We start from the raw sequence: 72,089 nt of genomic DNA, 5'->3' as shown, positions 1-72,089 counted from the left end.
TGCTGCATTTGTCAATTTGGAGTCAAAATTGGACAGAAAAGTAGGAAGAGAGACCCCCGAATGATTGCCAAGTGAATTTTTCAGTGTCCCCAGTATATAATATCAATTTTACCTCCTCTCGTGTTAGCATGATGACACGACTGTCTGTGATAAAGAGATGCCATCACCAGGTGGCAGTGATAAAGTTCACTGGTACTTTTACTCTTTTTCCTGGTGAAAGTGTTCTTCTCAAGCAACCATGAACTTTATTCCCACAGAGCCTAATGCTGTGAAGACAAGGAGCATGAATTCTCCATTTGGGGAATAACAGTAAATGGAACACTTCCTCTATTTCCATTCCTTTATTCCTGTATCAACATTTTCCACCTACTGGGATCTCAACAACATAAAATGATCATTGCTTTAGGACATTTGCTGAATCCTGGACTATAGAAGCATGAAACCCCATCACTTCAGAGAATCATTTTCAAAATGTTGTCTCACCTGCAGCTTCAAAACCTGTTTCTTTGCTTATCAGGATAGCAGGTTCTGGGTGGTATGGTGTGCCATATAGTCAGTAGATCCCATGGTCATGAATTCCTTGGCATATTTCCTCACCTAAAAGTGAGCTTCCTGGGCTCCATAGTCTGAAACAATCTCATGTGAGATTACAGGTCTACAAGACTCTAAAGTATTGGCTGCCCTGTAGGCAAACTCTTAGCTGAAATATGAAATGCACATCACTGTCCTTTCAGGTTGTAAGTCATATTACACAGTACACGTGACAGCAGGTTGTGGATGTCCAGCACTGTTTTACTGGATATTCACAAATCACGCTTGGTGAAAAGGAAACCATGCTGATGAGCCATGCATAACCATGACATCTGCCACCCTGGCCACTCTGTTATGAATCATTGTGCCAATAACCAGTGATAGAGGTTTTCTGATGTCAAGTAACTATGTTCTTCAGTCTACTCAATGGGTTAAAGTCTCTTCCATAGAGTATTCTCTCCAGTGGCTAACTTGCATTTCAAAAGTCTCTATACTTTGTGTGCACTGCCATAGTTTCATCCACATGCTATTTCTTTAAATTTATGGATCCTTGATCTCCTCCCCTATTCTTTTTGAAAATTTATCTCCAGGGCCCTGAATAGAAAAGAAAAAGTGTCATTTACTGTCACTGGTGATGTCAAAGAAATAGAGAATTAAATATTTGTATCACATAAATAATAAAATACAGAGTCACTTCTCAGTATGCGCTAATGGTTTTCAAATAATTTCCCTAGCATCTCTTTTGTTCATGTTACAATAAGAAAGACATCTATTCATAAATGTTTACAAAAATTTTTTTAATAAAATTGTATTATATATTAAAAAATAAAAGATGATTCTGATCCTTGCTTCTGTCAGGGATAGAAATGAATATATTGACAAAAGACAATGCTAATCTGCTAGAATAATACAACTGGCATTTTAGTGTGTTAGCTGGTCAGTCTTGTCTGACTCTTCACAACCCCACATTCTTATAGCCCACCAGGCTCCTCTGTCCATAAAATTCTCAAGACAAGAATACTGAAGTGGGTTGTCATTCCCTTCTTCAGATCTTCCTGACCCAGGAATTGAACCCAGATCTCCTGCATTGCAGGCAGATTCTTTACTGTCTGAGCCACAAGGGAAGCCCATAACTGGCATAGAAGGTGCAATTGAAGCAGCAGCTTCTTGAAATGGGCTTCCCTGATAGCTCAGATGGTAAAGAATCGGCATGCAATTCAAGAGACCCAGGTTTGATCCCCAGGTGAGGAAGATACCTTGGAGAAGAGAATGGCCGTCCACTCCAGTATTCTTGCCTGGAAAATCCCATGGACAGAGGAGCTTTGCAGACTATAGTCCATGGGGTCTCAAAAAGTCAGACACAAATGAGCATTAAACACTTTCTTCTTGCAATGTTCCTTTTGCAGGACACACTTGCCCTTGTTTAGGTCAGGCTTGTTTAACAGGGTGATGTCAGCAACCATGACCTCTTCATATTTTAAGTCTTCAATAATCCCTGATATTCTCCTACCTCCCCAGATGCAATATTGCTTTTGATTTATGTTTTGACTGGTCATGCAGTTTTAGAGGGTTCCACGTGACTCTCCCAATGAGATATCTCTTATTTCAAGAAATTACTGTGGTAGTTCTGCTAATCATCAAGTGTGTTTATTCCATCTGCAAATTTGCTAAAATGAACTCAAGATGAATCAGATTTGGAAACAGGTTTCATTGTTTTTAGACTATTCAGCCCACCACAATGCTTGGTGGCTCATGTATCAACATCAACTTCAATAATTTTTAAATGTCTGAGTATTTTAATTCCCTGTGATGATTATCATCAGATTGGTATTGGATACATTTAGGGAAGAATTACTCAGTACACCTGCCAAAGTGGTACAGCATACTTCTCCAAGGGGTGCTAAGTTACTTGAGTCATGTCCAACTCTTTGCGACCCCATGGACGGTAGCCTGTAGTCCGCCAGGCTCCTCTGTCTGTGGGATTCTCCAGGCAAAAATACTGGAGTGGGTTTCCACACCCTCCTCCAAGGGGTCTTCCTAACCCATGGATCAAATCCTCATTTCATGCATTGGCAGGCAGGTTCTTTACCACTACTGGCACCTGGAAAGCCCATTATTTTAGTCAGTGAGTTTCTAGGCTGAGTCCAGAAATTTTTTAAGTTTCAGGTCTGGAAAGTGAACAAATGATCTTCAATTTTATCAGATCCTCTCCATCAGATCCTCTCCCTCAGACTTGTAATCATCCATCCTTGCTATACAGTTTTTTTTTTTTTTTTAATTCTATACATTGAGAAATACTCTCATTGGTTACTCATCTTTTCCCCTAGGAATGATGTGCTACTCACTATTTCTACAGTCCTCAGTGGTTCAGGATTCTGTTAATCTGATGTTATTCATTGCTTATTTGTACTCTTGCTTTCTACTTGTGTTTAGACATGGCCATCTGACCTCCATTATTTTGAGATTCTAACATCCCTATTGTTCCCTGTTGCTACTATGGAGATTTATCCTGGATCAGTATCCCATATTTTCACTCAGGTTTTAAAGAAGACAACCACCATTGAGCTCCTCAAGAAGATTGTTGTTATCTTCACTAATAAAAAAGTACCTTGCAGACTCTCATGTAAGGCATAGTCTGTTTTAATGTATTATGTTCAGTCTACAGTGGTTCTTTTCTGACAGCATATCTCTTCCTAGACATGCCCTTCTCAGTATCCAGTCTCTATGTAATCTATTGGCTGCTTTCAGTATATGTTGACTTCATCCCTTTCTTCAACTAGAATAGACAACACCAATTCTGTTTGGTCTTTTTTATAATCTAGTGGTCAGGATGAAAAGATTGGAAGGATTCTGAGGAAGGGGTGGGCTGCATTATCAAGGAGGAGATTCCTGCGTCATTGTATAAGCCAGGCTAATGGTCAGAGCTATGTGAAAGGATGGGACCAATTCTCCAGGCCTAGGGAGCTCTGGAAGATATAGGTGTCAGGGTTCTCAAACACATTGATTCAGAGGCCCCTACTCCCATTCTTATAGAGTTCCTTGCTTTTCCAATCTGACCCCAGAACAGCAGAATTTCCAACCTCCCCTGGAATTACTCTACATCTAAAACTAAGTCTTAGACCTGAATATTAAGTTTCTCTCCTTTGACTACAGAAAATAAATGTCTTTTAAAAAGTGTCTGCTGAATTTCAGAGCCACTTAAGTTGCTGATTAACAATCTCGGCCTTTCCTTATTTTTCTTCCACCTATTAGTAGCACTTAGTTATAGCCCATTGATCCCACAGTCCTTATGATCGTCAGTTCCCACTACAGCTTACAAATCTCTGAGCTGTTGTACTATTTCGCTCATTTTGTTTCATCAGTAGTCAAATGGTACCAATGCTGTATCCAGAGCTATCACTGTTATTGCACATACCACTACTATCCTGCTCCTCATTGTCAGTTGGGCTTCCCTCATAGCTCAGCTGGTAAAGAATCCACCTGCAATGCAAGAGACTGGGTTTGATCCCTGGGTGGGGAAGATCCCCTGGAGAAGGGAACAGATCCCCATTCCAGTATTCTAGCCTGAAGAATTCCATGGACTGTGTAGTCCATGGGATCACAAAGAATCGGACATGACTGAGCAACTTTTACTTTCACTGCCAGTTAGTCTTTAAGTGAAATATCCAGATCTAAAAAGTGTATTTTAAAACCTGCTTCCTAGGATGACTTGTGATTCAACTATATTAAGTCAATGGGAAGTACAGAACAGAGAAAAATGTACAGGCAGGAGGTTTGTTAAACTGAGTCTAAGGCACAAAACCTGTAAAAAAAACTGAGGGAATTGGGTAATGGAACAAGTTGAATTTAAGAATGATGTGGTTGAAATATATGCCATAGTGGATGCCCTGGGATCTCTGAAGTTTCCCTATCAATTCAGCGTTTCCTTCTTTGAGGGGAAGTCACCTGACTTTTGTACTACTGCAGTAGCCAATCATTGGATATGGGCTACTCTCTAGATAAAAGGGTATACATGAGGAGGGATGTGCCTACAGCAGAAGACAGTTCCTAGAAGCAACTCAGATGAGATTTCAGCTATCAGTCCTGCCAGGATCTAAGGAAATGAGTGCCTCCATCCTGAAGGGGAAGTTAATTGCCCATGCCAGTATCTTATCTCATTCACTCAGTGAATGGCATCTCCATCTAACCAGTGTTCTGCTTCTTAGCAGTGAGATGCAAACTTGGCTCTTGCCATAATACTTACATGCAGTCAATGAAATCCTCACAATTCTACCTTTCAACTAATTCCTTGAGTAGTTCACTTCCTTTGCCATCCTCACTGTATGTATTCTAGTTAAGACAGCCATCATTTCTTACCTGGACACCTGCACACCATCCTCCCTTGTATTATTCCAAATTCAGTCATGCCACATGCCAAGGATTACAGATGGGGTGACGTTTTCAAATCATTACTCCACTGATGAAAGTGATGCAAAATGTTTACAAATACTTCACCGCTGAGGCCATCATTTGTAAAATAGCTTTAAAACTTTTTATGGTATGCCTGACATATTTTTAACCTGTTGTAATATGCTGGAGCTGTGGTAAAAAGGGCCACAGACTGAGTGTGTGTTTAATTTCCTTAAATAACAGAAATTTATTTTTTTCACAGTTCTGGAGGCTGGAAATCCAAGATCAAGATTTTGTAGCAGTTGACTTCTTCTAGGGCCTCTCCTATTGGTTTGTAACTGGTCTTCTTCCTCTAGTATTTAAAAGTTGTTTTTTTTTTTTTTCCTCTATGTCCTGATCTCCTTTTCTTTTAAGGACACTGGCTATGCAAGAATAAGACCCACCCCACTGAACTCATTAAACCTTAATTACTACTGTAAAGACTCTGTCTTTGCATCAACCACATTCTGAGTTACTGGGGGATAGGACTTCAGGATACCGATTTGGTGGGTCCACAATTCTGTCCATAAAGTGCCACCTTTAAAATCTGGCAAAACTTATCATTACCCCAAATGGGCCCTGCTGCTGCTGCTAAGTCACTTCAGTCATGTCAGACTCTGTGCGACCCCAGAGATGGCAGCCCACTAGGCTCCCCCATCCCTGGGATTCTCCAGGCAAGAACTTTTACTTAATTCAAGCTTGACTTCATTTTATTTTATGATTTTAACTCCTTTCTCCTACTTTCTCTATTCCTTCAGGTTTAGGATTGAGTGTCATTTTAACTTAGGACCATTTCCTTGTATCTATACAGTTGAATTAGTGGCTTTTCTCTGAATCCACATTGTACTTTTTTCATTCACAGCATAACACTTATCAGATGTTATTTTAATTGTGGACTTTCTCATTTATTCCCTCCATTAGACTATAAGCCCCAAAAGGAAAGAAATACTGTCGTATTCACTATAACATCCCCAGGACCTATCACAATACCTAACATAGATTGTTGTTGTTTTACAATCGCTAAGCTGTATCCAACGCTTTATGAACCCATGAACTGAAGCACTTTAGGCTCCTCTGTCATCTACCATCTCCCAGAGTTTCTCAGATTCATATCCTTTCAGTCAGTGATGCCATCTAACCATCTTGTCCTCTGCTGTCCCCTTCTCCTTATGCCTTCAATCTTTCCCAGCATTCAGTTCAGTTCAGTTCAGTCGCTCAGTCGTGTCCGACTCTTTGCGACCCCATGAATCCCAGCACACCAGGCCTCCCTGTCCATCACCAGCTCCTGGAGTTCACCCAGACTTACGTCCATCAAGTCAGTGATGCCATCCAGCCATCTCATCCTCTGTCGTCCCCTTCTCCTCCTGCCCCCAATCCCTCCCAGCATCAGAGTCTTTTCCAATGAGTCAACTCTTCGTATGAGGTGGCCAAAGTACTGGAGTTTCAGCTTTAGCATCATTCCTTCCAAAGAAATCCCAGAGGTGATCTTCAGAATGGACTGGTTGGATCTCCTTGCAGTCCAAGGGACTCTTAAGAGTCTTCTCCAACACCACAGTTCAAAAGCATCAATTCTTCAGCGCTCAGCCTTCTTCATAGTCCAACTCTCACATCCATACATGACCACAGGAAAAACCATAGCCTTGACTAGACGGGCCTTTGTTGGCAAAGTAATGTCTCTGCTTTTGAATATGCTATCTAGGTTGGTCATAACTTTCCTTCAAAGGAGTAAGCGTCTTTTAATTTCATGGCTGCAATCACCATCTGCAGTGATTTTCGAGCCCCCAAAAATAAAGTCTGACACTGTTTCCACTATTTCCCCATCTATTTCCCATGAAGTGATGGGACCAGATGCCATGATCTTCGTTTTCTGAATGTTGAGCTTTAAGCCAACTTTTTCACTCTCCACTTTCACTTTCATCAAGAGGCTTTTGAGTTCCTCTTCACTTTCTGCCATAAGGGTGGTGTCATCTGCATATCTGAGGTTATTGATATTTCTCCCGACAATCTTTATTCCAGCTTGTGCTTTTTCCAGTCCAGCGTTTCTCATGATGTACTCTGCATATAAGTTACCTAAGCAGGGTGTCTTTTCTAAAGAGTCAGCTCTTTGGATCAGGTGGCCAAATTATTGCAGCTTCAGCTTCAGTCCTTTCAATGAATATTTATGGTTAATTCCTTTAAGATTGACTGGTTTGATCTCCTTGTTGCCCAAAGGACTCTCAAGAGTCTCCTCCAGCACGATTTGAAAGCTATTAAAGCTTTGATGCTTAGCCTTCTTCATGGTCCAAATCTTACATCCGTATGTGACTGCTGGAAATATAGTAGCTTTGACTCTATGCATCTTTGTCAGCAAAGTGATGTCTCTGCTTTTTAATATGTTGTCTAGGATTGTCATAGCTCTCTTTCCAAGGAGCAAGTGTCTTTTAATTTCATGACTGTTGTCATTGTCCACAGTGGTTTTGGAGTCCAAGAAAATATTATCTGTCATTGGATTAGAATTGAAATGAATAATTTTGCTATTACCTCCTTGCATTATTAGTTATTTAAAGGCTGAGTGTGTCTTACTCAATATTGTTCTACCACAACATCCAGAAAATTAGCTTACCTAATGATGCTGCCAAGTCGCTTCAGTCATGTCCGACTCTGTGCAACCCCATAGATGGCAGCCCATCAGGCTCCACAGTCCCTGGGATTCTCCAGGCAAGAACACTGGAGTGGGTTGCCATTTCCTTCTCCATACCTAATGATAAGTGTATAGTAATTTCTGATTTAAATACAGTTAAGCATTTAAAAATACTTTGGCAATTTTTTAAGTGCCTGTAGAAATGTAATTGCTTCAGAAATTGCATAAAATGCAGACATTAACTTATATTCCTAGATACTTATGATTATGGTTAAAATCTCAATAATATTTTTATAGAAGTAGATCTAAATGAAGATCAATGAAAATTTGGATTCCATGTAAAGTTTTTTAGTGTCAGTCCATTAATAACAATTATTTTCTTCAATCTTTGCAATAAATACCAACAGTGTGGACTGATTCTTTTTTTTTTTTTTTTTTCATTTCATTAGATTTCAATAACATTAAAAGGTACACGTAAGGATTTTATGGAAAAAGTGGCATAGTGTAGTTATAGAGTTACTTATAATGAGATAAAATGATATATCTTGGAAACCTGAAAGAAAGGAAGTAACTAGAAATATGGAAGCACATATTTTGGGGCATTATTCTGAAAAATGAACCATAGACATTAAGAGAGTGAAAGGAATTTTGAGGAGCATTTAAATTAATGTGTTAATTTCAGAGATGAAGATTTGATGTAGAAATCCTCAAATTACAGTTGAGCAAAATAAGACCCTCATCCATTTTATATATCACTGTGTTTTCAAACAAAATAAATCTTGCACTAAATACATAGACTCCACATCTGCACTTATGAGATATTGCAAATCCATATTACTATTTGAAATATGATTTGTTTACTACTTTTTATGGAATACTTTTTCTTTTGGATGTGTGTGGATTCTATAAAAATAAGATTTAAACCTACATTCAATAGAGATTTACCAGAAACACATAAATTGCATGATTCAAAGAGAAAGGTTTAGTAAAGAGTTTCCAATACTTATTACCTCCCAGAAATTATATCTTTATATTTTAAGGCATAGAGTAAAAGCACCTAAATAAAAAAGAAGTAAAAATCCAAACCAAAAAGACTGGCAAATAGTTGAGTTAATTAACAAAGAGAAGGGATACATAGAATGTCAGTTATTAATGACAAAAGGCATCAGTTCAGTTCAGTTCAGTTCAGTTGCTCAGTCACGTCCGACTCTTTGCGACCCCATGAATCACAGCACGCCAGGCCTCCCTGTCCATCACCATCTCCCGGAGTTCACTCAAACTCACATCCATCAAGTCAGTGATGCCATCCAGCCATCTCCTCCTCTGTCGTCCCCTTCTCCTCCTGCCCCCAATCCCTCCCAGCATCAGAGTCTTTTCCAGTGAGTCAACACTTCACATGAGGTGGCCAAAGTACTGGAGTTTCAGCTTCAGCATCATTCCTTCCAAAGAAATCCCAGGGCTGATCTCCTTCAGAATGGACTGGTTGGATATCCTTGCAGTCCAAGGGACTCTCAAGAGTCTTCTCCAACACCACAGTTCAAAAGCATCAATTCTTCGGTGCTCAGCTCTCTTCACAGTCCAACTCTCACATCCATACATGACAACTGGAAAAACCATAGCCTTGACTAGACGGACTGGTTTACAATTATATAATCTTTACCAATTTGGGGCTTTCCAGGTGATTCAGTGGTGAAGAATCTGTCTGCCAATGCAGGAGACGTGGATTTGACTCCTGGATTGGGAAGATCCCCTGGAGATGGGAATGGCTACCCACTCCAGTATTCTTGCCTGGAGAATTTCACGAACAAGAGGATCCTCATGGGCTACAGTCCATGGGGTTGCAAAAGAGTTGGACTCAACTGAGCAACTAATACTTTCTTTACCAATTTTAAGACACTTCTGGCATATTTTCTTCTATTTGAGTCATAGGCAAATAAGGTCTGTAGGTCACTTAATTCTACCATTTATACATCCAGACACACAAGTTCAGAGCTTTCGTGATTTGTCCAAGTTTACCTAAATAGACAAACTCTGGTCAAAATCACCAAGACCTTCACACTGATAAAGCCATTGTTCAGTTCTCAGTCTTCATTTCACTTGACCCAGCGGGCATATTGACCATACCTCATGCTTTACTCCCACATCTTTGAAACACTGTCTTTATTTGGCTTCCAGAACACCTCTTGCTTTTGGCCATTTTTTTCTTCTTTACCTGGCCAAAAGCAAGTGGTGTCCTGGAAGCCAAATAAAGGCAGTTACACATGGTAGAAAATGAATTCCTGGCTCACTTTCCTCAACTAGCTTTTGTATCCATAGGCTTTCCCCCTACTGTGTATGGATAATCCACTTTTCACTAGGGGGCACAACCTGTGAAAAGGAAAATGCAATTTAAGCATTGGCTGTCACAATTTTCAGGTCATTGCTAAATTGGACAAGAAGCAGTGTATTTATGTAAATACGTGTAAATTGCAAAACCACTGAGTTTCTGTAAAAGGATATATACAGATATTTTAAAGTGCTGCTAAACTTCACTACCTCTACTCTTCACATCCCAGTCAAAGCCACAGTCATCTCATCTGGATTATTGAAATAAACTTTTTTTTTTTTAATTTAACATTATTGCTTCCACTTTATCCCTCCTCCACCCAGAGTACTTATAACCTAGCAGCTCTTGGAATCTTGCATTGGATAACCTTGCTCTTTTTGGAAAAATCCTTCAGGGGTCTGATCTTACTTAGACTAAAGAGAAAAATCCTTACTGTGGTACAGAAGATGCTCCAGGATCCCATATCAGCTTGTAAATCTGTGTTGTGATCTCCTGCAGATATTCCTTGCTCACTCTCTTGCAGTCATACTGACCTCTTTGCTATCCGAGAAACACATCAGGATATTTGCACTGACTAGTCTCTCTCCAGAAAACTTTTCTCTAGCTATCATTTCATAATAACTCTCTCACTCTTTGATTTAGATATTACCATCACCGTTGAGCTATGCTTGGAAATTCTCATCTACACATCCTCTTTGATTTTTTTTTAAATTTTTTACATATAAATTTATTTATTTTAATTGGAGGTTAATTACTTTGATTTTTATACTTATGCACTTCCTCTAAAAAACTGGACAATTTGTTTATCAGGACAATATATCCAGACACTCATGGGGGCCTTGGCAGGGGATTTAGGCTGCATCAAGATCAATAAAATGGTTTAAAGAAAGCAATATTCCAACTACAATAGTGTGAATAAGAGGAATTTGGAACTTAGGTGCATGTTTTCCCATGTATCCAGATATATTCATTTATATCCCCATTTTAAGTCTATAGTACAAAAAGTATGTGTGTGTGCTCAGTTGCTCAGTCATGTCCAACTCTTTTGTGACACCTGGATTGTAGCCTTCAAGGCTCATCTATCCATGGGATTTCATAGGCAAGAATACTGGAATGGGTTGCCATTCCCTTCTGCAGGGGATCTTCCTCACCCAGGAACTGAACCCTCCTCTCCTGCATATCCTGCATTGGTGGGCAGATTCTTTACCATTGAGCCACCTGGGAAGCCCATGGAAAGTTATGCAATACATTTCAAATTTAAAAATGGACTAGGAAGAAATGGATATCTCTAAGTTATTTCTCTTTTTCAGAAGCCATCCTAGATAATTTCCCTAACCTTAAAATTAATATCCCTAGAGTAGAGGGTTGAATAGTGTACCTCAAAAATTCTTATCTTCCAGAAATCTCAGAATGTGACATTATTTGCAAATGGAAATGTTGCAGATATAATTTGTAAAGATTAGATTCTGAATTGAAACAGATCCTAAATCCATTGACTTGTGTCTGTTTAAGAAGAGATGAGAACACACACACACAGGGAAGAAGGCCATATGAAGGCAGCAGAGATGAAATTATGCCGTTGCAACCAAAGAGCAAGGAATAGCAAGAGCCATCAGAAGCTGGAAGAGACAAGAAAGGGTTCTCCCTTAGAGCTTCAGAAGATACATGGCCTTGCCAAACCTTGATTTTAGATAACAGACCCCTACAGCTGTGAGAGAATTAATTTCTGTTGTTTAAAGCCAACCAGTTTGGGGTAATGTGTTGTAGTTGCCTTAGGAAACAAGTACACACATTATAAATACAATGAAGACATAGAGTAAGTATAATCAACCATCTGTAACAATTATTTCACCAAAGGAATAGTTTGTAAATAGATAGTTGAAGAAATTATGGAAGACCATAATCAAATCCACATAGTCTAGAAGCATAATGAAATAAATAAGTTCCTATCTAAGCAATTATATTATCCTCTATCAGAAGGAAAAATAATATTTTAAAGGGGAGATATACAATAGAATTTAGCAAGGGCAGGTGCCAGAGAACAAAATTTTTTGTCAGGAAATTTTCTGTAGCTTCAGTGATAGAAGATATACTGACTAGCTAATTTGAACATATATTTACCTGTAACTGAGTAACTCTCAGAAACATTATGCCATACTAGAGAGTTGTATTTTCATTGTAAACCAATTAAAATGTACTTAAACATGAATGCATTGTACATATGATTAATATAAAATAGTGATAATTTTTGCATACATTTAACAGCTTCAAACTAAAAAGTGAGAGTGGAACAAGGAGAGTGGTGATTATGTCATAATGGCTCATTTACTTAGTTATTCAGGCATTTAAGTATTTATGAAACAGCTTCTTCACTAGGCAATAACATAGTATTTTTAACAACATTTATCTGGTTTCCCTAATCACTTTCCCATAAATTACCCCTATTATTATTCTGTCAAATTGCAACAAACACATAGTAATTATAAGTGGATCCAATTTTCCCTTTCCTCCACCTTTATTTTATTCTCTTGTATCAGTTCATATCCAATCAGGAGATAGAAACTATAATATAATTTGAACAGGATAAATTTAATATAAATAATTATTAACAATAAGCAAAGACATGATCAACATGGAAATAGAATTTAAGTACATGAGGAAGAAAGGACAAATTTGAATGAGTGTGTCCCTGTCCCAATGCCAGGGTCTAAGTCTCCTTTGCAGAAGTTGTCATCCCAGTCCATTAGATGGGGGAACTGTTTACTGGGCTGCCGCAGCCACAGAGGCTAGAAACACTACATCTACTGTGCAGATAGGTCAACTCAGGAAAGGTATGCAGAGTTTCTTTGGAGTATCAAGAGCCTAGGATTCTCTGGGAAAGTTTACATAAAATACCCTCTTATCCTAGAGGGTGCAGGCTGACAGAGGCTAGAATTAACTGAAAAAAAAAAAAATCTGCAACTTAAAAATTGAGTTGTTGTTCTTAAGTCACTAAGTCGTGTCCAGCTCTTTGCGACCCAATGAACTGCAGCATGCCAGGCTTCCCTGTCCTTCACTATCTCCTGAAGTATACACAAACTCCTATCTATTGAGTCAGTGATGCCATCCAAACATTTCATCCTCTGTCACTCCCTTCTTGTTCTGCCTTCAATCTTTCCTATCATTAGGGTCTTTTCCAGTGAGTTGACCCTTCTCATCAGGTGGCCAAAGTATTAGAGCTTCAACATCAGCATCACTCCTTCCAATGAATATTCAAGTTGATTTCCTTTAAGATTGACTAGTTTGAAATCCTTGCTGTCCAAGGGACTCTCAAAAGTCTTCTCCAGTGCCACACTTCAAAAGCATCAATTCTATGGCACTTTGCCTTCTTTATGGTCCAAATCTCACATTCATACATGACCACAGAAAACACAATAGCTTTCACTCTACAGACCTTTGTTAGCAAAGTCATGTCTCTGCTTTTTGATACACTGTCTAGGTTTGTCATATCTTTCCTTCCAAGGAATAAGCATCTTTTTAAATTTTGGCTGCAGTCATCATCTATGGTGATTTTGGAGCTCCCCCCAAAATAAAATGTGCCATTTTTTTCCACTTTTTCCCCATCTGTGATGGCACGAGTGATGGGACTAAATGCAATAAGGTTAGTTTTTTGAATGTTAATTTTTTGTTGTTTTTCAGTTGCTCAGTCATGCCCAACTTTTTGCGATCCCATAGACTGCAGTATACCAGTCTTCCCTGTACTTCATCATCTCCCAGAGCTTGCTCAAAGTCATGTTCATTGACACAGTGATGCCATGCAACCATCTTGTTCTCTGTCGTCCCCTTCTCCTCCTGCCCTCAATCTTTCCCAGCATTAGGGTCTTTTCTAATGAGTCTGCTCTTCGCATCAGGTGGCCAAATTATCAGAGCTTCAGCTTAAGTATCAATCCTTCCAATAAATATTCAGGATTGATTTTCACCGATTAACTGGTTTGATTTCTTTGCAGTCCAAAGAACTCAAGAGTCTTCTCCAACACCAACATTCAAAAGCATCAATTATTGGGTGCTGTCTTTGCTAAGATTTAAGCCAGCTTTTTCACTTTCCCCTTTCACCTTCATCAAGAGGCTCCTTAATTCCTCTTTGCTTTCTTCCATTACAGTGTTATCATCTACATATCTGAGATAGCAGATATTTCTTTGAGATTGTTGATATTTTTTCCAGAAATCTTGATTCCAGCTTGTGACTCATCCAGCCCAGCATTCCACATGGTGTGCTCTGCATAAGTTAAATAAACAGGGTGGCAAAATACAGCCTAGACATACTCCTTTCCCAATTTTGAACCAGTCCATTGTTCCATGCCTGGTTATAACTGTTGCTTCTTGAGCTTAGTGCAGGTTTTTCAGGAGGCAGGTAAGGTAATCTGGTATTCCTGCCTCTTTAAAAATTTTCTACAGTTTTTTTGTGACCCACACAGTCAAAGCCTTTAATGTAGTCAATGAAGCAGAAGTAGATTTTTTTTTTTTTGGAATTTCCTTGCTTTTTCTATGATACAATGTGAAGTGTTATTTGCTCAGTCTTGTCCAACTCTTTGTGACCCCATGGACTGTAGCCTGCCAGTTTCCTCTGTCCATGGAATTCTCCAGGCAAGAATACTGGAGTGATTTGCCATTCCCTTCTCCAGGGGATCTTTCCAACCTGGAGATGGGACCTAGGTTTCCTGCATTGCAGGAAGATTCTTTACTGTCTGAGCCACAAGAGAAGCCCTGTGATGCAATAGATGTTGGCCATTTGATCCCTGGCTCCTCTGCCTTTTTCAAGCCTACTTGAGTTGAGAGTTATGTTTTATTTGGCAGACAAAAGCCTGGGACACAGCATATCATATAACACTTGCAAGACTGCTCCAAACAGTTGGTGCCTGCAGGAGCTGACTCCTAAGTGGGGGATGAGCATCTTGCCTCCTTCATGAGTTCTGTCAGCTCTCACCATAACTTGATGGCTTGATGGTTGCAACATCCTTTGTTTACTGATATGACAGTCGGTATTTTTCATTCACACTAGCAAGCAATAGTGGAGAGGGACTCAGAGCTTTGGGGACCTGTCCTGCCAGGGCAGCTTGAAGTCCTGAGTGTCTGTTTCAAAATGGTAACAGAAAAGTGGTTGCCAGACTTGGTTGCAAAATTGTTGGAGAAATTACATGCTCTGAACTTAAGCAGAATCCTTATACAGCTGCAGGGGAGCAGCACAAAGAAAGAAAATGTAGCAACAAAATAGACCTGGAAAGAGAAGTTCCTTACTACTCTAATGTCCCTCTAGTGTTCTCTACTGACAAAATATACTATTTTGCTTGCTACAAAGCTCCTTTATTGCACAGCAAAGTACATTTGGAACCAAGGGCAATCCATTGATAAGTAGAGCATTCTTCTTTGGTTGTCTAATTCAAATATTTCTAAAACTACTATCTCACATACCCACAGGGCTAAATATTAAATCTCATTTTCCATTGACACTGATATTTTGATGTATCCCTTATTCTGCAAACAGAATTATCTTCAGAGCTACCATTTTGTATAACTCTAAGGAATATCATTTATATTGGAACTTATGTGAATGACACACAGCATTGGGTTGTGCAATGAATGTGCACGGAGGTCTTACATATCCATATATATTGTATTTTAGGTCACATGATTTAATTCCTTGAGAATAAAGCTTAAACTCCTTTATATCTTAGGTTGTTCCCTCTCTGATCAGTATTCCAGTGATATTTCAAGCCTCTACTTTCACTGCCTACTTTATGTGGCAGATATTCTAAATGAAGCTTGTGCTATTTGGCCTTTGGGATTCGATATATTCTCCCCAATCTCGATCATTCTCATTATCTTGTGTTTCTGCTTATGGATATGCCTCTATATATCCTCATGATTTGGCTCCAGTGGCATCTCTTTCATTGATCTTCTGAAATAGAAACATTTACTCCTGATGAGAACCACAGTCATGCCCATTTACAGTACTTTCTTTTTAACACATTTTTGATTAACTACACTGTATTATCATTAAGACATCTATGCCCACCTTTATTCTTCAACATCAGTTACTGCGTGCCTCAGTTATTTTGGATAAAGAGGATGTCCATTTATTTATTTTGATAGTAATTTCTAAAAAACATTAGAAACAAATTTTTTTTTAAATCACAGTTTTTTATTCCTCTTTTAATTAAAATGAGAAAATATATTAGGCATTTAAGCAAAACTCATCTAATTTCAAATAGATATAAAGATCTTATGGGAATATTTATTGACATAATCCACCCATATAATGTTTGGTTGGCAGAATGCCATTTTCCCACCCCACCCCCCAAACAAAGAATAAAACTTCTCAGCCACTTTTACTGTAAACATAACTTCTAAGAGAAGATATATCTTTTAAAAATGAGGGTACAGAATCAGCCCGCAAGCATTTCAGTTCTGACTATAGATCTTTCTAATATGTGACCTTAAAAAATTAATGTCATACTGGGCTTTCCTTGTTTTCTTTATCCAGCGAACATGGATGATAAGATTGTATCCATCTGAATAACATATGCAAAAATCATTCTTCGTTTGTCTGTAACCAGAATTTAATTAAATTTCTCATTCCACTGGCTCACAAAGTCTCACTTAAGTCATGTTTCTTGCTTCGTTTCTTGAGCCAACACTTAAATTCTAAATCAGAGTAGTTGGAAAAGTCAGACACTCTCATGGCAACTGTGTGTGTGTGTTTGTGTGTAAGGAGATGGAGGTACATCACATGAGGTCCAGTTGTCAGCCACACACACTGCCATCTGCTGAGCGAGCTTGTTACATTTCAGGGTGAGCCTCTCATTCATTGCTATGACATCCTCTTCAGGCTTCCTGTCCCTCGGTCCAAGCTTCATGTGGCTCTCAACACAGGAGAGGATACTGCATACCCCTGAGCTCTGATTGGCCTGTAGATTGAAGAACCTCAATTAATTTTGAGACTCTTGAGGCCTTATAGACCAAGGACAACTCTGGGATCTGAGCACTTGGGTACCAGGGGTAGAGGTTTCTTCGGCTCTTTGGACCTCATCTCTATCAGGATTCTTTCCCTTGCTGATGGCCACCTGGGTGAGTATAAGCTGCAGTGTTGGGTACTTTCTCAAAGATCCCTCCATGTCCAGATTCTCTTTGTATTTCTCCCTCTTCATTATCCCCAAATCAAATGATTAAAGTGTGTGTGTGTGTGTGTGCACGCATGTGTGTATATGTGTGGAGTATGGGGAGATGTGAGAAAATTGTGGGGTAGAGTGATAGAAAAACCTTTATTTGATAAAGAGCATCTTCCAAAGTTAGTGATTATACCATAACTAGTAAGCTTTTAGCACAAATGGTAAGACAAAGGCTGAGCGCTGAAGAATTGATGCTTTTGAACTGTGGTGTTGGAGAAGACTCTTGAGAGTCCCTTGGACTGCAAGGAGATCCAACCAGTCCATTCTAAAGGAGATCAGCTCTGGGATTTCTTTGGAAGGAATGATGCTAAAGCTGAAACTCCAGTACTTTGGCCACCTCATGAGAAGAGTTGACTCATTGGAAAAGACTCTGATGCTGGGAGAGATTGGGGGCAAGAGGAGAAGGGGACGACAGAGGATGAGATGGCTGGATGGCATCACTCACTCGATGGACGTGAGTCTCAGTGAACTCCGGGAGTTGGTGATGGACAGGGAGGCCTGGCGTGCTGGGATTCACGGGGTCGCAAAGAGTCGGACACGACTGAGCAACTGATCTGATCTGATCTTGCTGAGTCAATGAATAAAGAAAGCCTAACTCCTCAAAATGAGGGTAAGAGAAGGATAAGTATAGTTGAAGGATATACAAGTAGAGAGTAATGGTTAATTTATGAACATGTTTCCAGCCCAATAAGATAATTGACTATTATTTTCCATTGATAAAACTTGAAAATAATTTGTTTGCTAATGTCATCTGTTAAACCTCAGTTTTTATCCAATTGATCTATTTAACTGATTAAAAGTAGTCCTAACAAGTTTTAATTACTTATCCTGCATTTTGTTTGTTAGGACTACCCTTAATCAGTTAAATAGATCAATTGTATAAAAACTGAAGTTTAATAGATGACATTAGCCAAACAAATTATTTTCTGCACCTGAAAGAGTGCAGAATGTATCTTATAGCTTAATGCAAATATTAAATAACTTATAAATATTAGATAACAATTAAATAAATTAATTCTATAAAATTTGAGGCTTAATAGATGATATTAGCAAGCAAATTACTTTCAAGTTTTACCAATGGAAAATAATAGTTGATTAATAACTCAGTCGGTAAAGAATCTGGCAGGAGACCCAAGTTCGATTCCTGGGTTGGGAAGATCCCCTGGGGAAGGAAATGACAACCCACTTCAGTATTCTTGCCTGGAGAATCCCAAGGACAGAGAAGACTGGCAGGCTACCTTCCTTGGGGTCACAAGAGTCGGACACAACTTAATGACTAAACCACCACCAAAGTATCCAAATATTCCTGGAAAGATTTTTTAAAAACTCATAAATTGGCAGGAGATGTCTTATTTATCATTACAATGTCTCTTTGTCAGCAGTACAGGCAAGAACATTCACTTCTCTTGGTTTTACAACCTTAGAATGATGTAATCTGGCATTAACCAGGAAAGGAACACTAGAGGTGGGAGAATACAGTCAGATTTCTTACAGAAGCAGTGGGTTATAAGGCTTTATCTTTGCCCCACCTTTTTTTTTTTTTTTTTCTGTTTCCCTCTTTCTTTCTTCTTCTTTTAATAGATTTTATTTTTTAGAGCAATTTTAGGTTCACAGCAATATTGAGTGGGATGTCCAAGGACTTCTCATGTGCCTCTGCCTCCCCGTGCATAGTTTCCAGCATTACCAACATCTCCCACCTGTGGTACATTTGTTACAGTTGGTGAACCTGCACTGACACATCATGATCTAACTACTGTTTTCCTTTGGTTATATATTTTTCTGTGCAGTTGGGACCATGGTGATCATGATATTGTGTAGAATTTGAATTTTTTTCTTTTTTTTTTATCAGTATAGTGATAATTTTCTCATATCATTGTCTGCTTTGCCAAATAATAGGGTCTCTGTTTTGTCCTCCTGGCCTCTGCATGTATTATTATGTTTGTGTTTCAGGATTTTAAATTTTTCCATATTTAAAGTGAGCCATAATATATGGTTTGACAGGATCAAATTCTTCATCTTCCTATTAATTTAGGTGGTCTTTAAATTACTTAAGTATAAAACTTTATAATATTTTATATTGAGTTCTTGTACATCCTGTTTAGATTTATTTGAAGATATACTATGTTTTGTTGCTATTATAAATCATATCCACTATGATTTTTCAGTATTTGTTACAAAAAAGAATTCAATTGATTTTGAAAATCCTACTTATAGCAGCATGACTACTCTCATTAATTCTAAAATTTCTGTAGTTACTATCTGTGCATAACTATGTTTTTTGCTTAACCCTTTCTAATCTTATGCATTTTTCAAAAGAATTTACTCTTTTTATCTGTCTTTATTTGGGAGGGGAGGGCCTTATTTAATTAACTTATTTAAATTTATTTTAATTGATGATAATTCCAATTGATGATAATTACAATATTGTGTTGGTTTTTACCAAGCATCGACATGAGTCAGCCATAATTTACCTGGCTTTTTAGTTATATTTTGAGTGTAGAAATCATTAACTGAGGGTTTCTTTACTCTATTTATGTTGTTTGCATTAACATTAATTATGTTTGATATATATCATCTCTTTAATTTCATTCACCAATTTTTTCTTTCATCTACATCATTCATTGTTTTCTCTTTTGTGTGTGCTTTGTAAATATCATTATATTTTTATTTAATCTGATAACATGTATTCTAACAAAAATTTTAACCCAGTTATAATTATTGTGGTTACGTATGTGGGTGTATACACACACACACATATATGTATACACATTGTTGTTGCTGTTGTTGTTCAGTTTCTCAGTTATGTAGGACTCTTTGGGACCCCATGGACTGCAGCATGCCAGGCTTCCCTATCCTTCACCATCTCCTGGAGCTTACTCATACTCATGCCCATTGAGTTGGTGATGCCATTCAACCATCTCATCCTCTGGTGTCCCCTTCTCCTCCTGCCTTCAATCTTTCCCAGCATCAGGGTCTTTTCTAATGAGTCAGCAATTTGCATCAGGTGGACAAAGTATTAGAGCTTCAGCATCAGTCCTTCCCATGAATATTCAGGACCGATTTCCTTTAGGACTGACTGGTTTGATATCCTTGCAGTCCAAGGAACTCTGAAGAGTCTTCTCTAACACCACTGTTCAGAAACATCAGTTCTTCATTGCTCAGCCTTCTTTAAGGTCAAACTTTCACGTCCATACATGAGTACTGGAAAAACCATTGCTTTGCCTATACAGACCTTTGTTGGCAAAGTAATGTCTCTGCTTTTTAATATGCTGTCTATGTTTGTCATGACTTTTCTTCAAAAGAGTGGCATCTTTTAATTTCATGGCTGCAGTCATCATCTGCAGTGATTTTGGAGCCCAAGAAAGTCACTGTTTCTATTGTTTCTCCATCTATTTGCCATGAATTGATGGGGCTGGATGCCATAATCTTCGTTTTTTGAATGTTGAGTTTTAAGCCAGCTTTTTCTTTCTCCTCTTACCGCCATTAAGAAACATAAATTTAATCAATTTAATACATTTTTCATATCTAGATATCTAGAGATATCTCCATTCTCTTATTATGTGTTCTATTTTTCTTGTCTTTTCTTTCCCCTTCTTTTTATTTATTCATCTTTTCTTTTTGTATTGATTGCTTTCATTAATCATGTATTTTCTTTCTACTATTAATACTTGAAAGATAGACACTGAATTCCAATATTTTAAGTGTAACTTTGAAAATTTAATTTTCATACTTATTAGCAAAGTCTTATTTTTAGTTGCATATGTCTTTATTTCCCAATTTAGGTCTGGCTTTCATATTTTTGACTGCTCCTTAATCCCCCTCCTGGCAATGGTCTTAATCTAGTGACTAGTGGGATTTGATAGATAGATACACTATTTTCCATAGGTTTTTAACATCTTTATGATTTCTACCAATAATTCTGTTCATATTTTATATGTTTATAGTATTAGTATTCTGAATTTTATCATATTCTATATCAGATCAGATCAGATCAGTCGTTCAGTCGTGTCCGACTCTTTGCGACTTCATGAATCACAGCATGCCAGGCCTCCCTGTCCATCACCAATTAATGGGCTCCATTCCAACTTTCTCTTGACCAAAGCCAATGTATTTTCAGTCCATTAGTAGAAGTCTTAATATTTCTGATATATCAAAATACCGTTGCTATTTTATGAGCCCAACTCTGTAGTCTCTTACCATTTCATATTTTTTTTGCATTTCTTGCCCATATTGAATGTTGGAGAGATGCCAGTTATACTTCCTGTTTGCTCTAATATGTCTTTTGAGCTCCTCTACACAATATGTGCATGTGTACTCAGTTGCTCAGTCATGTTTGACTCTTTGTGACCCCTTGGACTGCAGGCCACCAGGCTCCTCTGTCAATAGAATTCTCCAGGCAAGAATACCGGAGTGAGTTGCCTTGCCCTCCTCCAGGTTATCTTCCCAATCCAGGGGTTGAACCCAGGGCTCCTGCATTACAGCTAGATCCTTTTCCACCTGAACCACCATGGAAGGCTCTTAAACAATATGCTTTTTCATATGTTATCTAGGTTGTTCATAGTATTCAACCCAATGGAAGCTTCTCTAGCTGTTGAGAGGGTAACAGGCAGGAAGGCCAGGGGTCTCCAAATGGAGGAAATAGCCTGCAAGTGTCAGACATTTTTATCTCTCTTAAGTGGCAGGAGGAAATAAACTAGTGATATTTTTTCCTTCTCTATACAAATTTAAAAGGAGGATTCTCTTAAAATACTGTGTTGCCATAATGACACCTGGTTTCACCTGAAGTTAACTATTCTCAAACCTAGAGATAACCAATGCCTTTTTCTTATGGAAATGTTTATCTTAAGCTATGCTAACGTACTATCCATTTACCCCAAACTCTGTCTTCAAGTCTGTTCTGCCTCTTGGCTCAGAACTTACTTGAGAAACCAGTATGTTATACTCAGATATTGTTCCCCTAATCTATGTAAATTAAACTATTTGTATGGTGATCTGCCCTTCTTCAGGATCCTTCTTCAAGTTAATCATTTTATGGCCCAAGATGAACCATTTGGTGCCAAGATTATCCCAAAATGCATCTTATGGGTGGGGGACCTGGTGCCATTATGAGTTTTAAGACATTCCTTTCTTTCATTAACAGACTGCTACTGACTATATAACATCCAGCTGAAGACTAGCAGGGGGGTACTCTTTCTGCCCCCTTCTGATGCCTATGTCAGAAGCTTTCTCTGTCTCCTTTATACTTTAATAAAACTTTATTACACAAAAGCTCTGAGCAATCAAGCCTCGTTTCTGTCCCCGGATTGAGTTCTTCTCCTCCAGGGGCCAAGAATCCTGGCATATTTGCGTGACTCAACAACAACCTTTCACTGTGACTTGTTTGTCAACAATGGACACATTTTCTTATTTACTAAGCATTTTTTCCTTTTCCGTGTGTGTTTCCTCCTTACCTAAGCATGTTTCCTTTTTGGTGTCCATGATATAAAATTTTGATAATTTGCTTTCTTCTCCTGTAAGATGCTGCCATTTCTGAAGGCCACCTGTCATGGGAGTCTTGATGTGTTCCCTCCAGCCATTTCTATAGAGTTGGTTGACCAGTGAAATCATGGGTTTTATGTCTTCTTGCTCACTTGGTACACTTGGAGGAAACACCATAGCACAAACGGGGATATAGGATCCAAGAAGGGATGCCCAGTCACTAGGTACTGCATTTCAGAATGGATGTGATATATTTTCCTGTGGGTTAAACTTTTGCCAATAAGAAATAATAGAGAAGAAAGAAATTAGCACATAATTCCTATCCTACTTTCCTGTGACTGACAAATCTGAAGCATGCGTTCACCTTGCAGCCTGTCCAGAGATGTTTTTCCTGGGGGCCAAGCAGCACAGTACTGATGCTGTATACTCTATCTGCTACTATAACTGTAGACCCACCAGCCAAAGGTATGCATCAATGCACATTTGTTTGAGTCTTTCTTTACCTCATTTTGTATTGTTTCTCACCATGATGCCCTGGATCCTCACTTTCTACATTTATCAGCAGGATCTTGATTTGCTTCAGTCTCTGTTTCCTAAAGGATCAGGCATAAGATCCTGTCATTTTTTAGATCATAATATATCAAGTATCTGGCTTCCCTGATAGTTCAGTTGGTAAAGAATCCTCCTGCAATGCAGGAAACCTGGGTGCAATCCTTGGGTTGAGAAAATCCCCTGGAGAAGGAAAGAGCTACCCACTCCAGTATTCTGGCTTGGAGAATTCCATGGACTGTATAATCCATAGGGCTGTAAACAGTCGGATACAACTGAGTGACTTTCACATCAACTATCTAGATACGGTGTCTGACACGTAAAAAACACTGTATTAACTTTTGTTCAGTGACTGTGTTTAGGGGTTAGAGGAGTAGTTTGAAAAGTAAAAAAAAAAAAAAAAAAGCATTTGGCATGCCCAGGGAATGTTTCTGTGTGCCAGACCCTGACACATTAAAGTATCATTTTACTTAGTCTTCATAGCATCACTATGGAAGTGATATTTTAATCTCCATTTTACAGATGAAAGTTTGGTAGCTTAGAGAGGTTAACATGACCTATATAAGGTTACACAACTGATGATTGATAGAGTTGGGAATTGTGCACAAGAAATTTCATGTTCTTCTGCAATTCAGTGCTATTTTAGAGGCTTATCTTTATTCCTTATGACTCTGGGTTGGAAATACATGGCTGAAAATTTTTCATAGGGAGTGACACAAAATACTCCCATGGCTTAGAAAAAGTAATTTCTGCCCCTCTGCTGTTCTATACTAGTTAATGTGATGTATGAAAAGAAGAATCTTTGGAGAAATGGAAATATTGTTTGCCATTTACTTACCATGTGACCTTGGACAGGTAGTGGAAACACCCTGGGCTACTGTTTCCTTAAATCTAACAAGAAGAGTGTAAAAACTACCTCAGGAGTTGGTTGCCAAAATTTTAATAACTATTATAAATCTTCAATAAATATTTTTACCCTGATCCTTGATAATGCATTTCTTGGCTCTTCTGAAAAAAAGTAAAATACACTTTGTTTTTTCCTCAATGTGAAATAGTGTCAGAGCAAGTTAGATGATAAATTAGAGCAGTGCCTGTTTCAAAAGCTGTCTTTATCAATTTTGGTTTTCTCAGGGTATATGCGTAGGAGTGGGATTACTGGGTCATATGGTGGTTTTATTCCTAGTTTTTAAAGGAATCTCCATATCATCTTCCATAGTGGCTGTATCAATTTACATTCCCACCAACAGTGCAGGAGTGTTCCGTTTTCTCCACACTCTCTCCAGCATTTATTGCTTGTAATCCCATTGTTCATTGCAGCACTATTTACAAGAGGTAGAACATGAAAGCAACCTGGATGTCCATCAACAGATGAATAGATTAAAAAGTTATAGCACATTTAAACAATAGAATATTACTCAGCCATAAAAATGAATGCCTTTGAGTCAGTTCTAATGATGTGGATGAACCTAGAACCTATTATATAGAGAGAAGTAAGTCAGAAAGAGAAAGGTAAATATCATATTCTAACATATGTATATGGAATCGAGAAAAATGTTGCTGAATAATTTACTTATAGGGCAGCATTGGAGAAGAAGACATAGAGACTAGTCTTGTGGACCTGGGGAGAGGTGAGGAGAGGGTGAGATGTATGGAAAGAGTAACATGGAAACTTACATTACCATATGTAAAATAGATAGCCAACGGAATTTCCTGTATAGCTTAGGAAACTCAAAGGGCTCTGTGTCAACCCAGAGGGGTGGGATGGGGAGGGAAATGGGAGGGAAGCTCAAAAGTGAGGGGGTGTATGTATACCTATGGCTGATTCATGTTGAGGTTTGACAGAAAACAACAAAATTCTATAAAGCAATTATCCTTCAATACAAAATTAAAAAAATAAAACAATTTTAAAAAAGCTGTCTTTACATGGCTTTGGGACTCACTGCAAGAAATTTTAGCCCCAAAATATATCTTCCTCGTGAGGTTTTAATTATTTAAAATGTCTTTGAGTTCCCTAAGTGAATGCATTCATTAGACTCAAATTAGGAATTTTCAAAACCACAGTGCTAAGAACTGATGATTCTAAGTTGAATAATTCAATCTTTTTTGAAAAGTTCAGAGACATGTGCTAACTATAGCTCTGCTATAAAATGAAGTGTATCAGATCAGATAGAAGTGGGAAGAGCTGCAAGAGCATGACTTGAATTTTAACTGGTGAGGGACTTCCCTAGTGGTCCAGTTGGTAAGACTCCCAGTGCAGGGGGTATGGGTTCAACCCCTGGTTGGGGAGCATGCTGCACAGTACAGCAAAAAGAAAAAAGTAAAAGTCTTAAGTGGTGAATCGAACCCTCTCAGGAACAGCTTCCTACATTTCTGTACCTTACTTCTTTCTGTCTTTTTGTACTGGCTTAAAATCTGCTGACTATGAAATATACCTGCCACTTGGGGCACAAAATGTCTTTTTTACTTTATAGATTTTCTATAATTATGTATTATTTCTCCCTTTGGCTGGTCTTATTTTGATTCTGTTTTTAAGGTGCTGCTTTGCTCCTTCATTGTTAAGAATTGATGTCTGTTGTGATGCGTGCACTAAAACTGATTGCAATTTAATTGTGCTTATAAAGTATATATCCTGTTCTTTATACCATTCATATTTTTGGTCTTCTTACATGTCTTCAAAAATGTATCTGATAAAGATATAATTGAAACCACAATTTTCTAGTTGCATTATGCTGCTGCTACTGCTGCTGAGTCACTTCAGTCGTGTCCGACTCTGTGTGACCCCATAGACGGCAGCCCACCAGGCTCTCCTGTCCTTGGGATTCTCTAGGCAATAACACTGGAGTGGGTTGCCATTTCCTTCTCCAATGCATGAAAGTGAAAAGTGAAAGTGAAGTCGCCCAGTCCTGTCCAACTCTTCGCGCCCCCATGGACTGCAGCCCATCAGGCTCCTCCATCCATGGGATTTTCCAGGCAAGAATACTGGAGTGGGGTGCCATTGCCTTCTCCGAGTTGCATTATATATACCTGCCTAGTTGCTTTAGTAGTGTCTGACCATTTATGACCCCTTGGACTGTAGCCTACGAGCCTCCTCTGTCCACAGGATTTCCAGGCAAGAATACTGGGGTGGGTTGCCATTTCCCACTCCAGGGGATCTACCTGACCCAAGGATGGATCTTGTGTCTCTTATGTCTCTTGCATGAGCAGGAGGGTTGTTTAAGCTCAGTTCAGTTCAGTCGGTCAGTTGTGTCCTACTCTTTGTGACCTCATGGACTACAGCACGCCAGGCTTCCCTGTCCATCAACAAATCTTGGGACCTGGTAAAAATTCATGTCCATCATGTCATTGATGCCATCCAACCATTTCATCCTCTGTCATCCCCTTCTCCTCTCGGCTTTAATCTTTCCCAGCATCAGGGTCTTTTCCAAGGAGTCAGTTCTTCACATCAGGTGGCCAAAGTACTGGAGTTTCAGTTTTATCATCAGTCCTTCCAATGAGTATTCAGGACTGATTTCCTTTAGGATTGACTGGTTGGATCTCTTTGCAGTCCATGGAACTCTCAAGAGTTTTCTCCAACAACACAGTTCAAAAGCATCAGTCCTTTGGAGCTCAGTTTTCTTTATAGTCCAACTGTCACATCCATACATGACCACTGGAAAAACCGTAGCTTTGACTACATGGACTTTTGTTGATAAACTAATGTTTCTGCTTTTTAGTATGCTGTCTATGTTGGTCATAGCTTTTATAGCAAGGAGCAAGAGTCTTTTAATTTCATGGCTTCAGTCACCATCTGCAGTGATTTTGGAGCCCCCTCAAAATAAAGTCTCTCACTGTTTCCATTGTTTCCCCATCTATTTGTCAAGAACTGATGAGACTGGATGCCATGATCTTAGTTTTCTTCATGTTGAGTTTTCAGCCAGTTTTTTCACTCTGTTTTTGACTTTCATCAAAAGGCCCTATAGTTACTCTTCACTTTCTGCCATAAGTGTGGTGTCATCTGCATATCTGAGGTTATTAATTTCTCCCAGCAATCTCGATACCATCTTGTGCTTCATCCAGCCTGGCATTTTGCATTATGTATTATGCATATAAGTTAAATAAGCAGGATGACAATACACAGCCTTGATGTACTCCTTTCCCAATCTGGAATTAGTTTGTTTTTCCATGTCCAGTTCTAACTATTGTTTCATGACCTGAATACAGATTTCTCAAGAGGCAGGTCAGGTGGTCTGGTATTCCCATCTCTTTAAGAATTATCCTCGGTTTGTAATGATCCACACAAAGGCTTTGGCATAGTCAATAACACAGATGTAGATTTTTCTCTGGAACTCTCTTGCTTTACCAATGATCTAATGGATGTTGAAAGTTTGTTCTCTGCCTTTTCTAAATCCAGCTTGAACATCTGGAAGTTCATGGTTCATGTACTGTTGAAGCCTAGCTTGGAGAATTTTGAGCATTACTTTGATAGCATGTGAGATGAGTGCAACTGCGCAGTAGTTTGAGCATTCTTTGGCATTGCCTTTCTAGGGGTTGGAATGAAAACTGAGCTTTTCCAGGCATGTGGCTACTGCTGAGTTTTCCAAATTTGCTGGCTTGTTGAGTGCAGCACTTTCACAGCATCATCTTTTAGGATTTGAAAGAGCTCAACTGGAATTTCATCACCTCCACTAGCTTTGCTCATAGTTATGCTTCCTAAGGCCCACTTGACTTCACATTCCAGGATGACTGGCTCTAGGTGAGTGATCACACCATCATGATTATCTGGGTCATGAAGATTTTTTTTGTACTGTTCTCCTGTGTATTCTTGCCACCTCTTCTAAATATCTTCTGCTTCTGTTGGGTCCATACCATTTCTGTCCTTTATTGAGCCCATCTTTGCATGAAATGTTCCCTTGCTATCTCTAATTTTCTTGAAGAGATCACTAGTCTTTTCCATTCTATTGTTCTCCTCTATTTCTTTGCATTGATCACTGAAGATGGCTTTTTTATCTCTCCTTCCTATTTTTTGGAATTCTGCATTCAAATGGGTATATCTTTCCTTTTCTCCCTTACCTCTCCCTTCTCTTCTTTTCTCAGCTATTTCTAAGAACTTCTCAGACAACTATTTTGCCTGTTTGCATTACTTTTTCTTGAGGATGACCTTGAACACTGCCTCCTGTGCAATATCATGCACCTCCATCCATAGTTCTTCAGGCATTCTGTATATCAGATCGAATCCCTTGAATCTACTTGTTACTTCCACTGTATAATTGTAAGGGATTTGATTTAGGTCATACATGCATGGTCTAGTGGTTTTTCCTACTTTCTTCAATTTAAGTCTGTATTTTGCAATAAGAAGTTCATGATCTGAGCCGCTGTCAGCTCCCGGTCTTGTTTTTGCTGACTGTATAGAGCTTCTCCATCTTTGGCTACAAAGAATATATTCAATCTGATTTCAGCACTGACCATCTGGTGATGTCCATATATATGGACATTGTATGATGTCCACATGTATTGTTGGAAGAGGGTGTTTGCTATGACCACTGCATTCTCTTGGCAAAACTCTGTTAGCTTTTGATCTGTTTCATTTTGTACTCCAAGGCCAATTTGCCTGTTACTCCAGGTATCTCTTGACTTCCTACTTTTTCATTCCAGTCCCCTATAATGAAAAGAACATCTTTTCTGGGTGTTAGGTCTAGAAGGTCTTGTAGGTCTTCATAGAACCATTCATCTTCAGTTTCTTCAGCATTACTGGTCAGGGCATAGACTTGGATTACTGTGATATTGAATGATTTGCCTTGAAAACAAAAAGAAATCATTCTTTTTTGAGATTGCATCCAAGTATTGCACTTCAGATTCCTTTGTTTGATATGAGGACCATTCCATTGTTTCTAAGGGAGTCTTGCCCACAGTACTAGATATAATGGTCATCTGAGTTAAATTCACCCATCCCAGTCCATTTTAGTTCACTGATGCCTAAAATGTCAATGTTCACTCTTGCCATCTCCTGTTTGACCACTTCCAATTTATCTTGATTCATGGACCTAACATTCAAGGTTCCTATGCAATATTGTTCTTTACAGCTTGAACTTTATTTCTATCACCAATCACATCCACAACTGGGTGTTGTTTTTGCTTTGGCTCCATCTCTTCATTCTTTCTGGAGTTATTTCTCCACTGTTCTCCAGTAGCATATTTGGCACCTGCTGACCTGGGGAGTTCATCTTTCAGTGTCTTATGTGTTTGCCTTTTCATACTGTTCATGAGGTTCTCAAGGCAAGAATAATGAAGTCGTTTGCCATTCCCTTCCCCAATGGACAACATTTTGGCAGAACTCTCCACCATGACCTGTCAGTTTTGGGTGTGCCTACAGGCATGGCTCATAGTTTCATTGAGTTAGACAAGGCTGTGCCCCATGTGATCAGTTTGATTAGTTTTCTGTAATTGTGGTTTTCATTCTATCTGCCCTCTGAGGGATAAGTATAAGATGCTTGTGGAAGTTTCCTGATGGGAGAGACTAAGGGTTCTTTACCACTAGTTCCATCTGGCAAGCCCTGCAAAATATATATATATATATATATATATATATATATATATATATATACATACATATATATAATCAATGTATTTGTCTCCTATATTGAAATAAAATACTGAAAAATTATTTGGTGATGAGTAAAACACATAGTGGATGGTGAATGAATACTTCTCAACAAAACTTGAGCACTGATTATCCAAAGATCTTGTTTACTTTGTGTGTAAATTTTATGGGAGACTTCACAATGCATTGCTATTAGGAAGTAGGGTTTCCTTTTAACCCAGAGCATATACAAGGCTCTTATCATGAAATTTAGGAATTGTGCCCTTTGTAGATGATAAGGGTTGATTTTCTGATGATTTATATCTGTACTCACATGCCACTTAATCCAAGTTTCTTTCAGGTCCATATGACCCAGTATTTATCAGTTTGCCTTTAATTGTAGTATTACCACCAAGTGTGATCTTTTTCTATCCTCTTCTGCTTCTTTCCAAATCTTACAAATCACTTAAAGACCAGTCCTAATTCATCCTTTTCTGTGAACAGTCTTAAGTGTGTAACAATTACCCTGTCTCAAAAAAACTCTCTGTTTCTCCTGTATTCACACTCTGTCACCACACTCACAACACTTCTGACACCGAGCATGTGGGCTTTTTCCCCCTACTATGCAATTCTCTGCTTCCTTGGAAGCTCAGTTAGTAAAGAATCCTCCTGCAATGCAGGAGACCCCGGTTCAACTCCTGGGTTGGGAAGATCCCATGGAGAAGGGATAGACTACCCACTCCTGTATTCTTGGGCTTCCCTGGTGGCTCAGATGGTAAAGAATCCACCTGCAATACATGAGACCTGGCTTTAATACCTGGGTTGGAAAGATCCCCTGGAAAAGGGAACAGCTACCCACTCCAGTATTCTTCCCTAAAGAATTCCATGTACAGAGGAGCCTGGAAGGCTGTAGTACATGGAGTCTCAAACAGCTGGACGTGATTGAGCTGCTTTTACTTTCACAAGCAATTCTCTCCTATAGCAGTTGGATCTTCTCCTATAATTCAGTTTAGTTCCAACACTAACTGGAGTTAGCACAGACTGCAAAGTTTAAGAGTTAGCCCCACAAAACTGGCCCAATACCTCAGAAGCCATTTGCAAGTCTAGGTTGTCATCTTTAAGTTAGAAGTTCCCATGCATCACCTGCTTGGGTTCAATAATTTTCAAGTTCAGTTCACACTCAGGGAAACATCTAACTTATGTTTACTGCTTTATTATATAATGAAATGTATGATAAAAGATATAAAAAACTAGCCAGATGAAGAGATACACAAGACATACTGTGAAAGAGTCTCAAGCATAGGACCTTCTGACCTCATGGAGTTAAAGGCCATCACCTTCCTGGAAGACCCTTGAGAGTCCCTTGGATTGAAAGGAGTTCAAAACCCTCAATCCTAAAGGAAATTAGTCCTGAATATTTATTGGAAGGATTGATGCTGAAGCTGAAACTCCAATACTTTGGCCACCTGATGAAAAGAGCTGACTTATTTGAAAAGGTCATGATGCTGGGAAAGATTGAAGACAGGAGGAGAAGGGGATGACAGAGGATGAGATGGTTGAATGGCATCACCAACTTGATGGACATGATTTTGAGCAAGCTCCAGGAGTTGGTGATGGACAGGGAAGCCTGGAGTGCTACTACTACCCATGGGGTCACAAAGAGTCAAACACGATTGAGTGCCTGAACTAAGCCCTCTTGGAATGTGGATGTATTCATCAATCCACAGTCTCGCTAAACCCTAAACTTTTGGGATTCTTATGAAGTCTTCATCATGTAGGCAATCATTAACTCCATTTCTGGCCTTTCTCCTCTTCCCATAGAGTGAGAGGATGGGGCTGAAAGTTCCAAGCTTCTAATCATGGCTTGGTTTTTCTACTAACAACCCCAAATCAAGAAACCCACCAAGAGTTACCTCATTGGAACAAAAGACACTGTTATTACCCAGGAAATTCCAAGGAATTTATGACTTCAGTCTCAGGAACCAGGATCAACGACCAGCTACTAGAAAAAGATGCTCTACAACTCTAATAACATAGAAAGTTACAATAATTTTAGGAGCTCTGTGCTGGGAAACAGCAACAGGTATGTGTGTGTATATATATATATATATATATATATATATATATATATATATATATATAATTTCTGTTATTTCACACATCAATTTAAAATCTTTTCCCATAAACTCCTACAAACTCAAGTATCCAATCACATACATTTACTATATTCCAGATACTGTGCATAGCACTGGAGATACAGCAGTCAACTAACCAGTCAAAAATATTTGTGTTGAAGGAAATTACATTCTAGTGAGAGAAGGCAGGTTGTAAAATATATAGTAGGTAAAATGGCAGTTTGTACTATGAGCAAAAATATAGTCAGAAAAGGTCAATAGGGAGTTATAGGTTTGGGAAAATATAATTTTAAATGGGATGATCAAGGAAGGCTTCACAAAATCCATATTGCTTTCTCTCCACACAATTTACCATAGTGCTTAATTTTTTTTTAATTTAAATTTTATTTTATTTTTAAACTTTACAATATTGTATTAGTTTTGCCAAATATCGAAATGAATCCGCCACAAGTATACCTGTGTTCCCCATCCTGAACCCTCCTCCCTCCTCCCTCCCCATACCCTCCCTCTTGGTCGTCCCAGTGCACCAGCCCCAAGCATCCAGTATCCTGCATCGAACCTGGACTGGCAACTCGTCTCATACATGATATTATACATGTTTCAATGCCATTCTCCCAAATCTCCCCACCCTCTCCCTCTCCCACAGAGTCCATAAGACTGATCTATACATCAGTGTCTCTTTTGCTGTCTCATACACAGGGTTATTGTTACCATCTTTCTAAATTCCATATATATGCGTTAGTATACTGTATTGGTGTTTTTCTTTCTGGCTTACTTCACTCTGGTTAATTTTTAAAATATATTTTCTTTAGCTATTGCATGAGTTAACTTTAAACAAAGTTCCTTTTTTTGGCAGACATATGTTTTTGAAAGTTATCCATAAGCAGATGACTTGGAAATGTAATCCTCTTTTGAGGGAGGTGGGAAAGTTGGTGATTTTTATTTTTAATTAATATAATTTATTTCTTAGAGTACATTTAGGTTATCAAAATATTGGACACACATATAAAAAGTTCCCAAATACTGCCTCCTTCCCTGTCTTCAGTTTCCCTGTTGTTAACATATTTCATTCTTGAGCTGCATTTGTTACAACTGATGAACCAATACTGATATATTATTAACTAATCCCATGGTTTACATTAGGGTTCACTTTTTCTGCTTCTATCTATGCATAATGTCATGTGTCTACCATCATAATGTCATGTAGAATAGATTCACTGCCCTAATAATTACCTGTGCAGCACATTATTTGTCAGTTCCCTCTTATGCCTAGTCCCTGGCAACTGCTTTCTCTATAGTTGGGTCTTCTCCAAATGTCAAATAGTTATAATCAAACAGTTTTTCAGGAATTTTTGTTTCACTTAGTAGTGTGCATTTGCAATTTCCTTCTTGTCTTTTTAAGGGCTTCCCCAGTGACTCAGTGATAAAGAATCCACCTGCAATGCAGGAAAGGCAGGTTTGATCCCTAGGTCAGGAAGATTCCCTGAAGGAGGGCACAGCAACCCACTCCAGTACTCTTGCCTGGAGAATCCTATGGACAGAGGAGCCTGGTGGGCTATAGTCCATAGGATTCCAAAGACTTGGACAGGACTGAAGTGACTTAGCAAAAACACACAGTTCTTTGTTATTGGAGACCTCACTGTGTTTTATCACTGAATAATAGTATATTGCATGGATGCAAGTTTGTTTATCCATTCTCCTAATGGAAAGCATCTCAGTTCAGTTCAGTCACTCATGTGTCTGACTCTTTGCAACCCCATGAATTGCAGCACTCCAGGCCACCCTGTCCATCACCAACTCCCAGAGTTCACTCAAACTCGAGTCGGTGATGCCATCCAACCATCTCATCCTCTGTCATCCCCTTCTGCTCCTGCCCCCAATCCCTCCCAGCATCAGTCTTTCCCAATGAGTCAACTCTTCGCGTGAGATGGCCAAAGGATTGGAGTTTCAGCTATAGCATCAGTCCTTCCAAAGAACACCTAGGACTGATCTCCTTTAGAATGGACTGGTTGGATCTCCTTGCAGTCCAAGGGACTCTCAAGAGTCTTCTCCAACACCACAGTTCAAAAGCATCAATTCTTCAGTGCTCAGCTTTCTTCACAGTCCAACTTTCACATCCATACATGACCACTGGAAAAACCATAGCCTTGACTAGATGGACCTTTGTTGGCAAAGTAATGTCTCTGCTTTTCAATATGATATCTAGGTTGGTCATAACTTTCCTTCCAAGGAGTAAGCATCTTTTAATTCCATGGCTGCAATCACCATCTGCAGTGATTTTGGAGCCCCCCAAAATAAAGTCTGACACTGTTTCCACTGTTTCCCCATCTACTTCCCATAAAGTGATCTAATTTTAGGCAATTATGATGAAAACTGATTGTAAACATTTGCATATTTTTGTGTGGACTTTAGTTTTCAACTCATTGGAACAAATACCTAGGACGAATTATACACTAAAACTATATTTTATTTTATAAGTAACTATCTTCCAAAGAGACTGTACCATTTTGTATTCCTCTTAGCAAAGAATGTGAATTGCTATTGGTCAGTACCTTCACTAGGATTTGTTATTGTCACTGTGCTTGAATTTAGAAGTACTAGATTGATAAGTGAGTTTGGCATCTTGTTTAAATTTGCAATTCCCTAATGACATCTTATATAGTGTTGAAATCTTTGTGTATGCTTGTTTGCCAGCGATTTGCCTTCCCTGGCTAGGTGTTTGCTCAGATTGTTGCCCAATTTTCAATTAGGTTATTTATTTTCTTACTATAAGGTTTTAGAAATTGAAGAAAAAATGTGTTTTGTGTACAAATCCTTTATCATATTTAAGTTTTTCAAATAGTCTCCCACATGTATCTTCTCTTTTCAATCTCTTAAATTTTGTATACAGCAGAAATGTTTCATTTTGATGAAGACTAACATCAGTTAATTTTCTAATGGGTCATTCTTTTGGTCTTTTGGTGTTTTATCTACAAACTCTCTGCTAAATTCATGGTCACCTAGATTTCCTCCTCTGCTATCTTCTGGAAGTTTTATGTACATCTCACACGTATTTGTTATATTTATACCTAGATATCTTACAAAGTTTTGAAGCTAATATGAATAACATTGTGTTTTTAACTTCAAGTTCTACCTGTCTATTGCTTAAGCAATTGACTTTTGAAAATTACCCTCATATTCTGTACCCTTGCTATATTCACTCATTAGTTCTAGGAGTTTTTTGATTCTTTGTATTTTTTACATTTTGAATCATGTCACCTTTCATTGCAGATATATTTATTTCTTCCTTTCAACCCACATGCCTTTTGATTTCCATTTCATTCCTATTGCATTAACTAAAAGTTCCAGTATGATCATTGAATAGGATTGATGGGAAGGAATATCTTTGCCTGTTCCTGATATTAGCAGGAAGCTTCTAATTTTCTCTACTCTTTCTCTATTGTAGTTTCTTTGATAATTGCTCTGATTTTTATTATTTCTTTTCTCCTGCTTACTTTGGATTTTTTCTAATTTTAAGGTGAATGCTGAGATTATTAATTTTAACCTTTCTTCTTTTCTAATACATATTTTCTGTTTTATTGTTTTCTTCTAATCACTGCTTTTGCTGCATCCCATTAATATTTGTAGCTTACATCTTTATTTCCATTTACTTCAAAATATTGTTAAATATCTCTTGAGATTTCTTCTTTGATACATCTGCCATTCAAAAGTATATTGTTTAATATCCAAATAATTAGGGATTTTCCAGCTATCTTTCTGTCATTGATTCCAAGTTTAACTCCATAGTGATCTGAGAAGATACTTTGATGCCTATTCTTTTAAATTTGTTAAGGTGAATTTTATGGCTCAAATGTGACTGATCTTCATGAGTTTTCCAATGTAAATGTAATTGTTTTTGAACACTATGGAGCATATAGAGTGTCTAAGAACATCTTAAAATCCATCATTGTAAGTGGCACCGCTCTGAGTTACTATTACTGCCAGTAAACCCTATTGAATTCAACTAATGGTTTTGTTTCTGTTGATGAGTGGGACTGTGTTCCCTTCCTGTAGTTTGGTTTGAGGCAGCCCAGTCCTAGAATCTGCAGTCTCTATGGTAGGCTATAGACTCTATGGTAGGGGTAATGGCACCCTCTTCCAAGAGGACTTATGCTTTTGAACTGTGGTGCTAGAAGACTCTTGAGAGTTCTTTGGACGGGAAGGAGGTCAAACCAGTCAATCCTAAAGGAAATTAACCCTGAATATTCATTGGGAGGACTGATACTGAAGTTGAAGCTCCAATACTTTGGCCACCTTATGCAAAGAGTCACTTCATTGGAAAAGACTCTGATGCTGGGAAAGACTGAGTGAAGGAGAAGAAGCAGGTGATAGAGGACAAGATGTTTGGATGGCATCATTGACTGAATGGACGTGAGTTTGAGCAAACTTCAGGAGATAGTGAAGGGCAGGGAAGATGGTGTGCTGCAGTTCATGGGGTCACAGAGTGAGACACATGAGTGACTGAATAACAACAGTGGATTTGGTAACCTCATGAGTTATTCTAAATAAAATAATTAACATAGTATATAGAGAAATACAGGGCTTCAACTGTAGCTCAGTTGGTAAAGAATCTGCCCTGCAACACAGGGAACCTGGGTTCGATTCCTGGGTCAGGAATATTCCTTGGAGAAGGAAATGGCAACCCACTTCAGTATTCTTGCCTGGAGAATCCGTGGGCAGAGAAGTCTGGTAGGTTCCCAGTTCATGGGGTCGCAGGAGTAGGACACAACTAGGGGACTAAACCATCACCATAGAGAAATAACTTACTGTATTCATGTGTTTATTGTGGCACTCACTCTAGCTAAGGCTTATGATAGTAGTTAACAGCAAGGTCCTCAATACCATGGGAAATTAAAATGTTACAAAAGAACACACCTAAAATTTATCTTATTTATCCTGATAACTAGAGCACGTTTGTATGAAAAGTCATTGTTTCAGGGCTGCTCATATCATTCATTCCTTGGTACTTAAGGCTGGCAGTTCATCTTTCAGCAGTTCCAGAAACAAAAGCCTTTAGGCATTTGGAAGTTGCACACTGAGACATCTACTAGTTACAAATGGGACAAGGGTAGCATCTCCCATCTGCCACAAAAGTGACTCATCAACATGGTTGTTTTTGCTAAAGGGAAACAACCACCAAAACTCTAGTTAACTAACATACCAAATAGGAATTGGGATGATGAGATGGTTTACAATGAGCTTGTGTTTACAATATATATTTATTTTTGACTAAAGTATACGTAAACCTCCCCATAGCCTACATATCCATGCACTTTCTTTCAAATGTTCATTTTCTATCATAATGTTTCATTTCTTTCTATGATTTTACATTTTCTACTATATATTCCCTTTTGCACTAGTGGAAACAGTGTCAGACTTGATTTTTCTGGGCTCCAAAATCACTACAGATAGTGACTGCAGCCATGAAATTAAAAGACGCTTACTCCTTGGAAGGAAGATTATGACCAACCTAGATAGCATATTCAAAAGCAGAGACATTACTTTGCCAACAAAGGTTCGTCTAGTCAAGGCTATGGTTTTTCCTGTGGTCATGTATGGATGTGAGAGTTGGACTGTGAAGAAGGCTGAGCGCCGAAGAATTGATGCCTTTGAACTGTGGTGTTGGAGAAGACTCTTGAGAGTCCGTTGGACTGCAAGGAGATCCACACAGTCCATTCTGAAGGAGATCAGCCCTGAGATTTCTTTGGAAGGAATGATGCTAAAGCTGAAACTCCAGTACTTTGGCCACCTCATGCGAAGAGTTGACTCATTGGAAAAGACTCTGATGCTGGGAGGGATTGGGGGCAGGAGCAGAAGGGGATGACAGAGGATGAGATGACTGGATGGCATCACTGACTTGATGGACATGGGTCTCAGTGAACTCCGGGAGTTTGTGATGGACAGGGAGGCCTGGCGTGCTGCGATTCATGGGGTCGCAAAGAGTTGGACACGACTGAGCGACTGATCTGATCTGATTTAATACTGGAAAATTAAAACAACTAAGAATGGAAAGTCCCTCAAAAAATATATGAATTTGCTTATCACATTTAGTTTTAATTAAGTTTATTACATGTAATTTTTGAGTAATTCTTCATAGTTATATTTTTTCAGTATGAAAAGGGAAAACTAATAAATGTTTTAATTGTTTTATGATTGTGTTCTAAAAGGCTTCACAATAAAGGTATATGTTGGCAAAATAACATTAAACATCTCTTAAAATTATATTGAAGCAATTTTTATTATTTAAATATTTGGAACCAATATTACATGTGGTATTTAAACAGAAATATTTGGTAAAACATGAATTAAGTATGTTGTCTGATAAGAAAATATTTTCAATTGCTGCTTAAATAATGAAAAATATTGTAATTATTCCCCCTTGTTTTCACTACTTTAAAAGCTTGATTATTCTATAGGTGAAATATACGATGACATATTAAACATGACTATTTTCATTTCAGTGGAGAAGGCAATGGCACCCCACTCCAGTACTCTTGCCTGGGAAATCCCATGGATGGAGGAGCCGGGTAGGCTACAGTCCATGGGGTTGCGAAGAGTCGGACACCACTGAGCAACTTCACTTTCACTTTTCACTTTCCTGCACTGGAGAAAGAAATGGCAACCCACTCCAGTATGCTTGCCTGGAGAATACCAGGGACGGGAGCCTGGTGGGCCGCTGTCTATGGGGTCACACAGAGTCAGACACGACTGATGTGACTTAGCAGCAGCAGCAGCATTTTCATTTCAGAGTTTGCATTTCATACTCTTAAACAATGATATTTATGATTTTAGATGGATTATTAGTAGTTCTATAGAATTCTTTGCTTTGAGCATGTAAAATTTTAGTTAGCAAGTATCAAGCAATTGATAGAAAACTCCTTTAAATGTATTATATTCTTTTATCAGATATAGTTTAAGCTTTTGTAATATTTTCACACAATAAAAGTGTATATCTTTAACCTTTTATTTATCAGTTAAAAAATCAGCATTAAAAATACTTTGAAATAAGCTGTTATGCTGATTCAATTCCTTTTTATGTGCAAATTCTTGGAAATTACATTGAGACATTGCATTAAAGTATATGTATTACATATATGTTTTCATTGCTGTTAAAATTAACTTTGGCCAATTAGATTTTTTTTTTTGGCTAAATAATAAAACATTCTTTTTATTTTATGTTATTTTTAATATTTTTTATTTTATTGTATTGGTTCTTTATCATTACAATATTCTTTCTAAAAGCTCTTCAACATCTTAGGCCAAGCATTTTTATGAAGGTTAGCTTTTAAGCTAAGTCAGTATTGTTTTATTTAACTACAACTTTTCAATTATCAACACAGTCTGGGCACACAGTTCTATGAAAATAAATTTACTTTGATCTTTCACATGGCTTATAGTACCTAATTTGATCTATATGTTCCTTTGGTCATAAACATTCATATTAAAATACAGACAGCTAAAGGATACACAAAAAGTACTGTGGAAAGTACAAAACCAGTTCTTAGATAAGAAAGGTTCCTCAACTTAAATATTCTACACACTTGTAATAAGAAGTCTGTTTCTGTGAGTCACTGTGAAAAATCAGCTATAAAATTTTCCTTTTTGCTTAAGACATATTTACATAAAGTATTCTTTCAGTGGATAAAAGAAAAGAGTATCCTTTTATCTTTATTGATATACTCCCCAAACATCATAAAATGCAAAAGAAAAAGCTAAGACTTTTAATCAAACTGTAAAATGAAAAATGCTTTAAAAAAGCGAAGTGAATTATTATTTACCAATGAATTTTGTCAGGTAAATTCATCAACCTCTCCACCCACATTTGACAGAAAAACTGCCTTTTAAAACCTGACAAAACTATTTTGAATAGTCTGACAGCATTTGAGTTAGTTCAACAAAGAAAGATTAAATAATGTATTACCAGAGCTCCTATTGAGGATGATTATTATTTTCATTAAAAAATGAAAGTAACAAAAGGAGTGAAAGCTTTCTTTTTCTATTATATTCCTATAGGAAAATAAAAGTTTATTTCAGCTGGTGATTTTGCTCATAAATATGTGTATGCAGTAGTGTCCACAACTATGAAAAAATGCAATGTAGGATTTTCTAGTGATATTTTAGAGCAAATATCCAAAGAATCCTCCCTTTCCCAAATAGTTTCACCACAAATCTATAATTGAAAATAATTAAAAAATTATTTTTTTCATCAATTTCTTTTCTCAGAACAGGAGACTAGTGACTAGTGTTTCTTGTTTTTTCCCCTAGCAAAACTAGAAAGGATGTTGATAATCTAAAATATTCTCCTTCAAAATATAGTAGATTCATTGCTATTATTGCAAGGCACTACTATTCCCTAAATTTCAACATAATTAAATAACATTCAGATTGCTATCATTTTCAGGAATTTTAATATTAAATCCAACCTGTACACTGTTTCAAGTTGTGCACTGCACAAAGACGCTCTTTGAATGGAATGTAGGAGCTGAAATTTACTTTGTGGTCCTCACCAAATGAGGAGAATAAAATGGGGATATATTCACACAGAAGATACATATTTTTAAATTTACACTTTTCCATGTGAGCCAGTCATATCCCTTTTCAATACCATGTATGTTTTTAAAACTGAAGATGCAAGTCATATTAAATATATATTTTTATGTTGAAATTTAAGGAATAGTATTAATTGAAATGTTTGTATGTTCATTTTGAATTTTGATTATGTTTCAATTTCCACGCTTATATTCAGCTGCTATTGTACCAGCTTTAAAAGTTTGAAATACTCTGTATGCTTTGGGAAAGAAGCACTGCCCTGGACTTCCCACTATCTTCCCTACTGATCTGGGCACCCAGGCCTCCCTCTAAGATATCATGGACTTTGTAAATAATCTTAATAGTAAAGGGTTAATTTGTGACTCCCTCCATAGGGAGTCTGGAGGATCCTACTCAAGAGCTATTCTGATTATGTTATTCTAAATGACATCCTGATTCAGAGATTGAAAAAATACAGAGGAACATTGATCAATCAATTAATGTTTTTAGAAATTCCTTTCCCTTAATTTATGGTACGTCATCCATACCAGCATTCTGCTTTGATCATGTTCAGTTTTCTCAGGCCATATTGTCTAAATTCTAACTTTTCCTTCTTCTTAGAATTAAACCAGCCTTCCCATTCATTATTCAACTCTGTCCAAAGGTTAACTTTCTATAAAAAAGACTCTGTATTTGGATGTTTGATTTGAATTTTGCCAAGTTTTAAATCTCATTCTTTCTCTTTCCTCTTTTGCTCCACATCTGTACAAGCTGATAAGAAAGCCCAAGAAAAATCTTAAATGAGTTGCCAGTCCAGGTTTGATGCACGATACTGGATGCTTGGGGCTGGTGCACTGGGATGACCCAGAAGGATGGTATGGGGAGGGAGGAGGGAGGAGGGTTCAGGATGGGGAACACATGTATACCTTTGGCAGATTCATTTTGATATATGGCAAAACCAATACAATATTGTAAAGTTAAAAAAAAAAACTATAGGAGTTTCAGGTGACCACAAGCCTGCACTGAAACTTGGAATTCTTGTCATGGCCCCACTCATTACACAAAGCAAGTTTCCTTTCCTGGTTTTCTTGAGTCTTTTTATATAGTCTTTTTATATATATATATATATATATATATATATATATATATAACTACTTAAGAGGGCTGTTTTGCTCTAGGGAACTTCACTGTGTAATTAGCAAAATATTTCATACCCTTCTGTTGTGTGTGGTTTCATCAGTCTTGACATCTAAAACCAAATTTTGTATAGCAGGCCAAAGAGTAGATACAGCACCTCTCATTTCTCTAGTCTTAGCCAAAACATCCTCTCTTCTGACAAGTATTTTGTGAACAACCTATGGAATATCTTCTACTCTCAAGTTGCATAGTTTTAAAACTTATTGACTCCCAGGGTCAAGAAGATCCCCTGGAGGAACACATGTATACCTGTGGTGGATTCATTTTGATATTTGGCAAAACTAATACAATTATGTAAAGTTTAAAAATTTAAAAAAAAAATTAAAAAAAAAAAAAAAAAGAAGATCCCCTGGAGAATGAGATGCCAATCCACTCTAGCATTCTTGCCTGGTGAATCCCGTGGACAGAGGAGCCTACTGGTCTACAGTTCCCAGGGTTGCAAAAGAATCGGACAAGACTTAGTGACTAAAAAGAATAAAATAATCAAATTTAAAAAGATAAATGAGTAACTTATTCTCTATAAAATAGCCTCTTGATTTTCTTCAAAACTCTTATACAAACTTGTAATTACTGTGTTTTTCTATTTATGTGCTTAGAGCCTTTCAAAAAACGTGAAGAAAGTATGGAGGACTATGGTTTTATTATTTACCACTGTGTTCGGTTCATTTCAGTCCGACTCTTTGCGACCCCATGAATCGCAGCACGCCAGGCCTCCCTGTCCATCACCAACTCCTGGAGTTCACTCAGACTCATGTCCATCGAGTCAGTGATGCCATCCAGCCATCTCATCCTCTGTCATCCCCTCCTCCTCCTGCCCCCAATCCCTCCCAGCATCAGAGTCTTTTCCAGTGAGTCAACTCTTCACATGAGGTGGCTAAAGTACTGGAGTTTCAGCTTCAGCATCATTTCTTCCAAAGAAATCCCAGGGCTGATCTCCTTCAGAATGGACTGGTTGGATCTCCTTGCAGTCCAAGGGACTCTCAAGAGTCTTCTCCAACACCACAGTTCAAATGCATCAATTCTTCGGCGCTCAGCCTTCTTCACAGTCCAAGTCTCACATCCATACATGACCACAGGAAAAACCATAGCCTTGATTAGACGGACCTTTTTTGGCAATGTCTCTGCTTTTGAATATGCTATCTAGGTTGGTCATAACTTTCCTTCCAAGGAGTAAGTGTCTTTTAATTTCATGGCTGCAGTCACCATCTGCAGGGATTTTGGAGCCCCCAGAAAATTAAGTCTGACACTGTTTCCCCATCTTTTTCCCATGAAGTGATGGGACCGGATGCCCTGATCTTTGTTTTCTGAATGTTGAGCTTTAAGCCAACTTTTTCACTCTCCACTTTCACTTTCATCAAGAGGCTTTTTAGTTCCTTTTCACTTTCTGCCATAAGGGTGGTGTCATCTGCAAATCTGAGGTTATTGTTATTTCTCCCGCAATCTTGATTCCAGCTTGTGCTTCTTCCAGTCCAGCGTTTCTCATGATGTACTCTGCATAGAAGTTAAATAAGCAGGGTGACAATATACAGCCTTGATGTACTCCTTTTCCTATTTGGAACCAGTCTGTTGTTCCATGTCCAGTTCTAACTGTTGCTTCTTAGCCAAAAAATAATCCCTACCATATAGCATTGTGTTAATATTTATTTACTGAATAGAATATTTAGTGAATTAAATTGTACCTCAAGACAATTTTAAAAAATAGCTAATATGAACAAATGAAAATAGATTTATAATTTTTCCAAAACAAAAGTTTATGTAAGTCTGTCAGTTCAGTTCAGTTGAGTTGCTCAGTCATGTCCGACTCTGCAACCACATGCACTGCAGCATGCCAGGCCTCCCTGTCCATCACCAACTCCCAGAGTTTACTCAATGCATGTTCATTGAGTCAGTGATGCCATCCAACTATCTCATCCTCTGTGGTCCCCTTCTTTTCCCACCTTCAATCTTTCCCAGCATCAGGTTATTTTCAAATGAGTCACTTATTCAGACAAAGTTGGCTAAGTACTGAAGTTTCAGCTTCAACATCAGTCCTTCCAATGAATATTCAGGACTGATTTCCTTTAGGATGGACTGATTGGAACTCTGTGCAGTCCAAGGGACTCTCAACACCACAGGTACTCTTCACACTGACACCAAGGGACTCTCAACACCTCAGTTTTCTCCAACAGCCCAGTTCAAAGCATCACTTCTTAGGTGCTCAGCTTTCTTTATAGTTCAAATCTCATCCATACAAGACTACTGGAAAAACCATAGCTTTGAGTGGACGGACATTTGTTGGCAAAGTAATGTCTCTGCTTTTTAATAAGCTGCCTAGCTTGGTCATAACTTTTCTTCCAAGGAGCAAGTATCTTTTAATTTCATGGGTACAGTCATCAAGTGGCCTTAGGGAAGCACCACTACAAACCTAGTGGAGGTGGAATTCCAGTTGAGCTATCTCAAAACATGATGCTGTGTAAGTGCTGCATTCAGTATGTCAGCAAATTAGGAAAACTCAGCAGTGGCCACAAAACTGGAAAAGGTCAGTTTTTATTCCAATCCTAAAGAAAGGCAATGCCAAAGAATGCTCAAGTTACCACACAGTTGCAGTCATCTCACATGCTAGTAAAGTAAAGCTCAAAATTGTCCAAGCCAGGGTTCAACAGTATGTGAACTGTGAACTTCCAGATGTTCAAGCTGAATTTTAAAAAGACAGAGGAACCAGAGATCAAATTGCCAACTTGTGTTAGATTATCGAAAAAGCAAGAGGGTTCCAGAAAAACATCTACTTTTGCTTTATTGATTATGCCAAAGCCTTTCACTGTGTGGATCACCATGGACTATGAAAAATTCTTAAAGAGATGGGAATATCAGACCATCTGACCTGCCCCTTGAGAAATCTGTATGTAGGTCAGGAAGTAACAGTTAGAACTGAACATGGAACAACAGAACTGGTTCCAAATCGGGAAAGGAGTATGTCAAGGATGTTTATTTAATTTATATGCAGAGTGCATCATGAGAAATGCTTGGCTGGAGGAAGCACAAGCTAGAATCAGAATTGCCTCGAGAAATATCAATAACCTCATATGCAGACGATACCACCCTGATGGCAGAAGGCAAATAAAACTAAAGAGCCTCTTGAAGAAAGTGAAAGAGGAGAGTAAAAAGTTGGCTTAAAACTCAACATTCAGAAAACTAAGATCATGGAAACTGGTCCCATCACTTCATGCCAAATAGATGTGAAAACAGTGACAGACTTTATCTTGCTGCTGCTGCTGCTGCTAAGTCACTTTAGTCGTGTCTGACTCTGTGTGACCCCATGGCCTGCAGCCTACCAAGCTTCTCCATCCATGGATTTTCCAGGCAAGAGTACTGGAGTGGGGTGCCATTGCCTTCTCTGAGACTTTATCTTTTTGGGCTCCAAAATCACTGCAGATGGTGACTGCAGGCATGGAATTAAAGGCTGTTTACTTCTTGGGAGGAAAGTTATGACAAATCTAGACAGCATATTAAAAAGCAGAAACATTACTTTGCCAGAAAAGGTATGTCTAGTCAAGGCCAGGAAAAGGCAATGGCACCCCACTCCAGTACCCTTGCCTGGAAAATCCCATGGACGGAGGAGCCTGGTAGGCTGCAGTCCATGGGGTCACTAAGAGTTGGACACGACTGAGCGACTTCACTTTCACTTTTCACTTTCATGCATTGGAGAAGGAAATGGCAACCCACTCCAGTGTTCTTGCCTGGAGAATCCCAGGGACGGTGGAGCTGGGTGAGCTGCCATCTCTGGGGTTGCACAGAGTCGGACACGATTGAAGTGATGCAGCAGTCAAGGCTATGCTTTTTCCAGTAGTCATGTATGGATGTGAGATTTGGACTATATAAAGAGAGCTGAGCACCAAAGATTTGATGCTTTTGAACTGTGGTGTTGGAGAAGACTCTTGAGATTCCTTTGGAATGCAAGGAGATCCAACCAGTCCATCCTAAAGGAAATAAGTTCTGAATATTCATTGGAAAGACTGTTGTTGAAGGTTAAACACCAACACTTTGGCCACCTGATGAGAAGAACTGACTCATTTGAAAAGACCCTCTTGCTGGGAAAGATTGAGGGCAGGAGGAGAAGGGGACAACAGACAATGAAATGGCTGAATGGCATCACCGACACAATGGATATGAGTTTGAGTAAGCTCTGGAGTTGGTGATGGAGAGGGAAGCCTGCCGTGCTGCAGTCCATGGGGTCACGAAGAATTGGACACAACTGAGAGACTGAACTGAACTGAACAGTCATCAACTGCAGGGATTTTGGAGCCCCAAAACATAGTCTATCACTGTTTCCATTGTTTCCCCATCTATTGCCATGAAGTTATGGGACCAGTTGCCATGATCTTAGTTTTCTGAATGTTGAATTTTAAGCTACCTTTTTAATTCTCCTCTTTCACTTTCATCGTTAGGCTCCTTAGTTCTTTGCTTTCTGCCATCAGAGTGGTATCATCTGCATATCTGAGATTATTGATATTTCTTCAGGCAATCTTGATTCCAACTTGTGCTTCCTCCAGCTGAGCATTACTCATAATGTACTCTGCATTTAAATTAAATTAACAGGGTGACAATATACAGCCTTGACGTACTCCTTTCCCGATTTGGAACCAGTTCTGTTGTTCCATGTTCAGTTCTAACTGTTGCTTCCTGACCTGCATACAGATGTCTCAGGTGGCAGGTCAGGTGGTCTGGTATTCACATCTCTAAGAATTTTCCACAGTTTTTTTGTGATACACAGACAAAGGCTCTGGCATAGTCAATAAAGTAGAAGTAGATGCTTTTCTGGAACTCTCTCACTTTCTCTATGATCCAACGGATTTTGGCAATGTATCAAATCAATGGATTTGATCTCTGGTTCCTCTGCCTTTTCTAAATCCAGCTTGAACATCTGGAAGTTCACGTTCACGTGTTGTTGAAGCCTGGCTTGGAAAGTTTTGAGCATTACTTTACTAGTGTTTGAGATAAGTGCAACTGTGCAGTAGTTTCAGCATTATTTGTCATTGCCTTTCCTTTTGATTGGAATGAAAACTAAACTTTTCCCGTCCTGTGGCCACTGCTGGATTCCCCAAATTTGCTGAAATATTGAGCACATTGCTTTCACAGAATCATCTTTTAGGATTTGAAATAGCTGAACTGAAATTCCATCATCTCCAATAGCTTTGCTCATGGTGATTCTTTCTAAGTCTTACTTGCCTTTGCATTCCAGGATGTCTGGCTCTAGGTGAGTCATCAGACTGTCATAGTTATCTGGGTCATGAAGATCCTTTTGTATAGTTCTTGTGTGTATTCCTGCCATTTCTTCTTAATATCTTCTTTTTTAGATTCAAACATTGTCTGTCCTTTATTGTGCCCATCTTTGCATGAAATATTCCCTTGGTATCTCTAATTTTCTTGAAGACATCTGTAGTCTTTTCCATTCTATTGTTTTCCTCTATTTCTTTGCACTGATCACTCAGGACGGCTTTCTTATCTCTCCTTTTATTACTTTGGAACTCTGCATTCAAAAGGGTATATCTTTCCTTTTCTCCTTTGCCTGTCACTTCTGTTCTTTTCACAGGTATTTGTAAGGCCTCCTCAGATGAACATTTTGCCTTTTTGCATTCTTTTTTTGGGGATGGTCTTGATTTCTGCCTCCCGTACAATGTAGGAATCTCCGTCCATAGCTCTTCAGGCACTCTGTCAGGTCGAATCCCTTGAATTTATTTCTCACTTCCCCTGTATAATCATAAGGGGTTTGACTTAGGTTATATCTGAAATTGAAGAAAGTGGGGAAAATACTAGACCATTCAGTTCAGTCCAGTCAGTCAGTCATGTCCAACTCTTGGCAACTCCATGAACAGCAGCACTCCAGGCCTCCCAGTCCATCACCAACTCCCAGAGTTTACCCAAACTCATGTTCATTGAGTTGGTGATGCCATCTAACCATCATATCCTCTGTCATCCCCTTCTCCTCCTGCCCTCACTCTTTCCTAACATACAGTCTTTTCAACTGAGTCTGTTCATTGCAAAATGTGGTCAAAATATTGGAGTTTCAGCTTTAACATCAGTCCTTCCAATGAACACCAAGGACTGATCTCCTTTAGGATGGACTGGTTAGATCTCCTTGCAGTCCAATGGACTCTCAAGAGTCTTCTCCAACACCACAGTTCAAAAGCATCAAATCTTCAGCACTCAGCTTTCTTTATAGTCCAAATATCACATTCATACATGACTACTGCAAAACCATATCCTTGAATAGACAGACCTTTGTTGATAAAGTAATGTCTCTGCTTTTTATTATGCTGTGTAGGTTGGTCAAACTTTCCTTCCAAAGAGTAAATGTCTTTTAATTTCATGGCTGCAATCACAATCTGCAATGATTTTGGAGCCCCCCAAAATAAAGTCTCTCACTGTTTCCATTGTTTCTCCATCTATTTGCATTGAAGTGATAGGACCGGATGCCATGATCTTAGTTTTATGATTGTGGAGTTTTAAGCCAGTTTTTTTCACTCTCCTCTTTCACTTTCATCAAGAGGCTCTTTAGTTCTTCTTCACTTTCTCCCATAAGGGTGGTGTCATCTGCACATTTGAGGTTATTGATATTTCTCCTGGAGATCTTGATTCCAGCTTGTGCTTTATCCAGCCCAGTGTTTTTCATGGTGCACTCTGCATATAAGTTAAGTAAGCAGGATGAAAATATACAGCCTTTGACGTACTCCTTTTCCTATTTGGAACCAGTCTGTTGTTCCATGTTAAGTTCTAACTGTTGTTTCCTGACCCTCATACAGGTTTCTCAAGAGGCAGGTCAGCTGGTCTGGTTTTTCCATCTCTTTCATAATTTTCCACAGTTTATTGTGATCCACACAGTCAAAGGCTTTGGCATAGTCAATAAAGCAGAAATAGATGTTTTTTTCTGACTCTCTTGCTTTTTCAATCATCCAGTGGGTTTTGATTTAGGTCATAGCTGGATGGTTTAGTTGTTTTCCACACTTTCCTCAATTTAAGTCTCAATTTGGCAATAAGGATTTTATGATCTGAGCCACAGTCAGGTCCCGGTCTTGTTTTTGCTGATGATATAAAGCTTCTCTACCTTTGGCTGAAAAGAATATAATCAATCTGATTTCGGTGTTGACCATCTGGTGATGTCCATGTTAGAGTCTTCTCCTGTATTGTTGGAAGAAGATGTTTGCTACAACCAGTGCGTTCTCTTGCAAAACTCTATTGGCCTTTGCCCTACTTCATTCTGTACTCCAAAGCCAAATCCCTTATAATTATACAGTGTCAGTGAGAAACAGATTTAAGGGACTAGATCTGATAGACAGAGTGCCTGATCAACTATGGACTGAGGTTCCTGACACTGTATAGGAGACAGGAATCAAGAACATCCCCAAGAAAAAGAAATGCAAAAAAGGTAAATGGCTGTCTGAGGAGGCCTTAGAAATAGCTATGAAAAGAAGAGAGGTGAAAAGCAAAGGAGAAAAGGAAAGATATACCCATTTGAATTCAGATTTCCAAGGAATAGAAAGGAGAGATAAGAAAGCCTTCCTCAGTGATCAATGCAAAGAAATAGAGGTAAACAACAGAAAAGGAAAGACTAGAGTTTTCTTCAGGAACATTAGAGATACCAAGGGAACATTTCATGCAAAGATGGGCTCAATAAAGGAAAGAAATGGTATGGACCTAACAGAAGCATAAGATATTAAGAGCAGGTGGCAAGAATACACAGAAGAACTGTACAAAAAAGGTTTTCATGATCCAGATAATCACAATGGTGTGATCACTCACCTAGAGCCAGACACCCTGTAATGTGAAGTCAAATGGGCCTTAGGAAGCATCACTATGAACAAAGCTAGTGGAGGTGATGGAATTCCAGCTGCATTATTTCAAATCCTAAAAGATGATGCTGTGAAAGTGTTTCACTCAATATGTCAGCAAATTTGGAAAACTCAGCAGTGGCCACAGGACTGGAAAAGTTCAGTTTTCATTCCAATCCCAAAGAAAGGCAATGCTAAAGAATGCTCAAACTAACACACAATTGCATTCATCTCACAGGCTAGTAAAGTAATGCTCAAAATTCTCCAAGCCAGGTTTCAGCAATATGTGAACGGTTAACTCCCAGATGTTCAAGCTGGTTTTAGAAAAGGTAGAGGAACCAGAGATCAAATTGCCAACATCTGCTGGATCATGGAAAAAGGAAGAGAGTTCCAGAAAAACAGCTATTTCTGCTTTATTGACTATGCCAAAGCCTTTGACTGTGTGGATCACAGTAAACTGTGGAAAATCTTGAAAGAGATAGAAATACCAGACCTCCTAACCTGCTTCTTGAGAAACCTCCCTGCAGGTCAGGAAACAACAGTTAGAACTGGACATTGAACAAAATACTTGTACCAAATAGGAAAAGGAGTATGTCAAGGTTGTATATTGTCACCCTGCTTATTTAAATTATATGCAGAGTACATCATGAGAAACCCTGTGCTGGATGAAGCACAATCTAGAACCAAGATTGCTGGAAGAAATATCAATAACCTCAGATATGCAGATGACTGCATCCTTATGGCAGAAAGTGAATAAAAACTAAAGAGCTTCTGATGAAAGTGAAAGAGAAGAGTGAAAAAGTTGCCTTAAAGCTCAACATTCAGAAAACTAAAATAATGGCATCCAGTCCCGTCACTTCACGGCAAATAGATTGGAAAAGAGTGGCTGGCTTTATTTTGGCTCCAAAATCACTAGAGATGGTGATTGCAGCCATGAAATTAAAAAATGCTTGCTCCTTGGAAAGAAAGTTATGAGTAACCTAGACAGTATATTAAAAAGCAGAGACATTACTTTGTCAACAAAGATCTGTCTATTCAAGGCTATGACTTTTCCAGTAGTCATGTATGGATGTGAGAGTTGGACTATAAAGAAAGCTGAGTGCAGAATTGATGCTTTTGTTATGTAGTATTGGAGAAGACTCTTGAGAGTCCCTTGGACTGCAAGGAGATCCAACCAGTCCATCCTAAAGGAGATCAGTCCTGCATGTTCATTGGAAGGACTGATATTGAAGCTGAAACTCCAATATTTTGACCACCTGATGCGCAGAGCTGACTCATTTGAAAATACCCTGATGCTGGGAAAGAGTGAGGGCAGGAGGAGAAGGGGATGACAAAGAATGAAATGGTTGGATTGCATCACTGACTCAATGGACATTAGTTTGGGTAAACTCCAGGATTTGGTAATGGACACCGAGGCCTGGCATGCTGCTGTTCACGGCTTGCAAAGAGTCGGACAAGACTGAGTGATTGAACTGAACTGAACTGAATCATCTATGGTCTATGCCCCACAAGAGACTGACCCAGGCTTGCCTGTGAGTTTCCCAGAGTTTCCGGTGAAGGCGTGGGTTGGCAGTTCCTATTGAAGTGTTGGGGGCACCAAATGTAGCAGTGCTTGCCTGGGACCTTTTGAAGGAGGTGGCCATTTTCTTCAAAACCTCCACCATAGGAGGAGGTTACCTGGTTTGGCCCCAGGTAAATAACAGCAAGTGAAAACAGCCCCACCTATCAAAAGAAAATTGGATTAAAGTTTTACTAATCATGGCCCCACCCATCAGAACAAGACTCAGAACATAAGGCTATATATAGATATGAACATTTATTACCCATGGGGCACATGTCTGATGGAATGATTAACTCACTGAATGAGACCACACTTTGTGGAGTGATTCTTGCTTCATGGAGTAAGTCTCTTTCTCTTCTCCTCCTTCTGTCTCTGTCTTCCTCTCTTCCTTCTTATGTATAATGAGGAACTCAATAGAAATAAAGAGAATTCGCTCAGTCATGTCTGATGCTTTGTGACCCTATGGACTGTAGACTACCAGGCTCATATGTCCATGGGATTGAAAAGGAAACCCTCTTACACTGTTGGTGGAAATGCAAACTAGTACAGCCACTATGGAGAACAGTGTGGAGATTCCTTAAAAAACTGGAAATAGAACTGCCTTATGATCCAGCAATCCCACTGCTGGGCATACACACTGAGGAAACCAGAAGGGAAAGAGACACGTGTACCCCAATGTTCATCGCAGCACTGTTTATAATAGCCAAGACATGGAAGCAACCTAGATGTCCATCAGCAGATGAATGGATAAGAAAGCAGTGGTACATATACACAATGGAGTATTACTCAGCCATTAAAAAGAATACATTTGAATCAGTTCTAATGAGGTGGATGAAACTGGAGCCTATTATACAGAGTGAAGTAAGCCAGAAAGAAAAACGCCAATACAGTATACTAATGCATATATATGGAATTTAGAAGGATGGTAACAATAACCCTGTGTACGAGACAGCAAAAGAGACACTGATGTATAGAACAGTCTTATGGACTCTGTTGGAGAGGGAGAGGGTAGGAAGATTTGGGAGAATGGCATTGAAACCTGTGTAATATCATGTATGAAACGAGTTGCCAGTCCAGGTTCAATGCACGATACTGGATGCTTGGGGCTGGTGCACTGGGACAACCCAGAGGGATGGTATGGGGAGGGAGGAGGGTTCAGGATGGGGAACAAATGTATACCTGTGGCGGATTCATTTTGATATTTGGCAAAACTAATACAATATTGTAAAGTTTAAAAATAAAATAAAATTTAAAAAAAAAACAGAAAAAAAATAGAAAAAGGTGTTCTAAAAAATAAATAAATAAAAAGAATACTGGAGTGAGTTGCCATTTCCTTCTCCAGGAGACCTTCCGGACCCAGGGATTGAACCCAGATCTCACACACTGTAGGCAGGTGCTTTACCATCTGACCCACCAGGGAAGCCCTGGTAAGGGTTCAATATTTTGAGGAACTCAATATTTTACTTTAATTCTGCTTTATGAATGTTCTTCAAATGAGGATGTCCTTTAATACTTCTTAAAGTAAGGTCTAGATTACTTATCTTCTGGATTGCTTAAATGGTTACTTAACTGATCTAACTTACTACAGTCAGAGCCGTCTGATATACCATTCATAGTTTTGCTAAGCTTCCTATTGTAAATTATATTATGTCTTCTATCTATCTAAAATTCTTTAATGATTCACCATATTTACATTTATTTTTACTTCACTTGTTCCATTTTTTACTTTATCTGACTTTTATTACTGGTCAAATGAAGTTGCTTGTACCTCTGATAATAAAACACAAAATTACATTTTTACTTGATAATGTCAAATTATTGAAAATTCCATTTAGTGTTGTTTCTTTTAAATAGGATACCATTTTTCCCAGGCTAATTTCAATGGCTTCCCATTATATCCCCAATAATTAACTCTATCAAACCCCAAATCTTATCTAATGAAAATGCTGTTTATTCATTTCAATAATAATGAAAATATTATTAAATAATATGAGAACAATAGAATAGTATATAACATGATCTAGTCCGTATCATATAGCTGATAAATTGAGGAATGCATAAATAACTGAGACTATATCAATATTAATAGACCAGAGCTAGCCAAAATATCTATCAGGAAATAGGGTGAAATACAGTAGAAGATGGAATAATGTAATAAGACAAATTATGTGTTAGATAAGTAATGTACAAGGACCAAAGAGTTAAAATACAGTGCTATTAGGAAAAAACCTAACTCCAAAAAGTTTCAAGTATTCTGATGGTGATTGAAAATACAATATCTGTCTAATGTGGCCTGATATTTTCTGCAGATTATTTGGTCTGAATCTATTGCTTTTTCTTGATGAGATATTTAGAATAGCTGAAGAAGTTTATCTTATTGCTTAAAGATAAAGTTTTCATCACTTCATGGCAAATGGGTGGGGAAACAATGGAAACAGTGACACACTTTACTTTTGGGAGGCTCCAAAATCACTGAAGATGGTGACTGCAGCCATGATGGGGAACACATGTATACCTGTGGCAGATTCATTCTGATATGTGGCAAAACCAATACAATATTGTAAAGTTAAAAAATTAAATTAAAAAAATAAAAATAAACCTCCAAAAAAAAATAAATAAAATAAAAGACACTTGTTCCTTGGAAGAAAAGCTATGATCAATCTGGACAGCATATTAAAAAGCAGGGACCTTACTGTGCCAACAGAGATCCATACAGTCAAAGCTATGGTTTTCTCAATAGTCATGTATGGATGTGAGAGATGGACTGTAAAAAAGACTGAGTGCCAAAGAATTGATGCTTTCAAGCTGTGGTGTTGGGGAAGACTGTTGAAAGTCCCTTGGACTGCAAGGAAATCAAACCAATGAATCCTAAATAAAATCAACCCTAAATATTCATTGCAAGAACTGATGGTGAGGTTCCAATATTTTGGTTACCTGGTGCAAAGAGCCAATTCATTGGAAAAGATCCTGATGTTGGGAAGATAGAAGGCAGTAGGAGAAAGGGACAACAGAGGACCAGATTTTTGGATGGCATCATTGACTCAATGGACATGAGTTTGAATAAGCTCTGGGAGATGATGAAGGACAGGGAAGTTTGGCACGCTGCAGTCCATGGGGTCACAAAGAGTTGGACATGACTGAGTGACTGAACAACATTTTCATTATATGAAAAGACAGAAGTAAGGAATTGATGTTTGCTATTTATAACATTAGGTAGAGGGCTTTCTAGGTGGCTCCAGTGGTAAAGAATCCACCTGCCAATGCAGGAAATACAAGAGACATAGGTTGGGTTTGATCCCAGGGTCAGGCATATCCTCTGGAGTAGAAAATGGCAACCCAGTCATATGAGTTTTCAATAAGGGCCAAGTTGGCTCTTCCTAAATTTACTTTGATTCTGAGATTTCTTAATCAATATTGACTTCAGAAAGATGTGAGAAATTAAACTGTGTGATCTAAAAGCTTATTAAATAAAATAAAATATTTTCTTCTGGCAAAGTTTAGGTCAGTTGTTGAGAAAAAAAAAGAGTAAAGAAAGTGTATAGAAAATGTAGAAAAGAAAAACAAGATTTGCATCAAATGGAGAACCAATATTATGGCAGTGGGAAAAAAATAATAACAAAAAGTATAACAGTAAATGGAGTGTGAATTCTAGAAAATATGAGTCTAAAAATATGTGCATAACTTGATCACAGACACAGGAAACAACTGCAAATACTCCTAGCACTACCTCTTATTACAGTCATTGCTAGGTCTACCAGTTCTGGCAGACTTTACAATCTGAGATCACGTTGCTTCTTGTTCATTCAATGTGCATTTCATTTCCTCTTCCTGGGATTCTTTGATGATTTGGGATGATTTGAGCACTGGAAAGGAGCTAGCAATTTTTCTAATGCTAGAGAGAGTTGAAGCAAATTCAGAGAGGCTGACGTGTAAGAGGTACAGGATGTGAGGTAACACAGAAAAAAATGAAAATGAGGTTATGGAAGACATGGACACTGCTGTTAAAATATTTAATTAAAACTTCTTTTCAGAGTATTAGGAAGTCTCTGGGGAGTATAAGAAATTGTGGTATGCTGAACTTTGCATTTATGAAAATCACTGCAGCTGCAGGATGATGTACTAAAGACAAAATGGTCATTATGAAGCTATTAGCATAATTCAAATGGGTCAAGAAAGTGAAGTAGAGAATGTTGATAGCATTAGAGATGAAATTATGTAGACAAATTTGAAAGATATGTAGGAAAAGTAAAAAATAGTGACTGGAGAAAGATGGAGCAACAGAATAAAGCAAAATTACTTTTTAAAATTGGAGCTGAGATGACTATGTGAGCCTTCTCAGTACCCCTTAAAGATTCCCTAATGATTTGGGCAGGAAAAATGGGGTAAACCCGTGGTTGCAGTAATCAGATGGGATAAAAGATTTGATAATTGTTATTCAAGTATTTAAAATTTAATTTTTAAGAATTAGAATTTGCAAGCCATCTTTGATATACTTCCTCAAACATGAACACACAAACTGTTTATTTTTACCAAAACAAACAAATGAAACTGAATAGCTTTTCAGTATGCATTCTCAAGGTTGTTTTTTTTTTTCTTTTTACACATATCAACATGGCACAAACAACCTTTTAAATGAATAAGTATGTATTTTTAGTCCTATTAATGACCAGGTGGTGTTCCATTGGACAATTAGATCGTTGCCCATGCTAAGTGTCTAGTCTTTCCTAAGGATAAATGGCTAGAAATAACATTTTTGTGTAAAAACCTCCATTGAAAATTTTAATATATATTTTAAAATTCACATTGGTATTATATTCAATTCAGAATAAATAAACTTATTTTGGCTAGCAAAGCATTGTTTACTGTTTCTTAAGAAGCATCAAGAAATTAAAAGAAAAATGAAGACCTGGGGAAGAATTCTACCTCTCATTTATTATTCTACCTCTCACTTTGCTTCGGAATTTTAAAGACCAACTTTTAGAACTTTGTAATTCTCATCTGATTGCTGTAAAGATTAAATGAGACAGGCATGAACTGTGCAAATCAGACACCATAATGCTCCTAGTGGATTTTCTGTAAACATTAATGTTATTGTGGACAGTGTAAGACAGTATAAGTTTCCTACCTCCCTGACCCAAAATAAATAAATGCATAAAATAAAAATTATTATTATTCAAAATCTGGCCATGAAATTAGCAACTCTTACTTGATAAGATTAAAAGCAATTTTCAAGTTTAAAAATGTAGAAAGGTCTATTTTTTCCCTTGTTTTTACCATTGCATTTCAATTTAATTGTATATTAACAGTAACTGACAAATACAGGAGAACAATAAATTATTTAGGGTACCATTTTGGCTGCTGAAAACAATCTCACTAAAAATTGTCTTAAATACTGTGGGATTTGATTTCTCTATTAGATAGCATTCCAAGCATTAATAAATAAGGTCTAGAATAATACCTGTCCGAGAAGGCAATGGCACCCCACTTCAGTACTCTTGCCTGGAAAATCCCATGGATGGAGGAGCCTGGAAGGCTACAGTCCATGGGGTCGCTGAGGGGCGGACAGGACTGAGTGACTTCACTTTCAGTTTTCACTTTCATGCATTGGAGAAGGAAATGGCAACCCACTCCAGTGTTGTTGCCTGGAGAATCCCAGGGATGGGGGAGCCTGGTGGGCTGCCATCTCTGGGGTCGCACAGAGTTGGACACGATTGAAGCGACTTAGCAGCAGCAGCAGCAGCAGCAGCAGCAGAATAATACCTGTATGGCATTAAAGATCCAGGGTTTTTTCATTTACTTTTTGCTTATCTTTAGTATCCATCCATTGGTTTTTATCTTTTTTTCCCATCATCCAAAAAGGCACATTACCATATGTGTATTTCTGCTGGCAGGAATGGGATAAGAAGAAAAACATTGATTCTTTTTTTCTTTTAAGGTTACATGCATGCTAGGTTGCTTCTCTTGTGTCCTACTCTTTGTGACCCCATGGGCTGTAGCCTGCCAGGTTCCTCTGCCCATGGGATTCTCTAAGCAAGAATACTGGAGTGGGTTGCCACACCCTCCTTTGGGAATCTTCCTGAGCCAGGGATCAGCCCCACATCTATAATGTCTCCTGTATTGGCAGGAAGAATCTTTACCACTATCACCACCTGGGAACCTAGGAAGCCTGTTTTAAGGGTAGAACAATGTAATTGCCTACACCATCTCCACTTCATCCCAATGGCCAGATCCTAGCCACATGATTTACTAGTAAGACAATCTTTACTTGGATATTCATGTGTTCAGCCTCAGCTAACAATTCTATTGCCATGCAAGAATGAGAAAATAAATGTCATAGAATAATTCACCATATCAGCTAGGTGATGAACATAATCTAAAAACCTAGGGTTGCTATGACTGTATCACTGTTAGTGTTGACAATTTTACTAGTCTCAATAGAAATGGAAGCTGTGTATGTGTTTTTCTAAATTCAAAATTGTTTTCATGCTTATAAGTTGAAGCAAAGTTGAATTTTAGAGTATATTTCCATTATTTAAGATGTCTTAATCAAATATATGTATGTATATGCATTTACATATGTATTATACACACAGATGTACATGAAAGATATATTTATGGCATGAGCAATGAGTGGATTAATTTAAACAAATTCAGCATGATATCACGTAGTATCACAGAAAATGATACAAAATAAGCAAAATTTTGGAAAAACAGAATTGCACACTTGATATTCTGTATCACCAAATATTGTATCATGTTAAGAGATGGTGTGATCACTCACCTAGAGCCAGATATCCTGGAATGTGAAGTCAAGTGGGCCTTAGGAAGTATCACTATGAACAAAGCTGGTGGAGGTGATGGAATTACCGTTGAGCTATTTCATCCCCTAAAAGATGATGCTGTGAAAGTGTTGCACTCAATATGTCAGCAAATTTGAAAAACTCAGCAGTGCCCACAGGACTGGAAAAAGTCGGTTTTCATTCCAATCCCAAAGAAAGTCAATGCCAAAGAATGTTCAAACTACCACACAATTGCACTCATCTCACACACTAGTAAAGTAATGCTCAACATTCTCCAAGCCAGGCTTCATCAATACATGAACCGTGAACTCCCAGATGTTCAAGCTGGTTTTAGAAAAGGCAGAGGAACCAGAGATCAAATTGCCAACATCCGCTGGATCATTGAAAAAGCAAGAGAGTTCCAGAAAAACATCTATTTCTGCTTTATTGACTATGCCAAAGCCTTTGACTATGTGGATCACAATCAACTGTGGAAAATTCTTCAAGAGATGGGAATACCAGACCACCTGACCTGCCTCTTGAGAAACCTATATGCAGGTTAGGAAGCAACAGTTAGAAGTGGACATGGAACAACAGACTGGTTCCAAATAGGAAAAGGAGTAACTCAAGGCTGTATATTGTCACCCTGCTTATTTAACTTATATGCAGAGTACATCACGAGAAATGCTGGACTGGAAGAAACACAAGCTGGAATCAAGATTGCCGGGAGAAATATCAATAACCTCAGATATGCAGATGACACCACCCTTATGGCAGAAAGTAAAGAAGAGCTAAAGAGCCTCTTGATGAAAGTGAAAGAGGAGAGTGAAAAAGTTGGCTTAAAGCTCAACATTCAAAAAAGTAAGATCATGGCATCCAGTCCCATCTCTTCATGGCAAATAGATGGATAAACAGTGGAAACAGTGTCAGACTTTATTTTTGGGGGCTCCAAAATCACTGCAGATGGTGATTGCAGCCATGAAATTAAAAGACACTTACTCCTTAGAAAGAAAGTTATGACCAACCTAGACAGCATATTAAAAAGCAGAGACATTACTTTGTCAACAAAGGTCTGTCTAGTCAAGAATATGATTTTTTGTTCATTTGTTTTAAAAAACAGAGTCCAAAAAGATCAATTCTGCAGCACTCCGCTTTCTTTATAGTCCACTTCTCACATCCATACATGACTACTGGAAAAACCATAGCTTTGACTAGACCAACCTTTGTTGACAAACTAATGTCTCTGCTTTTTAATATGCTGTCTATGTTGGTCATAGATTTTCTTCCAAGGATCAATTGTCTTAATTTCATGGCTGCACTCACCATTTACAATGATTTTGGAGCCCAAGAAAATAAAGTCTGTCCCTGTTTCCATTGTTTTTCCATCTATTTGACATAGAGTGATGTGACCAGATGCCATGATCTTAGTTTTTTGAATGTTGAGTTTAAAGCCAACTTTTTCACTCTCCTCTTTCAACTTTCATCAAGAAGCTCTTTAGTTCCTCTTCACTTTCTGCCATAAGTGTGGTGTAATCTGTATATCTGAGGTTATTGATATTTCTCCAGGCAATCTTGATTTCAGCTTGTGCTTCAACCAATGTGGAATTTTGCTTGATGTATTCTGCATATAATTTAAATAAGCAGGGTGACAATATACAACCCTCACATATTTGTTTTCCAATTTGGAACTAGTCCATTGTTCCATGTCTGGTTCTAACTATGTCTTCTTGACCTGCATACAGATTTCTCAGGAAGCAGAACAGGTAGTTTGGTATTCCCAGCTCTTGAAGAGATTTCACAATTTGTTGTGATCTACACAGTTAATGCTTTGGCATAATCAATAAAGCAGAAGTAGATGTTTTTTCTGGTTTTCTCTTGCTTTTTCTATGATCCAGCGAATGTTTGAAATTTCATCCCTGGTTCCTCTGCCTTTTCAAAATCCAGCTTGAACATCTGGAAGTTCATGGTCCACATACTGTTGAATCCTGGCTTGGAGAATTTTGAGCATTACTTTGCTAGCATGTGATATTAGTGCAATTGTGTGGTAGTTTGAACATTCTTTGACATTGCCCTTCTTTGGGATTTGAATGTAAACTGACTTTTTCCAGTCCTGTGGCCACTGCTGAGTTTTCCAGATTTGCTGGCATAGAGTCAGACATGACTGAAGCAACTTAGCAGCAGCAACAGCAGCAGACATCATATTAAAAAGCAGAGACATAACTTTGCCAACAAAGGTCCATCTAGTCAAATCTATGGTTTTTCCTGTATTCATGTATGGATGTGAGTGTTGAACCATAAAGAAAGTGAGCATGAAGAGCTGATGCTTTTGAACTGTGGTGTTGGAGAAGACTCTTGAGAGTTCTTTGGACAGCAAGGAGATCAAACCAGTCAATCCTAAAGGAAATCAGTCCTGAAATCTCATTGGAAGTTCTGATGCTATAGCTGAGTCTCCAATACTTTGATCACCTAATGTGAAGATATGACTCATTGGAAAATACCCTGATGCTGGGAAAGATTGAAGGCAGAAGGAGAAAGGGACAACAGAGGATAAGATGATTGGATGGTATCACCAACTCGATGGACATGAGTTTGAGCAAGCTCTCAGAGTTTGTGATGGACCAGGAAGCCTGGCACACTTCAGTCTGTGGGGTCTCAAAGAGTCAGACACAACTGAGCGACTGAACTGAACTGAACTAATCATTGGCTACTCAGCAAATGGAACATGAGACAGCTGTTCTCTTTTTGTCTTTATTCTGCGGCCACATGGCCTTGGTTCTTTTTGTTCTCTTTTCAGTCTTATCTCCATACACCACTTTCCTCTGCAATATTCTTACTTTCTGCACTGGTAATTGTGTTGGCATGTGACTTAAAGAAGTGATATCACTGCCTTAAAAGTCCTCTGTGCTCAGTTGCCTGAGTCAGATCAGAATCTTTGCAACCCCGTGGACTGTAACCCACCAGGTTCCTCTGTTCATAGGATTCTCCAAACAAAAACACTGGAATGGGTTGTCATTTCCTCCTCCAGTAGATCTTCCCTATCCAGGGACTGAAACCACATCTCCTGTGTATCCTGACTAGCTTTCTGTTTCTTACCTCCAAATCTCCATAATATCTGGTTAGATACTATGAACTGACTCATTCAGAATAAAGTCTTGATTCTTTTCTCAATTTGCTTTCTGTCCTATGGAGACCAAAAAGTCAAGAAAATAATTTCTCACTTACTTTTAAGAGCTGTCATGTGACATATTTATGCCCCATGAAACACAAAGTGAAGTGTGATGGGAATTTTTTTGGGGAAAAAAAAGCTTAGAAAAGTGTCATTTCTTCCACTTCTTAACTGAAATGCAAACATAATGCTAGAGGGAGAGAAGCTGCAGACATTTCTAAAGTATTAATTCCTCTCAGTTTGAAACAAGTTTATCCATAAATCAGTCATGTATAGCTAGAGAACTGAACTCACACTACATAGGATTTCCTAATTCAGTCTCTACGCAGAAAGGAAATGGATGTGAGTAGAAACATAATGATTTTAACTAGTAAAGTTCACAGCCCATGATAATTTTCCTTGATCCCTGCAGATACTGTAATTGCTTACAGGTTTGCAAATAACAAAAATGAAATTCCACCAACTATGTGAGGTTACAAACAATATTTTATTAGATAAATATATTTTTTAAAGAGAAAGTTTGACAAACGAGTGACAAAAATATTTTGTTTTTCTTTTGTATTTCAGTGTAAACCAAGAATATTACAAAACATTGATCCCAGAGGTGTAAAAAAAGAAAGTCACCACAATGATTAATATATTAGAAAATTTTTTGGAAAATATAATTTACTAGATTCTAAAAATATTAATCCATTCATATATTTAATATTTACTGAGAACTGATAATATTTCATATACTATGCATATTAAGTTGGTCCTTGTCTTGAAATAATTCAATTTATTAAAAGAAACAAATTTATATCACTAGTGATAATATATTACAAATATTATACTGTTAATATGGTTAATTAATATAAAGTAATTCACTCTAGCTGCATATCAGAATAATTTCTGTAGAAATTATGTATTTGAATTGATTTCCTAAGATGTTGAGAATCATGAGATAAAGTGTTGGGGTCAGGAGAAGGACCAGGAAAAATATCCTAGGCAAAAGCCATAAAATGAACAAGGTTAAGTGACCTGAAGTTACTCTGTATAATAAATAGCTAGTATTTAGTTTATTTTCATAAAGTTAGGGAATGGCAGAAGATCAGCCAGGAAAATTAAATTGATCCTAGACTGCAGATGTACTTGATGGTATTATGTAGGTGGTGGTGGTTTAGTTGCGAATTGTGTCCAACTCTTGTGCCCCCATGGACTGTAGCCTGCCAGGTTCCTCTGTCCATGGGTTTCTCCAGGCAAGAATACTGGCATGGGTTGCCATTTCCTTCTCTAGGGGATCTTCCCGGCCCAGGGATCAAATGCAGGTCTCCTGCATTTCAGGCAGATCCTTTACCAACAGCTATGAGAGACTAAACCACCACATTAGGAGGGTTAGTTAGCTCCTTTACTATAGGCAGTGAACATAAAAGATATAAGTATATCTAAGCTTTTATAGTGTGATTCTCTCACAACTCAACCAGTAAAGAATCTGCCTGCAATGCAGGAGACTCACATTCTATCCCTGGGCCAGGAAGATACCCTGGAAAAGGAAATGGCAACCCACTCCTCTATTGTTGCCTGTGAAATCCCATGGATAGAGGAGCCTGGCAGGATACAGTCCATGGGGTCACAAGAGTTAGACACGACCTAGCAACTAAACCACCACCACTTAGCGTTTATAAGAGACCTGTGTTAATCATTTGCTCTCAGTTCCATTTACTCCTTCACCGCTGCTCTTATTGGCATTACAGTGGGGATGGTTTGCTTTCCCCATAGTCCTGTGTCTATTGACTTCTAACTAGGTTCAGTCAATATAAGATAATTGTAGATTTGGGGGAGGAAGAAACTTTAAAGAGAAGTGTTTCTCACATACTGTTTTCCTTAGACAACATCCTTGGTTAGGAGCATCTTTTCTATATATTCAGCTCCCACTACATACAGGCTGAACTTCCAAGGTCCCCACTCCTGACATCTGCTCTGATTCCATCAATGATTAGGACATGTAACTCCTTGAAGGTGTTGACGCCTCCACCTCCTTCACTTTCTTCAGTCCTAAGACTAGTAAGAGCCTCCTGTAGTTAAGACAGAGATTTATTCATTATCCTCTAGTTGCCCCTTTCCTCTTATAAAATGTTGGAATTAAGTTCTAATATTAAATTCCCTCTGTTGAATTACCTGGCATGAGTTGGTTTACCTGGATATACCTTGGTTAAAAAAAATACAGATAGCTATGAAAAGAAATATATTGAAAATCATTTGCTATCACTTTTAAATACTTTCAAATTAATAGTATAATAAGCAACTTATTACTTGAAACTGCCGTCATAGGAATGACCCCAAAGTCAAATTGGGGTATTTAATCAATAGAAGATAAAAAAATGATTTATTCATGTCTTTACCAATTTCTTGATTAAAATCTATTTACAGTCTAAGTTATTTTAAGTTACTTGGAAAATGTCAGTACAAACAACAAAATAAACTATCTTATTTTTCCATTTTCTTCTTTGTATGTATTTCTTTTCCACATCAATCCACTTTTTACAGGGATCCAAAAAAAGCTCGAGAAAGCTGTTTATAATTTGAAACCTTTAAGTCATTACAAATTTAATAGTTCAGTGGTTAAAACAGACAAATGTTTCAAGCTCACCTGGCTTGGTTTTCAAGACAAAAATGTTTGTTCCAGTTTCAATGCAGGTATAATATAAACACATCAGTAGTGACAATATATTTTATGCTTATCTTTTAAGTCATTGTTATCACCAATATATTTACAAAGTGGATTTAGAAACTTTCCTACAGAGAAGGCAGGTGAAGTTGATATGCAGCAGGAAGAAAATAATTTGCTCAAAGTTAAGTAACACAATCTATTTTAAAATAGAATTTATGCTACTCATTCTAATTTTATTAATATTTTTAATTTAATTATTACAAGTTCATTTATAAACATTTCAAATATTTAGAGTATTTATATTAGTCCTTATTTTAAAAAAACTATATTTGACTGTTTTGAATGTTAGTACTGTTTTCTTAAAAATACTTATTAGTTCCTTAGAAAATGATATGATTTGTCTCTGATAATAACAAATGTTCTTTCATATTATCTAAATAAAGAGGTCTAGTGTGAGATCAATTTAGAGTTTGAATAGACAGAGTAATGGATAAATTTATCTTCATAAACTTTATGAAACTGTTTATTGTGAAATATAACTCTTTAAATTTCATAAATTTTACAAAGTATAGTTGATTTACAGTGTTGTGCTAATTTCTGCTGTACAGCAAAGTGACTCCATTATACACATATATATATATGTGTGTGTGTGTTCTTTTTTTTTCATATTCTTTTCCATTCTAGTTTATCACAAGATATTGAAAACAGTTCCCTATACCATACAACAGGACCTGGTTGTTCCTCTATCCTATATGTACTGACCTGCATCTGCTAATTCCAAGCTCCTAATCTTTCCCTCTTCCACTCCACTCCTCTTTGGCAACCACAAGTCTATTCTCTATACCTGTGAGTTTGTTTCTATTTCATAGATATGTTCATTCATGTTGTATTTTAAATTTCACATGTAACTGATGACATATGGTATTTGTCTTTCTCCATCTGATTTACTTCACTTAGCATATGATAATCTCTAGGTCCATCCATGTTACTACAAATGACATTGCTTCATGATTTTTTTACAGCTGAGTAATATTCCTGACACGACTGAAGCGACTTAGCAGCAGCAGCAGCATATATATAGGAGTGTATATATAGCATATATATATATATATATGGCATCTTCTTTCTCCATTCATTTTTTGATGGACATTTAGACTGTTTCTATGACTAAGACTTCTTAAACAATGATTCTATGAACATAGGGGTGCATATATTTTTTTGAATTATAGTTTTGTGTGAATATATGCCAAGGAGTGAGATTGCTGGATCATATGGTAACTCATTTTTAGTTTTTCTTACTGTTCTCCATAATGGTTGTACAAAGTTACATTCCTACCAACACTATAAGTTTATTCATTTTACTCCATACCCTGAAATACAGGGTATTTTACTTGTAATACAGGGTATTTACCTGAAATACAGGGTATTTACTCCATACACTGAAATATACTTTTAAAAGTATCTCAGTGATTAATTTCATTTCTTAAATTAATATTAATCCCAAAACACACAATAAGATATTATACATTTTTATCTTTTAGCTTTCTTGATCTGTCAATTAAGTTTCAAGGTTGACTTTGAAAAATATTTAAATGTTCCAAATGTTTCCAAACATTTCCTTTATGCACCCCAAAATGACTGTGTTGCTTGGTTGAAAAATGCCTCAAGCATGTGACTTCTCATTTGGCCTCTGTCATTTGTTTGGGATGATGATAGCATTGACTTATCCTCAGAGTATTTTCATTTTTAATTTTATCTTTTCAATATTAATAATGAAATAATGGTGATTTTTCACATATTATAATTATATTCTAAGTTTAATGACTTAGCAAAATATATAAATGGAGAAAGAGGTAAAGTTTTGATCAAAGCTTAACTATAGAGTTAGATGTGTACTCCTGCCTTAATTCTGGTAAACTGTAAACCAATAAAAAGAGAAAAGATTAACTGACATACTATGGGTTGCCAAAATATGTTCTATAAACATAAAAGCTCATACTAAACTGCTATACACACACACATAGATGTATCTGTATCTACTTTGTATGTATATGGTGGGGGAGTGTGTGTGTGTGTGTGCAATTTATGGGCTATTCAATTTTTGTTTCCAGATCAGTTTACTCTCTTTAAATTTTAAATCCAAAATATAGGCAATATGTCCTTTATCTCCCATGCAGATTATAAAAGCATTTTACACTCTGTTAATGCTATCTATAGCAGTCAATCCTATTTGCAACACTTTATAGAACTAAGAATTATCATTTTAATTCAGTAATTAGTATTTCACTAACAACATTGTTTTCAGACTATTTTAGTCATGAAAGAGAGTTGCCTTGCCCTTCCTTTGCTTAAATGACTTAAAAAAATGACAGCTATGTTTTTCATCACAAAATATGGAAAGCCAATGGATATTTTTGTTTAAATAAAATAACTTTTTTGAATAGTCATTAGAGAAATCGTAGCAGATCCATTCAGGTACATGTACAAAACCAGAAGCTGTTTGAACACTGTAATCAATGTGGCACTGTAAGTTGTTACTCCCCAAAGACAGCAGACCATAGGTTATTTTGTACACTGCTACATATTTGCAGTTAATATATAATTGCCTAATATAACATAGATGCTTTATCACTGTTTCTTGAAGTGATGTGTACCATACATCCTCCAATTTTTGTCCCATACTACAACTTATAACTGACAAGTCAACATAGGAAGAACCATGGAGCCATACGCCACTCCATTTGCACAAAACAGTGAAAAATGTGGGTAGCCTGATGCTCCCATTCTCAGCTGAAGTCAAACAAGGTGATTCTCTGCCTTCTGGTTTCAGCTCTTACACTGTAACTCTGTCCCTTTTGTATTATAATTAATGCAACATTTTTCTGTCTTTTGTTGTTGGTGGCAATGGTGATTCTAGCTATTTAAATGACTCTTAAGTGTAGTGCTGAAGTGCTGGGTAGTTTTCCTAAGTGCGGAAAGGCTACAATGTACCTTACAGAGAAAATAATAAGAGTGTTAAGTCAGTTTAGTTCAGGCTTATGTTGGCTGTGAGCTCAATGTTAATGAATCAACAATACAAATTAAATAATGTGTCCTTGAGAGCTTCCCAGGGGGCTCCATATTAAAGAACCCTCCAGCCAATGCAGGAGACACAGGTTTGATCTCTGGATCAGGAAGATCCCCTGATGAAGGAAATGACAGTATTCTTGTCTGGAAAATTCCATGGACAGAGGAGCCTGGTAGGTTACAGTCCATGGATTTGCAAAGATTTGGACTTGACTGAGTGAATAAACACATAAACACAAGGTGTCTTGGAAAAAAAATACATATCCATGGGGTCACAAAGAGTCAGACGTGACTGAGCACACACACAAACATGTAAACACGGTTTGTATTAAAGTGTTGCTGAAGTGTTTTCACTAAAGGTTTCCAGAACATAACCCTATATTTCCCCAAAGAATAATGATTCAGTAATCACTAATTCAGCCTTCACAGTGACTTTATAAGACATAACTACTGCAGATAATGAGAATTAGTTGTGTATCTCTTTTTTAATTTTGTGACAAATATCTTTGAGCTCTTGACTCGTACATACTCATGCAAAAACAAAGGCAATGGCACCCCACTCCAGTACTCTTGCCTGGAAAATCCCATGGACGGAGGAGCCTGGTAGGCTATAGTCCATGGGGTCGCTAAGAGTCGGACATGACTGAAGGACTTCACTTTCACTTTTCACTTTCATGCATTGGAGAAGGAAATGGCAACCCACTCCAGTGTTCTTGCCTGGAGAATCCCAGGGACGGGGGAGCCTGGTGGGTTGCCGTCTATGGGGTCGCACAGAGTCCGACGTGACTGAAGCGAATTAGCTGCAGCATACACATAAATTTACTATAAGAACACAAGTTTAGTCCGTATTTTACCACAGTTATACGAAAATTAATAGTTACATCTGGGTAATCATAGCTCATTGCCTCTGCCCGAGGTTGTTACCTATGTCATAGTTACACTTCAGCATTTTATGGACCACATCTAGTTAATTGCAAATGATTGAAGTTAGAAGTGAATTTTTGCATTCTTATGTATGAAAGCTATGGTTTTTCCAGTAGTTATGTACAGATATGAGAGTTGGACCATAAAGAAGGCTGAATGCCAAAGAGTTGATGCTTTTGACCTATAGTGTTGGAGAAGACTCTTGAGAGTCCCTTGGGCTGCACAGAGATCAACCCCCCAGTCAATCCTAAAGGAAATCAACCCTGAATATTCATTGGAAATACTGATGTTGAAGCTCCAATACTTTGGCCACCTGCTGCCAAGAGCCAACTCCTTGGAAAAGACCCTGATGCTGAGAAAGATTGAAGACAAAAGGAGAAGGGGATGCCAGAGGGTGAGATGGTTGGATGGCATCACTAACTCAATGGACGTGAATTTGAGCAAACTCTGGGAGATAGTGAAGGGCAGGGGAACCTGGGGGGTTGCAGTCCATGGGGTCCTAGAGTCAGACAGGACTTAGCTACTGAACAACAACAAGAACAATGTATTGGAGAGAACCGCTGAGACTTCCAGTAAACTAAGATACAGAAGAACTTAGAACAAGCCTAACAAAAAGAGAAGAAAAAAGAGGAAATCCCAATCATGAAAATAATTGTGAATCAGGACTTGTTTTGATCACTGTAGTTCAAAAAGCATAATAACTCCCCAAATTCAGGATCTGTTTATTCAAATGAACTGTTTTATAGGTCTACCTCATTCTGGTGTGCACTTAGTCAAATGCCTGATCTCCTATTTGCACAAATGTATCCTGTAAAACAAACTGATGCAAACAGCTAATTTAGTAATGTAGATCTTTGATATAAATTCCATGACTTGTATGTATATAATTCTTTTGAATGTTTTTACTTTACATAGATTAATATATAAAATAGTATCCTCTACACACACCCTTTGGAATAGCTCTAAAGCCAGCTTAGATTTAATTCATATGCATACATTAACATTTTCAAATTCCATGCTCTGTTCATAATCACTACTTAGAATTCAGTGTTCAGGAAGCTTGGATTTAAGCTCATAAGTCCTTTTGAATGTGTCCTGAAACTCATTGTTCTGATGTATTGATGTCAGCCTATTAGCTAGTTCATCAAAGTGACACTCCATTTTAATAGAGTATCAAAGTATTAGTGCTTTCTTCACATAGAGATAAAAATACAGATAGCATCCTAGTTGGGGAAAATATGTGTAACTTGAAACTTCCTGTGTCAAGTTCCAAGGTCTGTCAATCCATCATTTTCTAAAAGCACTTCATAGTAAATAAAATCTAGAAAGGGCAGACAAAAATGCTATCAAAGCTATGTGAACATCAAACTCAATTAAATATAGCCAATAAAGGGGTACAAAATTTGGTGAACCATTTACTGTTTGTACTTACTGTTTCTTTGAGAGTTTTACTTTTTTAAACACCTATTTTGTTTGTTTGTCTTTGTCTGCAGAGACATTACTTTTCCAACAAAAGTCCATTTAGTCAAGGCTATCAGAGATACCAAAGGAGCATTTCATGCAAAGATGGGCTCAATAAAGGACAGAAATGGTATGGACCTAACAGAAGCAGAAGATATTAAGAAGAGATGACAAGAATACACAGAAGAACTGTACAAAAAAGATCTTCATGACCCAGATAAGCATGATGGTGTGATCACTGACATAGAGCCAGACATCCTGGAATATGAAGTCAAGTGGGCCTTAGAAAGCATCACTATGAACAAAACTAGTGGAGGTGATGGAATTCCAGTTGAGCTAGTCCAAATCCTGAAAGATGATGCTGTGAAAGCATATTGATGCTGCACTCAATATGCCAGCAAATTTGGAAAACTTAGCAGTGGCCACAGGACTGGAAAAGGTCAGTTTTCATTCCAATCCCAAAGAAAGGCAATGCCAAAGAACGTTCAAACTACCGCACAGTTGCACTCATCTCACACACTAGTAAAGTCATGCTCAAAATTCTCCAAGCCAGGCTTTAGCAATATGTGAACCGTGAACTTCCTGATGTTCAATCTGGTTTTAGAAAAGGCAGAGGAACCAGAGATCAAATTGCCAACATCCTCTGGATCATGGAAAAAGCAAGAGAGTTCCAGAAAAACATCTATTTCTGCTTTATTGACTATGCCAAAACCTTTAACTGTGTGGATCACAATAAACTGTGGAAAATTCTGAAAGAGATGGCAATACCAGAACACCTGATCTGCCTCTTGAGAAATTTGTATGCAGGTCAGGAAGCAACAGTTCGAACTGGACATGGAACAACAGACTGGTTCCAAATAGGAAAAGGAGTACGTCAAGGCTGTATATTGTCACCCTGTTTATTTAACTTATATGCAAAGTACATCATGAGAAATGTTGGACTGGAAGAAGCACAAGCTGGAATCAAGATTGCCGGGAGAAATATCAATAACCTCAGATATGCAGATAACACCACCCTTATGGCAGAAAGTGAAAAGGAACTAAAAAGCCTCTTGATGAAAGTGAAAGTGGAGAGTAAAAAAGTTGGCTTAAAGCTCAACATTCAGAAAATGAAGATCATGACATCTGGTCCCATCACTTTATGGGAAATAGATGGGGAAACAGTGGAAACAGTGTCAGACTTAATTTTTCCGGGCTTCAAAATCACTGCAGATGGTGACTGCAGCCATGAAATTAAAAGACACTTACTCCTTGGAAAGAAAGTTATGACCAACCTAGATAGCATATTCAAAAGCAGAGACATTACTTTGCCAACAAAAGTTCGTCTAGTCAAGGCTTTGGTTTTTCCTCTGGTCATGTATGGATGTGAGAGTTGGACTGTGAGGAAGGTTGAGCGCTGAAGAATTGATGCTTTTGAACTGTGGTGTTGGAGAAGACTCTTGAGTGTCCTTTGGACTGCAAGGAGATCCAACCAGTCCATTCTGAAGGAGATCAGTCCTGGGATTTCTTTGGAAGGAATGATGCTGAAGCTGAAACTCCAGTACTTTGGCCACTTCATGTGAAGAGTTGACTCCTTGGAAAAGACTCTGATGCTGGGAGGGATTGGGGGCAAGAGGAGAAGGGGACGACAGAGGATGAGATGGCTGGATGGCATCATCGACTCAATGGACATGAGTTTGAGCAAGCTTTGGAAGTTGGTGATGGACAGGGAGGGCTGGCATGCTGACGTCCATGGGGCCGCAAAGAGTCAGACACAACTGAGGGACTGAACTGAACTGAATGTTCTATAAATGTTTGTCTAACAAGAAACTTCAGTTTTTGCATCTCAGATCTTCCTGCAATAGCAGGATAAGATTTAATGTTCCTATGATCTCACAGAGTTTAAAGGAAATTTAATTCACTCTAATATGTTGCTATGTGTTCTGTCTCTTCTTCAGTGCTTTTATCCAACAAGCAAAATCCTATTTAAAGATTCATTATGTTCTGGAACCAACATAGGTCAATAACCAGAAGAAAATAATACAATTTTTAAAACATAAAGGCAAATATATTTCAATTTTTTTCAGATTCTGCTATTCAGAGATCCTTTATAATCTCAGTATATATGTGTCAAATACAGACATCATGCTAAAGACTGTTCTAGTGACTGAAAGAGTATCTGCTACATTGTTATTGCTGTCTAGTTGCTAAGTTGCATGTCGCTCTTTGTCACCCCAGGGACTATAGTGTACCAGGTTCCTCTGTCCTTGGGAATTTTCCAGGATAGAATACAGCAGTAGGTTGCCATTTCCATCTCCACGGGATCTTCCCAACCCAGGGATTGCACCGTGTCTCCTACTTCCCCTCTTTTGGCAAGCTGATTCTTTAACAGTACATGTTTAATTTTTTTTAATTGTATATATATATTTATTTATTTATTTTAAAATTTATTTATTTTAATTAGAGGCTAATTACTTTACAATATTGTATTGGTTTTGCCATACATCAACATGAATCTGCCATGGGTGTACACGTGTTCCCAATCCTGAACCCCCCTCCCACCTCCCTCCGCATACCATCCCTCTGGGTCATCCCAGTGCACCAGCCCCAAGCATCCTGTATCCTGCATCAAACCTGGACTGGCGATTCATTTCTTATATGATATTATACATGTTTCAATGCCATTCTCCCAAATCATCCCCCCTTCCTCTCCCACAGAGTCCAAAAGACTGTTCTATACATCTGTGTCTCTTTTGCCATCTCACATACAGGGTTATTGTTACCATCTTTCTAAATTCCATATATATGCATTAGTATACTGTATTGGTGTTTTTCTTTCTGGCTTACTTCACTCTGTATAATAGGCTCCAGTTTCATCCACCTCATTAGAACTGATTCAAATGTATTCTTTTTAATGGCTGAGTAATACTTCATTGCGTATATGTACCACAGCTTTCTTAGCCATTCATCTGCTGATGGACATCTAGGTTGCTTCCATGTCCTGGCAATTATAAACAGTGCTGCGATGAACATTGGGGTACACGTGTCTCTTTAAATTCTGGTTTCCCGTTTAATCTTTTTAAGGTCCTATGCAAAGAGCCTTGC

The sequence above is a fragment of the Bos mutus genome, chromosome 1 (genome assembly GCF_027580195.1).
Source record: "Bos mutus isolate GX-2022 chromosome 1, NWIPB_WYAK_1.1, whole genome shotgun sequence".
Taxonomy (NCBI): domain Eukaryota; kingdom Metazoa; phylum Chordata; class Mammalia; order Artiodactyla; family Bovidae; genus Bos; species Bos mutus.
Note: the sequence above shows the minus strand (reverse complement) of the source record.